This window comes from Zea mays, chromosome 9, assembly GCF_902167145.1.
Source record: "Zea mays cultivar B73 chromosome 9, Zm-B73-REFERENCE-NAM-5.0, whole genome shotgun sequence".
In the NCBI taxonomy this organism is placed as follows: Eukaryota; Viridiplantae; Streptophyta; class Magnoliopsida; order Poales; family Poaceae; genus Zea; species Zea mays.
The window spans coordinates 11864862-11936950 of NC_050104.1; the positions used below are offsets into that span (position 1 = coordinate 11864862).

Genomic DNA, 72089 nt, shown 5'->3' on the forward strand with positions numbered 1-72089 from the left:
CCAAAAGGATCTCCAGTACCGGGAAAAGCCAGTGAAGATTCTCGACTCAGCAGTCAGAAGGACCCGCAATTCGGAAGTGAAACTCTGTAAGGTTCAGTGGAGCAGAGATGGAGAAGAGGAAGCCACCTGGGAAAGTGAGGACTCTCTGAGGAAGGAATACCCTTACCTGTTCTCGAGCCCCGTCTGAATCTCGAGGGCGAGATTCCTTTAAGTGGGGTAGGTTTGTAGCATCCCAAAAATCCTAACCCAGATTTGAAACCCTAATCTACCCTTTCCCCTCCTTTCATCTTCTAATTCCAAGACCTCCACTAAATTTTCTTTCATCATATGCATACATTTTGTTTGATCACAAAGCACCTCACTTAGATTCTATTTTCTAAACACTTAGAGTATCTACAAAATAATTTGTTCAAAAGAAAAAGAGGCAAAATGGGAAATAGGAATTAGAAAGTAAAAAGAAAAAGAGAAAAGCCTTCTCCTCCCCCTGCTGGACCGAATCCCGGCCCAAACCCGCGGCCTCCCCTTCCCACGCGCCCGCGCTCCTCCTCTCTCGGCCCATCTTCGGCCTGCCTTCGCGCGCACGCGCCAGCCCGCTCCACACCTCGCCTCCCTCTCACTGGCAAGGTGTCCCCACCCGTCAGCCGCCCTCTCTCTCGCGCGCTCGCTCCCTCTGGCAGAATGGCCCCGCTGGTCAGTTGCTTCGTCGTCCTTCCGCCGTCCCCTCACCGAAGTCACCTCCGGCCGTCGCCTCCGTCCTCCCCTTCGTCATCTCGCCGCATAGGGAAGTTTGGCACCGCTCTGTCCTCCCCCCCTTGACCAGCGTCCTCGCCGGTACCGCCCCGCCGTGGTGTCCCCTCGGCGGCGTTGTGCGGCATTAATGGCGGCACTGTGTAGCTCGCCGGAGCCAAGAAGCTCCACCGCCCCCCCTTCCCTCGCGCGCCTATAAAAGGCTCACCCCGAGCTCCTTCTTCCTCGCACCAGCCTCGGTCATCCCTCTCCTCCCCTCCCCCGAGCACAATTCGCGAAGCGCCGGCGTCGTCCTCCTCTCCGGTGAGTCCTTTCCTCCTCCTCCCTCTCCTTCTCCGTTGGTCCGGCAAGAAATTAAGTGAGCCGAGCAGCTCCCTCACGTGGCCACGAACCCGAAGCACCACCTTCCAGCCCCCGTCCCCCACCCAGAGCCCACCGGCGGCGATCCCCGTCGCGGAACTCCGCCCCCTCCCCGTGGGCAGCCCCCTCCCAACCCTCTCCGGCCAAATTGAGCCTACCGTTAGAATCGCCAGCCTCCACCCGTGCTAGACCACCCTCCCTTGGACCGAGAACCGTGCCACCGGCGGCAAGCCGCCGTCAAGCTTCCCCAGCGGCCGGCTCTTCTCCCTCGCTTGGCCGGTTCGCCACGCCGTCTGGCCGCGACGCCGTTCCCCCCCACTCTCGCTGGCAAGTGGGCCCACAGCAACGCCGTCACCCTCGCAGCCGCGCCGTCTCCCCCTCGCTCTTGGGCCGCCGCTGGGCCGAAAGCGCTTCAGCGCGCGCGCTCGTGCCCGGGATGGGCCAAAAGCCGTGTCCCCAGCCCAGGAAAGAGGAATTCTCTTTTCTTTTTCTTTTTCCACCCCTTCTTCCCATTTAAATAGTTTTCTCAATATTTTATGCACCAAAAATTATCAAAAAGGATTTCCAAGGTTACATACAGTAATGTTGTTAGAAAATGACACACTATGATTGATAAACCACTATTGATGTATTGTTTTACTGCCTGTTTCCTAGAAGAAGCGGGGACCGCAGATCCGGATCCCGTAGCTCCGGAAGAAGGGCCGGAGCCCGAACTTCCGGAAGTAGATCTTCTGTGCCAGGAGAGCTTCAACAAAGGCAAGTACATCCTTCCCTTGACGCATAAATTACCTATTCTCTCTACCACTGCCTAGGCCGGGAACTATGGGGGAATGTTGCATTGTGAGTGAGAGATGGCCCGCATTAACATATACTTTCTGGATACGAAATGTGGTTTGGAAAGAAGGGCAATGTGTTTCTCCAAATAAAATCTCTTTTTGAAAAGTTTTGCGATGAAGGGTACTCACCCTCATCACCCTGGGAGTGGGATGATCAGGGACTCCCTGGTTTAGGGGAGGGCCTAAGGTGTTGGCTCAGCTGGTCTAGGCGTGAGCAGAAGGATTGTCCCCTCATATAAGGACCGGCTTGTCATTTTCACTGCCTGTACTCCTTTATCGTACAACCACTCGAGACTGTGTGGGCAGTCACTCAATCCGAACTCGTGCGGTCCAACCCCAGGGTTAAGAAGGCTGGGGAGCACCGGGAGGATAAGGAGGGGGAAAGTTTTGTCCGGTTTGGACATGGTGGTGGCCTGACTCCTTCCGGATAACCGTTAAGGTTAGGACGTACGAGTAAGGAAAGAGATCCGGCATTCGGGTCTCGCGACGGTGAGATCGCAGAAACCGGGCTAGTGGGTAAAGTGTACCCCTCTGCGCAGAGTTGAAACCTATTCGAATAGTCCGTGTCCACTGGTATGGACGAGTCTGATATGGTATGGCAATTAGAACTTTCTCTATGAGTTTCATGAAAAGGGGAATGTGTGAATAAGTAGGTGTTAAGAAAGAAACTGAGGCCACGGGAGCAGGAAGCTCAGTGGCGGTTGAGTTTTTGGTTATTATAAGACTATGGGAAAAACCGTCAAGTATCTGCCTTTCTCTAAGACAATGATGAGTGACCACAACTCCACCAAATTGAGCATGTATATCATAGGTCTCTTTCTCTCTACGGGAGCGGGGTGGGCTTGCGGAATACCTAGTGTATTCACCCAGATTTATTTATGTTTTTCAGCAGCCGAGGACTTCTTTTCTGCTATGCTTGATTAAGAGGGCTGTGTCTGCACCCAGTTCTGCCTGTGGCTTGGGCTAGTATATCTTCCTACTGCGTTTCTTAAATTGGCTCTCTCGAGCTTGTACCCCGGTATTGTAATAACTTTTATCTAAACTCTGTACTATTTGAAGTAAGGAATGTGTTTGCTAGCCTCCTGGGACTAGTAATTGTATCACATTTGAGTCCCAAAGGATCGGGACGCTTCAGTAGTCTTTCTCGACTTGGCCGATGACTACCTTGGAGTCTGTTCTGATGATGCAGGTGGTGACGCCAAGGGCCCTTAGCTTGCGAAGGCCGAGGATGACAGCTTCGTATTCTGCTATGTTGTTAGTGCATCTGTCAGACTCCAAAGCAAAGCTGAGGCGTGCTGCGTATCTGTGCTTGACCCCTGTGGGTGAAGTAATGACTGCAGCAGCGCCTGCCCCCGCATGGCACCATGCGCCGTCGCAATGGATTGTCCACACCTTCTCTACGGACGGGTCCGACTGTGTTATTGGCCCAGTCCAGTCGACGATGAAGTCTGCTAGGACTTGTGACTTGATGGCTGTACTGGGTTCAAATGTGATGTGGTAGCCGGAGAGTTCGGCTGCCCATTTGGCAATCTGGACTGATGCCTCCGGGTTTCTGAATAATTCGCCGAATCCCCTATCTTAGGTGACCCGGACCTTGAATGCTTCAAAATAATGGCGCAATTTCCGCGAGGCCATAACAACTGCATAGGCTTTTTTTCCAGTTCCGTCATATTACATTTGGATGTCGTAAGTACTTCGGAGACATAGTAAACTGGACATTGCCTGATTGTGCCCTCTCTGCTCTGCTCTTGAACCAGCGCTGCGCTGACCGCATGCGGCGAAGCCGCGACGTAGAGCAACAGGGGTAGCAAGGGGTTGGGGCTTGTAAGTATCGCCAATTCTAATAGGTACTGCTTCAATGAAGCGAAGGCCGCTGCCTGCTCTGGCCCCCATGCGAAGTCTTTTGCGCCGCGGAGTGTTTTGAGGAAAGGGAGGCTTTGCTCTGCGGATTTGGAGATGAATCTATTGAGGGCAGCCAACCTGCCTGTCAGTCGTTGCACGTCTCTGGCTGACTGCGGGGGTGTCATATTGATGATAGCCTGGATTTTGGTTGGATTGGCTTCAATCCCGCGGTGTGACACCAGGTAGCCCAAGATTTTCCCCTGGCGAACACCGAAAAAGCACTTTTCGGGGTTCAGGCGAAGTCGTGCGTCCCGCATGTTCGCAAACGTTTCGGCGAGGTCGGACAGATGGTCTTCCTTGCTTCTGCTGGCCACGACGATGTCGTCCACATACGTGAATATATTTCTGCCGACTTGGCCCTCGAGCACCGTTTTGGTGAGCCGAGAGAAAGTGGACCCGACGTTCTTAAGTCCCTCCGGCATTCTGATGAAGCAATACGTGTCGAAGGGTGTTATGAAGCTGGTGCTCGCCTTGTCCTCCTCCTTCATGTATATTTGATGGTAGCCGGAGAAGCAATCGAGGAGTGACATGACTTCGCACCCGGCCGCACTATCGACGATTTTGTCGATCCGAGGCAGCGGGAAGTTGTCCTTGGGGCAGGCCTTGTTAAGACTGGTGAAATCGATACACATTCGCCATTTGCCGCTCTTCTTCTGCACCATCACTACGTTGGCGAGCCATATAGGGTAGGCAATTGGCTCAATAAATTTGGCCTCAAGCAGGCGATGTACCTCAGCCTTGGCGGCCTCTGTCTTCTCGTCGGACATCTTGCGCAGCCGCTGTTTCTTCGGCCTTACTGAAGGGTCAATTCCCAAGCTATGCTCGATGATGGAGCGACTGACTCCGACCAGGTCGAGGGCGGACCAGGCGAAGACGTCTTTATTCTTGGACAAACAGCAGAGGAGTCTCTCCTCATCATGCGAAGTGAGGTCTTCGCTGATGGTGACAGTTTGCTTGGGTGTCGCTTTGTCGAGGGGGATAGTCTTGGTCCCGTCATTGCTTTGCAGCTGTGCTTTGTCATGTTCTTTGGCGGTTGGGCTGGCAGATTCGAGGACCTCGCGCTGGGCCGTGAGGCAGTGTACGTTTCTTTGCCCGAGAATGAAGTCTCCCTCTATGTTATGCGCAGCCTGCTGGTTGCCGTAGACTGTGATGGCGCCTTGCGGACCTGGGATCTTCATGCACAGATAAAGTCCGTGAATGGCTGCCTCGAACTTATTGATGGAGCCCCAGCCCATTATGGCGTTGTACGGGTACACCATGTCGACGATGTCGAATGTGACTTGCTCACTTCAGGCATTGGGTGCTACACCGAAGGAGAGAGGTAACTCTATTTTGCCGACAGGAAAGGTGCCCTTGCCGCCGAAGCCGTACAGCGGGTTGTCTGAAGGCTTGAGCAGACTGTGGCTTATGCCCATGCGATCAAAGGCATGGAGGAAAATGATATCTGCCTGGCTGCCATTGTCGACTAAGACTTTGTGCAGATCCCATCCTGCCACGCTGCAGTTGATAACCATGGCGTCGATGTGTGGTGCGCTGCGCAGGTCGACGTCGCGGGCGTCGAAGGTCAATGGTACATGGGACCACTTTGTCTGCACGACTGGACCAGTGACGGCGACGTGGTTGACGCTGCGGTAATGGTCCCTCTTCTGCCGCTTTGTGTCGAAGTCTGCGCTGGACCCCCCAGTGATCATGTGAATGACTCCGCGATACGGTTGATCGGCGGAGTCTTCTTGCTTTGGGGCTTGGGGGTGGTTGTGGTGGTGGACGTTTTGCTGTTGCTGGTGTGGGGGTGGGGGTGGTGGAGGTACGATTTGTACCTCCTGGTGATGTTGGTATGCGTGGTGCGGTGGGTGCGGAGCGGGGCCGTGGTTTTATGGCTGAAGGGGTTGTTGGTATGTGTGCGCGACAACTCTAGGGTTGTCGGCTGGTTGCGCTCGTGCCATCCTGTCCCTGGTTGCCTTCGTTTCTAGGCAGTCTCTTGTAGGGTGGGCGCAGTCTTCGCCATGGAACAGGCAGTAAAATCTGCGCGGCTGCTGCGCGCGTCCCTGGCCCCGACCGCGAGTTCCGTTTCCGTGGCCCTGGGGGGATACTCCTGGCGGCGAGGGGCCTCGCCAGCGGGGCTCTGGTTGGCGATGTTGTGCACCTGTTGCTGATTGCGGCCGTCCCGACCGGAGTCTGCCTGCGAGGTCCTCATCCACGTGCGGCTGGGCTGTGGAGTGTCTTTGGGTTTCCTCTGAGACTCGACTTTGCGCTGGTGGAGCTCCTCGGATCTGGCGTATTTTTCAAATAGCTGATACAGCTCCTGGAGGTTCTTGGGCGGATCCCTGATGCAGTGGCTGTAAAGGACGCCCGGCCCGAAGGCCGCTGATGGCGTAGTGGATGGCAATCTGGTCATCGACCGAAGGCAGTTGTGACTTGAGGGTCAGAAACTTGCGGTAGTACTCCCGCAGAGTCTCTTTTTCCATCTGCTTGCAGAGTGAAAGCTCAGCCAAGGCGTCGGTGTCTGGGCGGTACCCTTGAAAGTTGAGCAAGAATTTGTCCCGGAGACTTCTCCAGGAGTCGATGGACAGTGGGGGCAACATGGTGTACCAGGTGAGGGCTGGGCCTTCGAGGGCGATGATGAATGACTTGGCCATGGTGGCGTCGTCCCCTCCGGATGATGCAACGACGACCTGATAACTCATGATGTACTGTGCCGGGTCAGTGCTGCCGTTGTACTTGGAATAAGTCTGTGCCCTGAAGTTGGCGGGCCATGGTGACACTTGCAGGTGTGGCGCCAGGGGACTTCGCTCGTCAAGGTAGTTGACACCTTGGAATGCCGCGGCATGTGGGATGGCATGACCGTGCTGAGGGAAGTATAGGTCTTCGACTTGTGCGCGCTGCTGTAGGGGAGGGCCGTGTTGCAGGCCGAGGTGGCCTTCGCGCTGCATGAGCGCAATCTCTTGTTCGAGCTCCTGGGCCTTCTGCTCTTCGTCGCGTATCATCTGTCGCACCTTAGCTTGTGCAGACACACGTTGGCGCTTGGCCTCAAGGATTTCTTTTTGCTTCTGGAGGTTGCGGTTCTTGATGCGCAAGGCACGCAGCTGTAGCTGCTCTTCCGCTGAAACGTCGATGACTTCGCCGTCCTCGATGACGTCTGCGCCCTCCAGTGGAGCGAAGCCTGGGGGAAGTTGCGGTTGTCCTCCAGAGCTGCAGGTGCGGAGACTGCCTTCAGGAGTGGGTTGTTCGTTGCGCTGCCTCTTGCTGAGAGCGTCGTCTTCGGTGGCCTCTTGGTGGGTGGTGTCGACGAGGGCCTTGCCCTTTTTCTCGGCTAGCAGTGCTGCCTTCGCAGCCTCGTCGGCCTTCGAGCTAGCTCTCTTGGGTGCCATCGCGGGTGGTTTTTCCGTAGCACGAACGGTGGGCGCCAAATGTTGGAACTTGCTCTCCCAAGCAAGTTGATCCAACGGGGGAGTGAGAGCAACGTAAACAAGGTTTCAATTCGAGATGGCAAAAGCTTTGTTAATCTAGCTTCTCAAGGGCACTGTGCGGGGGTATTTATAGGTATCTGAGTGCCCAGCATCCTGAGTTAAGGACGCATCTGCCCTCAGGCGCCTAGGTTATCCCCGGAATATTCCCATAAAGCAGGGTTACAGACTGTAATTACAGGGAGACCTTTACAAATTAGGCCCGTAATGTGCAGCGGCCACGTAGGGCCTGTTACAATGGGCCGGATCACACGTGGGCCTCCATGTTGGACGAGGCCGCGAGATGGGATGACCTCATCATAGGCCTTCGTCCGGCGACGCGTGTGATGAAGGGTAAGTCTGCCAGTCGTCTTGTCTCCGTTGGTGCAGCGAGGCTGGCGAAGGCATCGAGCGAAGGGTGGCGTCTTCGCCTTCGCCCCAACACGCCGGTAAGTCATGCATGGAGTACTGGTACCAAACATGCATTCTGAAGTTTGTCTTCATAGCTCGGTCATACGTCCATACCCCTTCTTCCCAGGTACGTTCCAATTCATCGATCAAAGGCTCCATGTACACGCCCATTTTATTCCCCGGGTGTCCGAGAATTATCAACGACACGAATATATTCTGCCTTTGAAAGCACACACCAGGGGGAAGATTGATTGGGATAACAAACACGGGCCAACATGTGTACGGGGCAGCGCTCATTCCATAGGGATTGAACCCATGTGTGGCCAACGCAACACGTACATTACGAGCCTCTTCGGCTTTCTCACGGTGAATGGCATCAAAGTGTTTCCATGCTTCACCATCGGATGCGTGCACCATCTTGTCAGGATTGTATCATTTTCCATTTTTGTGCCATGTCATCTGTTTCACGAATTCCTCTGTCATGTACAGACGCTGGATCCTCGGTATGAACAGAAGGTGTCGTAGGATTGTCAAGGGGATGTCGAGCTGCCTCTTCTGTCCATCACCAGAGTCTACCTCCATGAACCTAGACGATGTACATTTGGGACAGTACTTTGCCTCTGCGTATTCTTTCCTAAATAGCACGCAGCCCTTCGGACAAGCATGAATCTGCTCATACGTCATCTTGAGTGCACGAAGGAGTTTCTGTGCCTCGTACATGCTCTTTGGCAGAACGTGATCATCCAGAAGCAGGCTCCCAATAACTGTCAACAAACCATCGAATGCGTCTCTACTCATGTTGTACTACGACTTGAACGCCATTACACGCCCAATGACATCCAATTGAGAAACCTTTGTCTGGTCGTGAAGGGGCTTCTGTGCCGCGTCGAACATGTCGTAGAACTCCTTTGCAGTCAGCTCTGGCTCGTCATCCATACATCCTCCCGTGTACTGTGCCTCCTGATAGTCGTTCAACATATCCACTACCCCCGCATCCGCGTCATAATCCTCGACACGTTGTCTCAGCACCTCCTTTCTCGTACGATGCGCTTCACCATGATTTATCCACCGAGTATAGCCTAGGGTAAATTCATTCTTCCAAATATGTTCTACCATGACCTTCTTTGGTTTTCTTTTCCGGTTGGCACATTTGGTGCACGGGCATGGGACTAGACTCGCTCCTTTAGAATTTTCGCCATATGCCCGTTCCACGAAATCATCGGTCTTTCTAATCCATTCAGTGGTGACATCGTTTCTTTCTCTACGGTCCGTGTACATCCACTCACGGTCCTCCATCCTCTAACAGAAAATTTCGGCAGCACCTCCCCTGCACGGGGAGGTTTCGAAATCCTGCAAATAAAACTATCAGCACGATGGCTGACATCCACACATAATTCAACGACACGATGACTGGCAATCAACAATACTACATATTAACCTAATCATACACGTACATAAATTTAACACAAGAAAACTACATATTAACCTAATCATACACGTATATAATTAACTCAATATTAAACCTAATCATACCCGGCGGGCGGGATGACGGGTCACAGACAAGATGACGGGTCACGGGCGAGACGATGGGGCGCGGGCGAGACGACTGGCCGCGGACGAGACGGCGGGTCGCGGGTGAGGCGGCGGGGGCACGACGGGGGCGCGGTGAGGGCACGCACGGTGGGGACACGGCGGGGGCACGGTGAGGGCACGGCGGGGGCACGGCGTACGGCGCGGGCACGGCGGGTGTACGACGGGGGCACGACTTGGGCGAGGCGGGGGCGTGGCACGAGGCGCGGGAGCGGCTGCGGCGGCGCGGCGAGGGCGTGGGTGCGGGCGGGGGCGGGGGTGGGGGCGAGGGCGAGGGCGCGGCGCGAGTGTGGGTGCAGGTGCAGGCGGGGCGAGGGCGTGGGCGCGGGCTGCGGCAACGAGGGCGCGGCGAGGGCGTGCGCGACGTGGGCGTGGGCGCGGCGGTGGCGGCCGGCGGTGGTTGCCGGCCGAGCGCGTGGGGGAAGACGGTGGCGGTGGCGGGCCGGTGGCGGAGCGCGTGGTGGGCCGGTGGCGGTGGCAGTGGCGGCCGGGCACGTGGGGAAGACGGCACGGCGGTGGCAGCGCTCGAGGAAAACGGCATGGCAGGCGTCGGTGTGAGAGTGAAAGGAGGAGAGAAGGAGAAGAAGAGGGGCGACCCGGCTGTATTTTTAACGTCTTTGCCGAGTGCCCGCGATTTGGCACTCGTCAAAGATTTTTTTAAAATTAAAAAATATACTTTGCCGAGTGCCAACAGACAGGCACTCGACAAAGACTAGACTTAGGGTTTTTTAAAAAAACTTTGCCGAGTGCCGCACGGCAGGCACTCGGCAAAGCATTCTTGGCCGAGTGTCCAAGCTGGGGCACTCGGCAAAATATATTTTTATTTTTATTATTTTCTTTACCAAACTTTTTGTGGTATGTTCCTACATTATATAGACCTACATGTACCATTTTGGGACAATTATAACTGTGTTTTCAATAGCTAGTAGATTTAGTTCGTTTATTTGAATTTCTTTAGAAAATTTAGATTTGAACTGCAAGTCACTCGAAACTTGGAAAACCGTACATGCAAAAATGATATCCATGCTACTTAGCACAAGTTACGACCGATTTCAGGAGTGGACCGGAAACTTCGAGCACCATGCTCACTCAACATGGTCGTGAACTTGTCATCCAGCTGTTTAAAAATTTTATAAAACACAAACAAACTCAGAAAATCATGAAACTTGTCCACGTGTCATGATATCATATGTAGAGGCTGTGATAAAAAATTTAAAATGTTTGGAGAAAGTTATGAGACACTATGTGTAGAAACCTAAGAAAACTACACATGAAATCATAAAGTTTCAATGTGGATCTCTTAGGTTTCTACACATAGTGCGTCACATTTTTCTCGAAACTTTTTCAAATTTTTATCATAGCCTCTACATATGATATCATGACACGTGGACAAGTTTCATAATTTTCTGACTTTGTTTGTGTTTTATACAATTTTTAAACATGTGGATGGCAAGTTCACGGTCATGTTTAGTGAGCATGTTGCTCGAAGTTTCCAGTCCGCTCCTGGAATCGGTCGTAACTTATGCTAAGTAACATGGATATCATTTTTGCATGCACGGTTTTTCAAGTTTCGAGTGATCTGCAGTTCAAATCTGAATTTTCTGAAGAAATTCAAATAAACGAACTAAATCTACTAATGATTGAAAATTCTGTTATAACTGTCCACAAATGATACATATAGGTCTACATAGTTTAGGAACATACCACAAAAAGTTTGGTGGACAAAATGTAAAAAATAAAAATATGGTTTGCCGAGTGTCTCGAGAAGACACTCGGTAAAGAGTTCTTTGCCGAGTGCCAATCCGCGGCTCTCGGCATAGGCTGACGGCCGTCAGCTTTAGGACGGCTGCTGACGGCCCTTTGCCGAGCGCCACCTTTGCCGAGTGTTTGACACTCGGCAAACATGTCTTTACCGAGTGTGTTCCTGTGTCGAGTGTCTTGCACTCGGTAAATCAGCTCGTTGCCGAGAGCCGGCCTTTGCCGAGTGCGGCTCTCGGCAAAGACTTCTTTGCCGAGTGCCCGACAAAAGGCACTCGGCAAAGGCTCGAATTCCGGTAGTGATGGGATCGGTTGATTTTCACGGTATATCTATTAGGTAACGGCCCATTAGTAAATGAAGGGAATGCATCCCGTGCTTAACGCGTGACATAGAACGACAATTGAAACTGGTGACTTATAGTAGTAACAAGAGAAAAGATATGATTAGAAATTCTAAAATTAATCGTCGTTTTTTGGTAAAAAACACAAATTCGTCAAAAACCACTTTTTTGGGGGGTGGGGGGATATGAAATTCGATTTTCAAATTTATCTCAATCAGAAAATTCGAATTCCATGAATTTCGCTCGAAATTTAGTTCTCACCGGTCACCGAGATTTGTTATTAAAAATATTTCGTGTGTTTCAAAATAGTATTCATTTTAGTTCTTAGTCTTTATGCTTATATTCAAATAGATGAAGATAAATCCAGACACATATATAAACACACATACATCAAGTGTTGTATGAATCTATTAATCAACTAAAACGAATTTTAATTTAGAACGGTAGTATGAGATAGTTAATCCTGCATGTGCGTGAGAAATAAAAAGAAGGTTCGACGCAGAAAGCGAACGAGAACAACACAACTTGATCATGGTTGATGGGCCACGGCTTGCCTTGCTGCAGAAACGGAAGCAACCTCAAGGAAGCTGGCCCCTCAGCTCGAAAAGGCACAGTACTAGCTTGTTTCTTTTTTCCTTCACTCATTTATGTTTGATTGTTCGCTTTCCACTGTTTTTTACAATGTGTGGTGGACAGACTCAAAGTGTCAACGCAGAGGATGAAACCTTTTAATCTGTAATTTTAAAGAATACTATTATTATAGATGTAATCTGTAAATTTAAAGAAGCATAACCTGCATCAACTCCTCCCTCGCCCTCATGACACTAAGGGGGTGTTTGGTTTCTAGTGACTAATGTTAAGTCCTTTTATTTTATTTCTTTTTAATGTATAAATTGCTAAATATAGAAACTAAAATAAGGTTTTAGTTTCTATATTTGATAATTTTGGAACTAAAATGAAATAAAATCTAGGGACTAAACATTAGTCCCTAGAAACCAAACAGCCCCTAAAGTCTCAACCTGTGCATGGAAAGAAACATGCCCATATTCCAGGGGCGAAAGAAGAAGCCAACACCCACATCCATTTATATCGCACACGTTTGCATGTGCCAGAGTACGTGCAGCAACCACACACAAGAATCGCAAATCAAATTGATAAAACACCAGTAATTAATCATCAGAGGCACGTTCACCAACACAGATGATTATTATTATATGTATGTGTACCATATATAGTAGTCAACCACATTTCCATGTCGTACGTCTGATAGCACGAAATGGTGACACACACACACACACAAAAGCAGCTCACTCCAATCGCTAGCAACAAGTCACAAGAATAAACGAATGAAGCAGCCGCCACAACAACCCTAATACACACAGGAAAATCCATTATTTATATCCCACGCTGAACCTCGATTTGTAATAACCGGCCAGCAACTCTACTTGCATGCTTTCAATATCTGCAAGACACAAGATTGAACATCATTGCATGCAAAAACGTATATCATGCATGTAAAAAACACGCGATCTGTTGTATACTAGAACTATATATAGTTTTGAAATACTTTTGTCTCGATCGAAACACCCTCTCCTAGCTGAGAACGTATCTAGTGCAAACCAACCCCTTCGTGAAATCGTGTAAGCTTCTAATTTGAACCATATGATGTTGATCTAATGGACGCAGAGGCGTGGATAATTTTACATTAACCGCCTGCTGCTAATCATACCTTTTCAAATCCCCCTCCCACTCCTCTGCATGTCTCCTTGGATCAACATCATGTGGTTCAGATTAAAAGTTTACACGATACATTCCCCTCCTAGTTTGTTGCATTGGTAGTTATCACGGTGTTTTGAAGTATTATTTAAATTCTACTTTTACCTAAAGTTTTTGTTTATGACTAGATTCTTGCATATGTATATTAAATATCACGTTTTGAGGTACTTTGTCCCTAAACGAAACACCCCAAAATTGTTCGCTCAGTCAGTCAATCAGTCAGTCTACCGGGACTGTTCACCATGGACGAGGAGACAGGAGAGCAGCTGTACGTCCCGTAGGAGACAGCAGCTGCACAGCCACACACGCATCTCGCCCATATATATAGCCGTCGCCGCCAGCTAGCAACTGCTCCGATCGATCGCGAGTCGCCGGGATTATGACGCCGGCCGCGGCGTCGCCTATTTGTTGGGGAAGGATAGATATCTGATATCCCCTACGCGCCGCATTATTTGGACGAGCGAACTAGCTAGTAGCTTCAGCTCCGCGCAGCATGGTTATTGTCACTTGGCGCGCGCGCGCGGCTGGCAGCAAAGGTATAGAATTAGAAGGTAGATCCAGTAGCATGGTTGGCTAGGTGATTGCTGGTGGGCGCGCGGCCGGACAAAACTGGAGATCGGAGCTAAGAGGGGTTTGGGGCCGGGGACGGGGACGGGGAGGAGGCAGCAAGGCCCGGGGGTGCAGTGCTTACTTAGCTCCGTAGAGGATGACGATGAGGGGCATGGCCATCAGGCCAACAAGCGCCGCCGCCGCCGCTCCGGCCGTGAGGCGCAGGAGCCCCTGGGTCGGCCGCCCGTCTCCGGCGACGGCACCACCGCCACCGCCCTCGTCCTCGCCGCCGGCGCGGCGGTGCGCGGCGACGATGACCAGCGTCATCCCCGAAAAGAACGTGGCCGTCGCCGCGGCAGGCAACGCTGGGAGATCAGGCAGGCCGAGCGCGCGAGCCTCCGCAGTACCACCAACGGCGGCCTTCCCGAACACGATGAGCTCGAGCGTGCCGGCGGAGACGCATAGAACGAAGATGAGAAGCCCCGAGATCGAGCGCCGCCGCCCGTTGCCCGCGCCGGCCACGGGGACGGCGGCGAGGAAGAGGACCGCCGCCGAAGCTAATGGCGGCAGAACCTCGGCCGCGACGTACGCAGTGGGGCTTCAGCGGATGCCATGGTGCTGTCCGCAGCGAGCTGCGGGTCCGGGAAGGTGGAGATCTGGAGGAAGGTGAAGGCCAGACACAGGTTGACGAAGCCGAAGGCGGTGAAAACGTCCACCATTGTGCCGCGTTCGGTTGGGGAAGGGGAGGGGGAGGGAGGGTCTCGTCGAGGCGTGCGTGGAGGGATAAGGGGCCGCTTGCTCGTTGGCGAAGAGAGGAGATAGTAGGGCGTGTTAGGGCTTAGCTGCTTGCGGTGGGTCTCGTCGAGGCGGTAAGGGAGGCCGGAGGCTGAGAGAATAAGGGAGAGAGCCTGCCTGTGTGATCATGAGACAGAGACAGAGACAGAAGGGGAGTGTGTGCTCGGGAGAGAGAATGAGACTGACTGGTAGTTTTTGGCAGTATTCAGCACATGGAGACCTCTTTCCCCTTAGCTTAGCTTTATGGCTTCCTTAAATCGGAGAAACCTCGAGGAAGCTTCCCTATTTCCTTTGGGACTCGTGTGATTTAAGGGACTAAAGATTAAAATTTATTTGAATCTTTACCTTAAACAGTTTGTCGATTAATTTTAGTATCTTAAACTTTAAATAGACCTACTAATAAATTGGCTATTTGTTAACCGAAAGACTAGTAAACTATTTATCTATTAGCTATTTGACCTTGCTAATAAGTGCTAATAGATCGTATAAAAAGAAAAAAATTTATTAGCCAAGTCTCTAAACATATCTTAACTAATTTATGCTAGCTAATTATTAGCCAATGACAGACAATAAGCCAACAGGATCCAAACAGGGCCTTAGTCCGTCCATTTTAGTCTCATTTAGTCCCTAAATTGTCAACGGTAGAACTAAAACATGGAACAAACTGTTTTAGTCTGTAGTCCCTCAAGGGGTGACTAAAGGGACTAAACCATATAAATTCCATATTTTGCCTCTCCTTTATTTCAGTTGCACTAATGGAGAAAGAATGCTAGCTAAGGGGTACTTTGGTCCTCGATCTTATAATTCATTTAATGTGTTTTAAATACTTTTAGTCTCTAGAACCAAATAGAATAAGGACTAAACTTTAGTCTCATAACTAAACTTTAGTTCTTGGCTAACATTAAACTTTAGTCCTTGGACTAAAGGAACCAAGCGGGTCCTTACAACAGTGAGTGACCTTTAAGAGGCAGCACCTAAGCCAAATCTAGGCCTGGACAAAATAAACCAAAACCAAACCGAATCTGAATTAACCGTTAATAATTTTGGTTTCATGTTTTGGAAAACCAAAATAACTAAGGTAATTTCAGTTTAGACCTTGTTGTCGGGGACCATAATTAGGGGTACCCTCAAGGCTCCTAAATCTCAGCTGGTAACCCCCATCAGCACAAAGCTGCAAAGGCCTGATGGGTGCGACTAAGTCAAGGATCGGTCCATTCGAGGGACGCGATCACGCCTCGCTCGAGCCCAGCCTTGGGCAAGGGCAGCCGACCCCGGAGGATCTACGTCTCGCCCGAGGCCCCCCTCCAGCAACGGACACACCTTCGGCTCGCCCAAGGCCCAGTCTTCACCAAGAAGCAACCTTGGCCAAATCGCCACGCCAACCGACCAAATCGCAGGGGCATTTAATGCAAAGGTGGCCTGACACCTTTATCCTGACGCACGCCCTCCAGTCGACAGAGCCGAAGTGACCGCAGTCACTTCGTCGCTCCACTGACCGGTCTGACAAGAGGACAGCGCCGCCTGTGCCGCACCGACTGCTGAGCCACTCGACAGAGTGAGGCTGACAGCAGCCAAGTCCGGCCCTAGGCGCCATGGGAAACTCCGCTTCGCCCGACCCCAGGGCTCGGACTCGGGCTCAGCCCCGGAAGACGACGAACTCCACTTCGCCCGACCCCAGGGCTCGGACTCGGGCTCAGCCCCGGAAGACGACGAACTCCGCTCCGCCCGACCCCAGGGCTTGGACTCGGGCTCAGCCCCGGAAGACGACGAACTCCGCTTCGCCCGACCCCAGGGCTCGGACTCGGGCTCAGCCCCGGAAGACAACGAACTCCGCTCCGCCCGACCCCAGGGCTCGGACTCAGCCCTGACCTCAGCCAACGATCTCCGCCTCGCCCGACCCGGGGCTCGGAATCAACCTCAGCCTCGGAAGACAGACTCGACCTCGACCTTGGAGGAGCCTCCACATCGCCCAACCCAGGGCACGGACCGACCACGTCAACAGGAGGCGCCATCATTACCCTACCCCAAGTTGACTCAGGCTATGAGGAACAAGACCGGCGTCCCATCTGGCTCGCTCCGCCAGACAAGTAATGATGGCGCCCCGCACGCTCTATGACGACGGTGGCTCTCAGCCCCCTTAAGGAAGCAAGAGGACGTCAGCAAGGACTCGACAGCCCCGACAGTTGTCCTCCCGCCAGGCTCCAGTGCTCCTCCGACGGCCACGACACCACACGAACCGGGTGCCAAAACCTCTCCGGCTGCCATGATGGCATGTACTTAGGGCGCTAGCTCTCCTCCGCTAGACACGTTAGCACACTGCTACACCCCCCATTGTACACCTGGATCCTCTCCTTGCGCCTATAAAAGGAAGGACCAGGGCCCTCTTACAGAGGGTTGGCCGCGAGGGGAAGGACGGGACGGCGCTCGCGCGAGGCCGCTCGCTCCCTCCCGCGTGGACGCTTGTAACCCCCTACTGCAAGCGCACCCGACCTGGGCGCGGGACAAACACGAAGGCCGCGGGATTCCACCTCTCACGCCCGTCTCCCTCCGGCTGCCTCCCCCCGTCGCGCTCCATCTCGCGCCGACCCATCTGGGCTGGGGCACGCGGCGACAATTTACTCGTCGGTCCAGGGACCCCCCAGGTTTCGAAACGCCGACAGTTGGCGCGCCAGGTAGGGGCCTGCTGCGTGTTGACGAACAGCTTCCCGTCAAGCTCCAGATGGGCAGTCTCTAGCAACCTTTCCAGCCCGGGACGGTGCTCCGTTTCGGGAGTCTTGAGTTCATGTCCCGCGACGGCAGCTACGACATGATACTCCTTTCCCTGCCGTGCGACAGCGACAATGGCGGCCGAAAGCCCGCCCGCGAGCGGCGGAATCGACGACGTCTTCCCCGCGTGGTGGAAGAACAACATTCGAGCTCACCCCGTCCCCTCCCCCGCCGACGGAGGAGGAGGCGGGGCAACCAAGGCCAAGCAGGAGGCGGCACCTCGTCGGCTGTCGAGCGAGTCGACGGCGCCGGTGCCCCAACGGGGGGCACGTCGGACATCGACCTCTCGTCTGAGACGAAGACGAGCGCCGTCTCCCCGCGACACGCCAATCCCAAGCAAACGGACGACGCCAGCACGCTCGCGAAGGACTTGCTGGGCGTCACCCTCGTGCCTGAGACGATGGTGCAGTCAGTCCCTGACGTGACTTCGTCACCGCCCGTCGACTAAGAGGTACCGATCGATTCCCATCTCACGCCTTTTGGATTCAGCCTCGACCCGCCAAGCGACTTCGCTTTGGTGGGCGCTCTCGTAGAGGCGAGTCCAAACCCTCTGGGGTATCGTATGCGGTCACCCTGGGACCGGCTGACAGACGTCTCGACCTACGAGCCCTCGGGGTCCGAGGAAGATGACGAGCCCGACTTCTGTTGGGATTTCTCCGGACTTGGTAACCCCAGTGTCATGCGGGACTTTATGACCGCGTGTGACTACTGCCTTTCCGACTGTTCCGACGGTAGCCGCAGCCTCGGCGACGAGGACTGCGGCCCAAGTCGTGAATGTTTCCACGTCGATCTAGGGGGTCCCTCTGAAGGCAACCATCTTGGTATGCCGGAGAACGGTGATCTCCCTAGGCCTGTGCCTCGCGTTGACATCCTACGGGAGCTAGCTGTGGTCCCCGTTTCGGCGGGGGGTCATGACCCACAACTCGAGCAAATCCGCGGGGTGCAGGCCAGGCTCGACGAGGGAGCAGGAACACTTGAGCCGATCCGCCGGGACATCGGGCAGGAATGGGCGGGCCAGCCTCCGGCCAGAGAAGTGCGTCACCTACCCTAGGGTATCTAGCACCGCATCGCCGACGATGTCAGGGTAAGGCCGCCACCCACTTCCAGTGGAGTCAGCCAGAACCTGGCTGCAGCGGCAATGCTTCTCCGTGCGATGCCGGAGCCATCAACCACCGAGGGGCGGCGAATTCAGGGAGAGCTCAAGAATCTCCTGGAGGACGCCGCGGTCCGACGGGCCAAAAGCTCCGCCTCCCGAAGGCAGGGGTACCCCTCGGAACATCGCGCCGCGACTTCCCGATTCATGCGGGAAGCCTCGGTCCACACCGGGCGCACGAGCAACACGGCGCCTGCGGCCCCGGGTCGCCTCGGCAACGAGCATCATCACCGCAACCGTCGGGCCGACCTCGACAAGAGGGTGCGCCGAGGCTACCACCCTAGGCGTGGGGGACGCTACGACAGCGAGGAGGATCGGAGTCCCTCGCCCGAACCACCCGGTCCGCAGGCTTTCAGCCGCGCCATACGACGGGCGCCGTTCCCGACCCGGTTCCGAACCCCGACTACTATCACAAAGTACTTGGGGGAGACGAGACCGGAACTGTGCCTCGCGGACTACCGGCTGGCCTGCCAGCTGGGTGGAACGGACGATGACAACCTCATCATCCGCAACCTCCCCCTGTTCCTCTCCGACACCGCTCGCGCCTGGTTGGAGCACCTGCCTCCGGGGCAGATCTCCAACTGGGATGACCTGGTCCAAGCCTTCGCCGGCAATTTCCAGGGCACGTACGTGCACCCTGGAAACTCCTGGGACCTTCGAAGCTGCCGACAGCAGCCGGAAGAGTCTCTCCGGGACTACATTCGGTGATTCTCGAAGCAGCGCACCGAGCTGCCCAACATCACCGATTCAGATGTCATCGGCGCGTTCTCGCCGGCACCACCTGCCGCGACCTGGTGAGCAAGCTGGGTCGCAAGACCCCCACCAGGGTGAGCGAGCTGATGGACATCGCCACCAAGTTCGCCTCTGGCCAGGAGGCGGTTGAGGCTATCTTCAGGAAGGACAAGCAGCCCCAGGGCCGCCCACCGGAAGATGCCCCCGAGGCGTCAACTCAGCGCGGCACTAAGAAGAAAGGTAAGAAGAAGTCGCAAGCGAAACGCGACGCCACCGACGCGGACCTTGTCGCCGCCGCCGAGTACAAGAACCCTCGGAAACCCCCCGAAGGTGCCAACCTCTTCGACAAGATGCTCAAGGAGCCGTGCCCCTATCATCAGGGGCCCGTCAAGCACACCCTTGAGGAGTGCGCCATGCTTCGGCGCCATTTTCACAAGGCCGGGCCACCCGCGGAGGGTGGCAGGGCTCGCGACGACGATAAGAAGGAAGATCACCAGGCGGGAGAGTTCCCCGAGGTCCGCAACTGCTTCATGATCTACGGTGGGCAAGCGGCGAACGCCTCGGCTCGGCACCGCAAGCAAGAGCGTCGGGAGGTCTGTTCGGTAAAGGTGGCGGCGCCAGTCTACCTAGACTGGTCCGACAAGCCCATCACCTTCGACCAAGCCGACCACCCCGACCGCGTGCCGAGCCCGGGGAAATACCCGCTCGTTGTTGACCCCGTCATCGGCGACGTCAGGCTCACCAAGGTCCTCATGGACGGAGGCAGCAGCCTCAACATCATCTACGCCGAGACCCTCAGGCTCCTGCGTGTTGATCTGTCCTCGGTCCGGGCAGGCGCTGCGCCTTTCCACGGGATCATCCCCGGGAAGCGCGTCCAGCCCCTCGGACAACTCGATCTTCCCGTCTGCTTTGGGACACCCTCCAACTTCCGAAGGGAGACCCTCAGGTTCGAGGTGGTCGGGTTCCGAGGAACCTACCACGCAGTACTGGGGAGGCCATGCTACGCGAAGTTCATGGCCGTCCCCAACTACACCTACCTCAAGCTCAAGATGCTGGGCCCCAACGGGGTCATCACCGTCGGCCCTACGTACCGATACGCGTTCGAATGCGACGTGGAGTGCGTGGAGTACGCCGAGGCCCTCGCCGAATCCGAGGCCCTCATCGTCGACCTGGAGAGCCTCTCTAAGGAGGTGCCAGACGTGAAGCGCCACGCCGGCAACTTCGAGCCAGCGGAGACGGTTAAATTCGTCCCCCTCGACCTTAACAGCGACGCCTCCAAGCAGATCAGGATCGGCTCCGAGCTTGATCCCAAATAGGAAGCGGTGCTCGTCGACTTTCTCCGCGCAAACGCCGACGTTTTCGCGTGGAGTCCCTCGGACATGCCCGGCATACCGAGGGATGTCGCCGAGCACTCGCTAGATATCCGAGCTAGAGCCCGACCCATGAAGCAGCCTCGGCGTCGATTCGACGAAGAAAAGCGCAGAGCCATAGGCGAGGAGATCCACAAGCTAATGACGGCAGGGTTCATCAAAGAGGTATTCCATCCCGAATGGCTTGCTAACCCTGTGCTTGTGAGAAAGAAAGGAGGGAAATGGCGGATGTGTGTAGACTACACTGGTCTAAACAAAGCATGTCCGAAGGTTCCCTACCCTCTGCCTCGCATCGACCAAATCGTGGACTCCACTGCTGGGTGCGAAACCCTGTCTTTCCTCGATGCCTACTCAGGGTATCACCAAATCAGGATGAAAGAGTCTGACCAGCTCGCGACTTCTTTCATCACACCCTTCGGCATGTACTGCTATGTCACCATGCCGTTCGGCTTGAGGAATGCGGGTGCAACGTACCAACGGTGCATGAACCATGTGTTCGGCGAACACATTGGCCGAACGGTCGAGGCCTACGTCGATGACATCGTAGTCAAGACGAGGAAAGCCTCCGACCTCCTTTCCGACCTTGAAGTGACATTCCGATGTCTCAAGGCGAAAGGCGTGAAGCTCAATCCCGAGAAGTGTGACTTCGGGGTTCCCCGAGGCATGCTCTTGGGGTTCATCGTCTCCGAGCGGGGCATCGAGGCCAACCCGGAGAAGATCGCGGCCATCACCAGCATGAGGCCCATCAAGGACTTGAAAGGCGTACAGAGAGTCACGGGATGCCTTGCGGCTCTGAGCCGCTTCATCTCGCGCCTCGGCGAAAGAGGCCTGCCTCTGTACCACCTCTTAAGGAAGGTCGAGTGCTTCACTTGGACCCCTAAGGCCGAGGAAGCCCTCGGGAACCTGAAGGCGCTCCTCACGAACGCGCCCATCTTGGTGCCTCCCGCTGCCGGAGAAGCCCTCTTGATCTACGTCGCCGCGACCACTCAGGTGGTTAGCGCCACGATTGTGGTTGAGAGACGAGAAGAGGGGCATGCATTGCCCGTCCAGAGGCCAGTCTACTTCATCAGCGAGGTACTGCCCGAGACCAAGATCCGCTACCCACAAGTTCAGAAGCTGCTATACGCGGTGATCCTGACGCGGCGGAAGTTGCGACACTACTTTGAGTCTCATTCGGTAACTGTGGTGTCATCCTTCCCCCTGGGGGAGATCATCCAGTGCCGAGAGGCCTTGGGTAGAATTGCAAAGTGGGCGGTGGAAATCATGGGCGAAACGATCTCGTTCGCCCCTCGGAAGGCCATCAAGTCCCAGGTCTTGGCGGACTTCGTGGCTGAATGGGTCGACACCTAGCTCCCAACAGCTCCGATCCAACCAGAACTCTGGACCATGTTCTTCGATGGGTCGCTGATGAAGACAGGAGCAGGCGCAGGCCTGCTCTTCATCTCACCCCTCGGAAAGCACCTACGCTACGTGCTACGCCTCCACTTCCCAGCGTCCAACAATGTGGCTGAGTACGAGGCTCTGGTCAACGGGTTGTGCATCGCCATCGAGCTAGGGGTCCGACGCCTCGACGCTCGCGGTGACTCGCAACTCGTCATCGACCAAGTCATGAAGAACTCCCTCTGCCGCGACCCGAAGATGGAAGCCTACTGCGATGAGGTTCGGCGCCTGGAAGACAAGTTCTACGGGCTCGAGCTCAACCACATCGCCCGACTCTACAACGAGACTGCGGACGAGCTGGCTAAAATAGCCTCGGGGCGAACAACGGTTCCCCGGACGTCTTCTCCCGAGACCTGCATCAACCCTCCGTCAAGACCGACGACACGCCCGAGCCCGAGATGGCCTCGGCCGAGCCTGAGGCACCCTCGGCTCAGTCCAAGGTACCCTCGGCTCAGCCTGAGGCACGCTCGGCCCGGTCGGAGGCACCCTCGGTTCCGCCCGAGGTACCCTCGGCCCCCGAGGGTGAGGCGCTGTGCATCGAGGAGGAGCGAAGCGGGGTCATGCCTAATCAAAACTGGCAGACCCCGTACCTGCAATATCTCCACCGAGGAGAGCTACCCCTCGACCGAGCCGAAGCTCGGCGGTTGGCGCGGCGCGCCAAGTCGTTTGTCTTGCTGGGGGACGGGAAGGAACTCTACCACCGCAGCCCCTCAGGCATCCTCCAGCGATGCATTTCCATCGCCGAAGGCCAGGAGCTCCTATAAGAGATACACTCGGGGGCTTGCGGCCATCACGCAGCACCTCGAGCCCTTGTTGGGAACGCCTTCCGACAAGGTTTCTACCGGCCGACGGCGGTGGCCGACGCCACTAGAATTGTCCGCACCTGCGAAGGGTGTCAGTTCTACGCAAGGCAGACCCACCTGCCCGCTCAGGCCCTGCAGACGATACCCATCACCTGGCCTTTTGCTGTGTGGGGTCTGGACCTCGTCGGCCCCTTGCAGAAGGCACCCGGGGGCTATACGCACCTGTTGGTCGCCATCGACAAATTCTCCAAGTGGATCGAGGTCCGACCCCTAAACAGCATCAGGTCCGAACAGGCGGTGGCGTTCTTCACCAACATCATCCATCGCTTTGGGGCCCCGAACTCCATCATCACCGACAATGGCAGAAAGTTCCTAGACTTCTGCGAGGATCACCACATCCGGGTGGACTGGGCCGCCGTGGCTCACCCCATGACAAATGGGCAAGTAGAGCGTGCCAACGGCATGATTCTACAAGGACTCAAGCCTCGGATCTACAATGACCTCAACAAGTTCGGCAAGCGATGGATGAAGGAACTCCCCTCGGTGGTCTGGAGTCTGAGGACAACGCCGAGCCGAGCCACGGGCTTCACGCCGTTCTTTCTAGTCTATGGGGCCGAGGCCATCTTGCCCATAGACTTAGAATACGGTTCCCCGAGGACGAGGGCCTATGCCGACCAAAGCAATCAAGCTAATCGAGAAGACTCACTGGACCAGCTGGAAGAGGCTCGAGACATGGCCTTACTACACTCGGCGCGGTACCAGCAGTCCCTGCGACGCTACCACGCCCGAGGGGTTCAGTCCCGAGACCTCCAGGTGGGCGACCTGGTGCTTCGGCTGCGACAAGACGCCCGAGGGCGGCACAAGCTCACGCCTCCCTGGGAAGGGTCGTTCGTCATCGCCAAAGTTCTGAAGCCCGGAACATACAAGCTGGCCAACAGTCAAGGCGAGGTCTACAGCAACGCTTGGAACATCCAACAGCTACGTCGCTTCTACCCTTAAGATGCTTTCAAGTTGTTCATATGCCTCGTTCCCATGCAAAGTTTAGTCATCAAGGAAGGGTCAGCCTTGCCTCGGCAAAGCCCGACCCTCCCTCAGGGGCTAAAAGGGGGGAACCCCCTCTGCGTCGAAATTTTCCTCAAAAAAAGATCCTTTCTGCCAGAATGTCTTTCGTGCTTTTTCGACTACTTCGAAAGTGGATCCTGAAAACGACGGAGTACACGTAAGCAGCCAAGGCTGACCGAGCCGAGGGACTCCTACGCCTCCGGGATACGGATACCTCACTCATCACCTTCTGCGATAAGTAACTTGCGTTCGGATAAGTGATTCCGCGGACCGAACAAGTCTTCACGCTCGAAAGCTCCTCTGTCGAAGCGATTCTTCGGGCCTTCTCGACTGCGTCGGTGACAGAACCCTATGGACGGGCAAGAGTACGCGTAAGCGGCAAGGCCGACCGAGCCAAGGGATTCCTGCGCCTCCGGGATATGGATACCTCACTCATCGCCTTTCGTGAAAAGCAACTCTCGCTCGCACAGACAATTCTGTTACCGACGAAAAAGTCCAGATACTCGAAACAAGAGGAAAAGAAACGCAGCTTTACAACACGATGATGGTGTGTTTGGGCCTCGGCGGCCGCAGAAAACATACACACACTACAAGATAATCCGATCCTGCAGGCTCGGATCTTGACAGTTGAGGGGAGCAGCAGCACCCTCGGCGTCAACTACACCTTCAGCGAGGTCCGACCTAGCCTCGGACGGCGAAGCAGTCAGAGAATCTCCACTTTGAAGGACGACATCATCACCACGCCCAGGCCATCGCCGCCAGGGTCTTCTCCAGGAATCCGGCTCGAGCAGACAGCTCGGTCGGTCACCCCAAGGCCTCGGCCAGCTGTCCCCCGAAGACATCAGCCCGGCCTGAGGCCTCGACAACTCAATTCCGGCGTCGGTCTCGCCAGTGGACGACCCGGCCAGGCTCTAGCCGACCAAGTCTTCTTTTCGAGCCAACTCTGCCTCTGTCCGTGCTGACACCGCTACCCCCGGCTTCGGCTCATCGAAGAGCGGTCGAGGGGTTCTTTAACTAAGCAAGAGAAGCCTCGGACGGCAAGGCCGACCGAGCCGAGGGACTCCTACGCCTCCGGGATACGGATACCTCACTCGTCACCTTTGCACGGGGCGACTCACGCTTGGTGAAGCGGTTCTGTTAGCCGACAGACGAGTCTTAGTGCTCGAAATGAGGAAAAAACACGGCTCCGTGCCGAAAATACACACATGTTCAGGCCCCGACAGCCACAATGAACAAAAGACCGGCATTCAAGGTGCCATTACAAACGGAACCCCGGTTCCACCTCCGCAGGTACGAACAACCCCACACGATTGGGGGGCCTGCGGAGCAACAGAAGACCGAAGAACGGCTCGCCGTCGCCCGCTCCAGCAGCGGCGACGACGACGACTTCTGCTCCGGGGGGCCGAACAGCAGCAGCGATGACCTCAGGGCGGATGCTGCTGCCATGAGGCCCTCGCCCATGCGCTCACTCGAGAGGCAAGGACGGGCAGAAGGCCGTAGAGTTGGAGGTCAGTCCGTGGGCGGCACCGGCTATCTCGTCGGCGGAAGAACCTCTTCCAGCTGCCGTGGCAGAAGGCGGCGCCGGGAGCGGCTCCGAAGCCACTCGGGTCAGAGAGCCAGGCACGCGGCAGCTGTCAGCGCCACGAACGGCGAACGCCCTTCCCCCCGATCACTGAGGGAAGGAGCGGGCCGTTGCCCGCGCAGGGGCCGACCCCAACTCGGCACACTCCCCTCCCCAGCACCGATGATGAAAATCCTTGAAGCTGAGGGAGGGGCAGAGGCCGCAGCCCGGCTTGCTTTTCCCCGCCACCGAACTGGAGGTCACCGTCTTGGGTGACCGCCGGCGAGGGGGTACAGCCGGGCTGCATGATGAAAATCCTTGAAGCCGAACGATGGCTGAAAGGTACCAACTTCCACGAAGTTGCGTTCCTCCAACGACAAGGCGGAAGGATTGTGGGTGTCCCCCATCTGGGGGCTCGGAAGGTGGAAAGACACGATGCATAAGGGAGCGCGAAGACATGGTCGCCTTTCAAGGGGTCACCCTCCTTTTAAAGGCGACTCTCCCTACTTGCGTCCCCAGCCATCGTGGGCTGAGTCTTCTCCAACACGCTCCAAGGTCCTCCCCCTATGGCGCGGGGGCTGGGTCCCACGCGTCATGCAAGCTGGCCCAGAGCAGAAGAAGCCAAACCGCCGCGCGCGGTGCATGCAACCGCCCAGCGGTTACAAGCATTCCTCCACTTTCGCCCAGACCAGCGGGTGAAAGGGCGGACAGCCGTGCAGGCGGCATGCAACTGCGCCAAGTGGGCGCGCCCCTCCGACTTCCAACGCACCCAGCATGGAGGCCCAGGCCCACGCGTCATGCAACCGGCGCGCTGGTTGCTACGTGCGAGCAACTGCACCGCCACTCGCACCACTACCACGCCTCCTCGACTATGGAACCAGTACCGCGACTCGAGGCAACCCTGCGTACGACCCAGCAGTGCCAGCCAGGCGCGACAGTCAATACGGCCAAAAATGGGCCGGCAGTAATGGCGGTGGCAGGCGGGCAAGAGCAGCGGTCACGTCGTCAGCCAAGCTTACGTCCCATCCAGGGGCAGCGAGAGAACCCTCTCTCACGGCGTGAAGACGGCGCGCCCGTGTTCCATTCCTCGAACGGCTCGCGCACGCGCAACGGCCGCCTCGCGAACCACTCGCCCCGTCGCATTAACTCCGCGGCGGGACAGGCGGCGCCTCTGGCAGGAGAAGCGAGCGACGCTTCACCTTCGCCATAATGACCGCGTCAAAAAAGGTACGCCACGTCATTCGATTTCATATCCTTTTCCTTTTCCTCTTTCTCTCTCTTACAACGGGGACCGGGAAAGGGGGATACCCCGAAAAGGATCCTTCTCCGTGAAGGAAACAGGCCCCGAGCCTCACTACTGATCAGAGGTTCGAAGGCTGGCCCCTCGGAGGGGTTCAACAGCTGCCTCAGAGCGCTTGGGTTCTGCGCCCACTACTGGTCAGAGGTTCGAAGGCCGGCCCCTTGGAAGGGTTCAACGGCCGCCTCAGGCCACTCGGGCTCCGCGCCCACTACTGATCAGGGGTTCGTAGGCTGGCCCTCGAAGGGTTCACAGCCGCCTCAGACACAGAGCGAGGGATGACCCTGGGTACGTTCGATACATAACCAAGGCTCGGGCTACGCTCCCGAGGTACCCTAGGACATTTCTGAGACCAGCGGGAACGATCTTGTAACGGAATCCCATCAGAGGGAGGCATCGAGCCCTCGGACCCCGTCGAAAGGGGACCGGGTCCGGCAGATCACCCGCAGGTACTTTTGAGCGCGCCTCCGGGCCTCTAGCCGACCCCTAACAAATGGGGCACGAGCGTCCACTCAGATTACCCGCCAGCAGCTCACCGGAGACACCATGTTCGGCGCCCTCCGAGGGCAACATGGCGCTTTCCCCCTCCTCCTTGTGGAAAGGCGACGCAGGGGCGTATGTAAAAAAGTCGAGTCTGTCCTTGACCGTCCTCTCGCCCTATGCAGAGGCTCGGGGGCTGCTCTCGCAAACCCGGCTCCGGCCAAACCGTTGACAGCGTCAACATACCAGCCCGAGAACTTGGGACCCGACCGTGCACCCGGGCTACGGCCAGCTCGCATGAGGGAACGACCAGACCAGCCGAAGCATTGCGTGAGGCATTAAGACCTCGGAGGAGTCAGACCACTCCTCCGAGGCCTCGGGGGCTACACCCGGCGGGTGCGCTCGTGCGCACCCACCGGAACAAAACGCAACCGAGAAAGGCTGGTCCCCTTGCAAAAAAGTGCGACAAAAGCCTCCAACCGAGTATTAACACTCCCTTCGAGGCTCGGGGGCTACTGTCGGGGACCATAATTAGGGGTACCCTCAAGGCTCCTAAATCTCAGCTGGTAACCCCCATCAGCACAAAGCTGCAAAGGCCTGATGGGTGCGACTAAGTCAAGGATCGGTCCATTCGAGGGACGCGATCACGCCTCGCCCGAGCCCAGCCTCGGGCAAGGGCAGCTGACCCCAGAGGATCTACGTCTCGCCCGAGGCCCCCCTCCAGCAACGGACACACCTTCGGCTCGCCCAAGGCCCAGTTTTCACCAAGAAGCAACCTTGGCCAAATCGCCACGCCAACCGACCAAATCGCAGGGGCATTTAATGCAAAGATGGCCTGACACCTTTATCCTGACGCACGCCCTCCAGTCGATAGAGCCGAAGTGACCACAGTCACTTCGCCGCTCCACTGACCGGTCTGACAAGAGGACAGCGCCGCCTGCGCCGCACCGACTGCTGAGCCACTCGACAGAGTGAGGCTGACAGCAGCCAAGTCCGGCCCTAGGCGCCATGGGAAACTCCGCTTCGCCCGACCCCAGGGCTCGGACTCGGGCTCAGCCCCGGAAGACGACGAACTCCGCTTCGCCCGACCCCAGGGCTCGGACTCGGGCTCAGCCCCGGAAGACGACGAACTCCGCTTCGCCCGACCCCAGGGCTCGGACTCGGGCTCAGCCCCGGAAGACGACGAACTCCGCTCCACTCGACCCCAGGGCTCGGACTCAACCCTGGCCTCAGCCGACGATCTCCGCCTCGCTCGACCCGGGGGCTCGGACTCGACCTCGGCCTCGGAAGACAGACTCGACCTCGACCTCGGAGGAGCCTCCACATCGCCCAACCCAGGGCACGGACCGACCATGTCAACAGTAGGCGCCATCATTACCCTACCCCAAGCTGACTCAGGCTACGGGGAACAAGACCGACATCCCATCTGGCTCGCTCCGCCAGACAAGTAATGATGGCGCCCCGCACGCTCTATGACGACGGCGGCTCTCAGCCCCCTTACGGAAGCAAGAGGACGTCAGCAAGGACTCGACAGCCCCGACAGCTGTCCTTCCGCCAGGCTCCAGCGCTCCTCCGACGGCCACGACACCACACGAACCGGGTGCCAAAACCTCTACGGCTGCCACGATGACATGTACTTAGGGCGCTAGCTCTCCTCTGCTAGACACGTTAGCACACTGTTACACCCCCCCATTGTACACCTGGATCCTCTCCTTGCGCCTATAAAAGGAAGGATCAGGGCCCTCTTACAGAGGGTTGGTCGCGCGGGGAAGGACGAGACGGCGCTCGCGCGAGGCCGCTCGCTCCCTCTCGCGTGGACGCTTGTAACCCCCTACTGCAAGCGCACCCGACCTGGGCGCGGGACAAACACGAAGGCCGCGGGATTCCACCTCTCACGCTCGTCTCCCTCCGGCTGCCTCCCCCCTTCGCGCTCCGTCTCGCGCCGACCCATCTGGGCTGGGGCACGCGGCGACAATTTACTCGTCGGTCCAGGGACCCCCCGGGTTTCGAAACGCCGACACTTGTAAAACCGAATTAACTGGAAAAACTATAATAAATTAGAAGCCCAATAGACCAATAGCATTTTAGGCATATCTCAATCCTCTAAATCATTCTATCCCCAACCCCAATCCTTCATCCGTTCTGTGTTGTTTTTTTTGCTAAACTTCGATTTATTCAGTTAGAACCAAAACCGAACCGGAACCGATGTTCTGTCTGTCCTGGTTCCGTCTGTCCTGGATGCATATTTTAGTTCTAGTTTTTTTGGAAATCGAATTTTCTAAAAAAAACGAGGAACTGAACTGAACTAAAGAACCGAATGCGTAGACCTAGTCGTCTTAAGTGATACCATGAAGGGTAATAGACACCAAAGGGATGTTGTTCCACCTAGTTACAATATTTGCTAAACTTAGATATATTGTATTAAATATAGCAGTTGGTAGGTAAAATTAATTTTACCTAGAGTTTAGATTCTATTATTTTTATTTTTCAATCTCAGCTAATAGTATCTAATATTGGGTGTTTGATCTATATATCCATGATCTTTTATCGGTGCCGCTACATTCAAAAAATATTCATATCCTTTTATTTATATTAGCTAGTTCACTAGCTAAAGACGGCCTAAAGTTCAGCTGAGATAAAATCAAATAGAGCATCTCTGTCCAGTGACAAATACACTATCTATGTCACCAATTTGAGCAGTGGAGGGTAAAGACTCTGGAGGGTAAAGACTCCTCATCTAAGGGTTGTGTTGTTTGAATGCACTAAAAATAATAGTTAGTTGACTAAAAAATGTTGGTGAAATTAGCTCGCTAATAAATATCTATCTAACTATTGCTGGTGTGTTTGGTTGAGGAGTGGAGGAGAATGAAGAAGCTCTATTTTTATTTTCTGGATGTTTGGTTTCCAAAAAAAAGAAGCAGAGTGACTCCTAAATTCTCTTTATGCCCTGTTTGGATCATTGGAATCGAATTTCATTCTAATAATAATAATTTTGGCATATATCAGTTAAGCTAATTCGGTTTTATGCAATATATATTTGTATACTATTATTAGCAAGATGTCAGAGATATTTATGTGCTACATTTTTACTATAGAGGAGTGAGACGAAGAGTGTCATGTAAGTTACAGAGTAGAAACAAATTCTATTAATGCATAAAATTATTTCCAATCCTCCATCCCATGAATTTGAGATAAGCTTATATCTGAACTTTGGAAAGTGGTGGAATGTCAAATTCCAAACTAAATAAGGTACTTTATTGAGTGAATTCCAATTCCTCTAAAATAAAGAGATCCAAACGTCCTGTTATAGAAATTTACCATAAATAGTTGGAATACTCCCGCCATACCAAAACGACCGGATGCGAGCGCTCTTTCGGACACGAAGGCTCTCATTCCTCTCCTCCCCTCTATACTCATATAACACTCCAACCAAACAAAGAACAGAGCGCTTCCGCTCTATTATACTCTTTAACCAAACAAAAAATGGAGTTGTTCTGTTCTGCTTGCAAACACGGAATAGAACGACTCTATTCTAAAAAACTAGAACAAACCCACTCCATTATAGTTGACTCTCCAATCAAACACATCCTAATGTAAAAAGTAGATAATAGTTAAACCATTAGCTAGATTGTTTTAATGTTGAGAATTTTAGCAACTAACTATTAATTTTAGTGTATTTAAACATGGTCTAAATTTGTTGGACATCGAAATCTTCCCTCGTATTTTCCTGTTGGGTCACTAGGCGAATTCCAAAAAAAATCTATATTCCTCGTATTTTCTGTTCTTATATATTTTTTCCCCAGGATGCTGCTGCATCAGGAGTGACAACATGGATCTGCTGCACCAGGAGTGACAACATGTATACGTGTACTCTACTTTTTTTCTGAATTAAAAAAATCTATATTCCTCGTATTTTCTGTTCTTATATATTTTTTCCCCAGGATGCTGCTGCACCAGGAGTGACAACATGTATACGTGTACTCTACTTTTTTCTGAATTTAAAAAATGCCTTTTTGGTTGGCCTAAATGCTGGAGACATGTCTGGCAAACATCTGTTTGGTAGGACGCAATCCAAACGCCCACGAAATATCATGGGCTGTGCGCGTTGCAATCCTGGTGAGACCCAGAAGAGAAAAGCTTGGAAGAATCTGGGCGTAAGATGGAAATGATGAATCTTATAGCCGTCCGGTCATCTGAACAGCAATCAAGCAAAGCAATACAAACCGTGTCTAATGTAGGGGGAATCCACAAAACAACACATTTGAGACAGTATTCAAGAAATAACACTCGTTTTCAAGCAATTCAAATAACAGCGTTGGTTTCATCAAATGAATTCAGAAAACATCACTTTATCTATATTTTTTCATTCTTTTATTTCTCAGTTCACAAGAAAATGGACTAAATTGCCCCTATCATTTCCTAGCCTTGTTTTTTTATCTATTCAGTCTATAAGAACAACGTAAATGCATAAAAATATATGAGCACTATTTTTATATTATTAAGAATAATGTTAAACATACAAATAAACACAGATGTTCTGTAAAGGAGGAAGTTTAGATTTAAAAATTGAACTTCGAAACTATATTCTGGGATAGAGGGAGTAATTTTTATAGAACATATTATTTTTTCAATAAGACAAATGAATGAAGTTTTTGAAAAAAAACAACCACATCAAATAAAAAGGAACCGAGGAAGTATATTCGAAGACCATTCGGTGAACTAAGTATGTCTAAATTTTAATAGCTTGATATTGCTGATACCTAGGTTTGAAGTCCAATAGTTAAATCTAAACTTCTTTCTTCGTAAAAAATATGTGCCTATTTGTATGTTTAGCACTATAAAAATAGGGCCTGCATGTATTATCTATTTATGTTTTTTATGGACAGAAGAGATAAAAATGGGATGTGAAATGAATATGAGTAATTTGATTTATCTATATGTGGTGTAAGCAATAAAAGAATGCAAAATATAGATGGGGTGTTATTTTCCAAATTAATTTGGTGAAAATGGCGCTATTCTATGAATTGCTTGAAAACCAATGCTATTTCCTGAATGTCTTCCCAAAGAAGTGTTGTTTTGTGGATTCTCTCCTAACATATAGGGTAGGGTCCTGCCGCATCTGCAGCGAGCGGCAGGTCCAGAGACTAGGGCTGGAAATGAACTGAGCTAGGTTCGAATCGGTGTGGCTCGCTCAGTGGTCGAGCTTGACTCGTCTATGCTCGCTTACTCAACGAGATGTAAAAGGAGCTTCGGCTCGGCTCGATACCGGCTCGCGAGCTGGCTCTGCTCGGCTCGCGAGTGAAAGGGAAATGTGCCCTTGGGCCATTTAAATAATCGTTTTGGTGATTAGATGCCCAACACATTGTTTTAAAGTCATATGTGCTAAGTAAGTGGGAAGTGCACATCAAAGAACAAGGTATGTTTCTATACTTAGTAAATTGTTTTTGTGTACTAACATGTTCATCTAAGTGCTAGAGACATGACCAAGAAAAGAGAAAAAGGACTGAGGAATAAGTGACTCGGTTCAACCAAATCTGCACCAGCCTATGGCGCACCGGACTGTCCGGTGGTGCACCAGACAGTGTCCGGTGCCCAGGCTGGCCCGACAGCGAGCTCTCTGCTCTCGGGAATCGGCGCGGCGAAGTGGCTATAAATCACCGGACTGTCCGGTGAGTCATCAGCGCCTGAGCCCAAAGTCTTCGATGACGAACTCGTCGCTCTCGGGAAATGGAAAAGGCGCCACGGCTAACAATCACCGGACTGTCCGGTGAGCCAACGGCGCCCGCAGCCAACGGTAGTCTGCGCGATCAACGGGCGACACGTGGCCGAGCCAACGATCGAATATTCGCACCGGACTGTCCGGTGTGCACCGGACAGTGTCTGGTGTGCACCGGACTGTGTCTAGTGCGCCAACGGATCCAAAGATCCAACGGTCGGCTTTGATAGAAAAGGAAAGAGATCGCGCACCGGGCTGGTACTGTTCATGTCCGATGGTGCACCGGACTGTCCGGTGCGCCACTCGACAGAAGGCAAGATTTGTCTTCCAAGTTGATCTCCAACGGCTCCTAGCTGCCTTGGGGCTGTAAAATGGACCCCTAGGCACATGGAGCAGTACACTAAGCATTCTCTAAGCATCTAAAGACATCTAGACTCCGCCTCCACGCATTTGGATTGTTGTGTTAGTGATTTGAGCTCAGTTTGAGTTGTGAACTCCCTGCGTCGTGTTTTTAAGCTCAAGTCTTGGCTTGTGTGCGTGTGTGTGCTGCGGATTGAATCTTGCGTGTGTTGTTTTCCCTCCCTTACTCTTGTGCTTCTTTTGTGATCAAACTTTGTAAGGGCGAGAGGCTCCAACTTGTAGAGATTCCTCGCAAACGGGAAAAGACTACTAAAGAAGATAATCGTGGTACTCAAAGTTGATCATTGGATCACTTGAGAGGGATTGAGTGCAATCCTTGACCGAAGGAGGTCACCACAACGTGGAGTAGGCATTGGCCGAACCACGGGATAAATCACTGTGTCTTGTGTCCATCTTCTTTGTGATTGATTTTCTTCTAAAGTTCACACTTTAGCAACTTGGTTTTAATTGCACTAACATTTCATAACCAAGTATTGGCTATTTAGTGTTGAATTTCGCAGGATCACCTATTCACCCCCTCTAGGTGCTCTTAATTGGTATCGGAGTCGTACTCTTCATCTAAGGGACTAACCGCCCGAAGAGATTGATCCTAAGGGTAAGGGGATGGTGGTCAACGATAAGGAGAAGGAGTCCCTCTTCAACGAGCCAAGAGACGACAAGCCCACTAACTTAGGCTCGAGTCACAAGAAGAGGGACGTGAAGAAGAAGAGGCGCATCAAGAAGATCATTTACTATGACAGCGACGCCTCCTCTTCTTCACCAAGGGATGACGACTCCTCGTCGAAAAAGAAAACGGTCAATCAGAATTACTCTTTTGACTACTCTCGCATTGCTTACAATTCAAATACGCATTTACTATCAATTCCACTTGGAAAACCCACACACTTTGATGGAGAGGACTATTCATTTTGGAGTCATAAAATACGTAGTCATTTATTCTCCCTTCATCCTAGCATATGGGAAATTGTAGAAAATGGGATGCATTTTGATAGTACCGATAATCCTGTGTTTATTAATGAGCAAATTCATAAAAATGCCCAAGCCACTACTGTTTTGCTAGCATCTCTGTGCAGGGATGAATATAACAAGGTTAGCGGCTTGGACAACGCCAAACAAATCTGGGACACCCTCAAGATCTCTCATGAAGGAAATGATGCCACCATGATCACCAAGATGGAACTGGTGGAAGGCGAGCTGGAAAGGTTCGCGATGATCAGGGGAGAGGAGCCAACACAGACCTACAACAGGCTCAAGACCCTGGTCAACAAAATCTGAAGCTACGGGAGTACAAGATGGACAGATCATGATGTCGTCCGACTCTTGCTCAGGTCATTTATAGTTATTGACCCCCATCTTGTAAATCTTATTCGTGAGAACCTTAGGTATACCAGAATGACGCCCGAGGAAATCCTTGGCAAATTCGTGAGCGGGCGCATGATGGTGAAGGAGGCACGATACGTGGACGATGCACTAAACAGTCCACTACCCATCTACGAGCCACAACCGTTGCTCTCAAAGTAACCAGCAACAGGGAGACACTACCTAGCAAGGTAGCACAAGTGGAGGCTACCGGGCTCAACGAGGACGAAATGACGCTCATCATCAAGCGCTTCAAAACCGCCTTGAAAGGACGCAAGGAGTACCCCAACAAGAATAAAATAAGGGGAAAGCGCTCCTGCTTCAAATGTGGTAAGACTGGTCATTTTATTGCTCAATGTCCTGATAATGAAAATGACCAGGCACAAGAAAAGCATGGGAAGAAGGAGAAGAAGAACTACAGGAAGGTGAAGGGCGAGGCGCACCTTGGAAAGGAATGGGATTCAGACTGCTCTTCATCCGACTCCGATGATGAAGGACTAGCTGCCTCGGCCTTCGACAAATCTTCGCTCTTCCCCAACAAACGTCATACATGCCTTATGGCTAAGGAGAAGAAGGTCTGTATTCAGGACACTCCCAAGTATACTTCTTCTAGTGATGAAGAGTCATCTGATGATGAAATAGACTATACTGATTTGTTTAAGGGATTAGATAGAAATAAAGTAGACAAGATAAATGAACTAATTGATGCTCTTAATGAAAAGGATAGATTGCTAGAAAAGCAAGAAGACATTTTGTATGAGGAGCATGATAAATTTTTTAGTGTTAAAAATCTCTTGCTTTAGAAATTAAAAAGAAATGAAATGCTATCCTCTGAGTTGTCTACTTGTCATGAATCTATCTCTAGTTTAAAGAATTTAAATGATGAATTAAAGGCTAAGCTAGAGGAAGTAAATGCAACTAGTTCATGTGTGGAACATGTAGTTATTTGCAATAGGTGTAAAGATGTTAATTTTGATGAACATGCTGCCACTATTGCCAAATTAAATAATGATGTTGCAAGTTTTAATGATCAACTTAAGACTTGCAAAAAATGATAATGATAAACTAAAATTTGCTAGGGATTCCTATACTGTTGGTAGACACCCCTCAATTAAGGATGGACTTGGTTTTTGAAAGGAAACCAAGAACTTAACAAGCCAAAGGACTTCCGTTCTCAACAAGGAGAAAGGGAAGGCCCCGATGGCTAGTAGTTCTCAAAAGAACCATGCCTATATTTATGATAGGAAATTCACTAGTCATGCTTATAATGATAGATGCTATGATCATATTGTTTCTATGATGCTACATTTAATTCTCATGCTATGTTTGCATCTAGTTCCGCTTTTGTTCATGATAGAAGTAGGCCTAGGAGAAATTATGCTCCTTCTCATGCACCTAGGAAAGTTTGCAATGGACCTACTACTGTTTATCATGCGTGCAATGCTTCGTTTGTGCTTTCATGTATAAATGCAAAAGTGGTCGCTAGGAAGTTGGGATCAAAATGCAAGGGAGACAAGACTTGCATATGGGTTCCAAAAACTGTTGTGACTAACCTCGTAGGACCCAACAAGAGTTGGGTACCTAAAACCCAAGCTTAAATTCCTTGCAGGTTTATGCATCCGGGGGCTCAAGCTAGATTATCGACAGCAGATGCACAAACCACATGACGAGGGAGAAGAAGATGTTCACCTCCTACATCAAGAACAGGGTTTCCCAGGATACTATTATCTTTGGAGATGGGAACCAAGGCAAGGTTAAAGGATTGGGCAAGATACCCATCACAAACGAGCACTCAATATCAAATGTATTCTTAGTAGAGTCGCTCGGCTACAATCTATTGTCCATAAGTCAATTGTGTCACATGGGCTACAATTGTTTATTTACAAATGTTGATGCATCTGTCTTTAGAAGGAGTGGTGGTTCATTAGCCTTTAAGGGTGTATTAGACGACAAACTCGATTTAGTTGATTTTTCGAAAGAGAATGCCGATCTAGATGCATACTTAATAGCTAAGACTAATATGGGCTGGCTTTGGCATCACCGTCTAGCACATGTTTGAATGAAGAACCTTCATAAACTTCTAAAGGGAGAACATGTGTTAGGACTAACAGATGTATGTTTTTAGAAAGACAGATCTTGTGCAGCATGCCAAGCAGGGAAACAAGTGGGAAGCACTCATCACAACAAGAATGTGATGACAACATCAAGACCACTGGAACTTCTTCACATGGATCTCTTTGGACCCGTTGCCTACCTCAGCATCAGGGGAAGTAAGTATGGTCTTGTAATAGTCGATGATTTTTCCCGCTTCACTTGGGTATTCTTTTTGCAGGACAAATACGAAACCCAAGGAACCCTAAAGCACTTCTTAAGGAGAGCTCAAAATGAGTTTGAGCTGAAGGTGAAGAAGATAAGAAGCGACAATGGGTCCGGGTTCAAGAATCTACAAGGTGGAGAGTTTCTTGAGGAGGAAGGCATCAAGCACGACTTCTCCGCTCCCTACACACCAAAATGGTGTGGTAGAGAGGAAGAATAAGACACTAATCGATATGGCGAGAACGATGCTTGGAGAGTACAAGACGCCTGAGCATTTTTGGTCGGAAGTTGTGAACACAGCTTGCCATGCCATAAACTGGCTCTATCTACATTTTCTCCTCAAGAAGACCTCCTACAAACTCCTAACTGGTAACAAACCCAATGTTTCTTATTTTCGTGTATTTGGGAGCAAATGCTACATTCTAGTGAAGAAAGGTAGACATTATAAATTTGCTCCCAAGGCAGTAGAAGGGTTTTTACTAGGATATGACTCAAATACAAAGGCGTATAGGGTCTTCAACAAATCATCGAGATTAGTTGAAGCATCTAGCGACGTTGTATTTGATGAGACTAATGGCTCTCCAAGAGAGCAAGTTGATATTGATGATATAGAAGGAGATGAAGTTCCGACGGCCGCAATGCGCACGATGGCGATAGGTGATGTGCGACCACAAGAACTACAGGAACAAGATCAACCATCCTCCTCAACAATGGTGCATCCCCCAACTCAAGACGATGTACAGGTACCTCAAGAAGAGGGGCAGGATCAAGGGGGAGCACAGGAAGAACAGGTTATGGAGGAAGAAGCACCACGGGCCCCTCCAACTCAAGTCCGAGCGTCGATCCAAACACATCACCCTGTCGATCAGATTCTGGGTGACATCAACAAGGGAGTAACTACTCGCTCATGATTAGCTAATTTTTGTGAGCATTACTCGTTTGTCTCTTCTATTGAGCCTTTCAGGGTAGAAGAGGCCTTGCAGGATCCGGACTGGGTGTCGGCCATGCAGGAAGAGCTCAACAACTTCAAAAGGAATGAAGTTTGGAGCCTGGTGCCACGTCTAAAGCAAAATGTTGTGGGAACCAAGTGGGTGTTCCGCAAAAAGCAAGACGAGCACAGAGTGGTGACAAGAAACAAGGCTTGACTTGTGGCAAAAGGTTATGCCCAAGTCACAGGTTTGGATTTTGAGGAGACTTTTGCTCTTGTGGCTAGGCTAGAGTCAATTCGGATCTTATTAGCCTATGCTGCTCACCATTCCTTTAGGCTGTTCTAAATGGACGTGAAGAGCGCCTTCTTCAATGGGCCAATCAAGGAGGAGGTATACGTGGAACAACCCCCTGGCTTTGAGGATGACAGAAATCATGACCATGTATATAAGCTCTCTAACGCGCTCTATGGACTTAAGCAAGCCCCAAGAGCATGATATGAATGCCTTAGAGATTTTCTTATTTCTAATGCTTTCAAGGTTGGGAAAGTCGATCCCACTCTTTTCACAAAGACCGGTAATGGTGATCTTTTTGTTTGCCAAATTTATGTTGATGACATAATATTTGGTTCTACTAACCAAAAGTATTGTGAGGAGTTTAGCACGGTGATGATGCAAAAGTTCGAGATGTCGATGATGGGTGAGTTGACCTACTTCCTTGGATTCCAAGTGAAGCAACTCAAGGACGACACCTTCATCTCCCAAACGAAGTATACTCAAGATCTTCTCAAGAGGTTTGGAATGAAGGATGCTAAGCCCGCGAAAACACCGATGGGAACTGACAGACATCTTGACCTCAACAAAGGAGATAAGTCTATTGATCAAAAGGCATACCAGTCAATGATAGGTTCGTTACTTTATCTTTGTGCTAGTAGATCAGACATTATGCTTAGTGTATGCATGTGTGCTAGATTTCAATCCGACCCCACGGAGTGTCACCTTGTGGCCGTTAAGCGAATTCTTAGGTAATTAGTTTCTATGCCTTGCTTCGGAATCTGGTATCCAAAGGGGTCTACCTTTGACTTAATTGGATACTCAGACTCCGACTATGCCAGGTGCAAGGTTGATAGGAAGAGCACATCAGGGACGTGCCAATTTCTAGGAAGGTCCCTGGTGTCCTGGAGTTCCAAGAAGCAAACATTCGTTGCCCTATTCACCGCTGAGACCGAGTATGTTGCCGCAGGACAGTGTTGCGCACAACTGCTTTGGATGAGGCAAACCCTCCGGGACTTCGGCTACAATCCGAGCAAAGTCCCACTCCTATGTGACAATGAGAGTGCAATCCGCTTCGTGGATAATCCTGTTGAACACAGCCGCACTAAGCACATAGACATCCGTCATCACTTCTTGAGAGACCACCAGCAAAAGGGAGATATTGATGTTTACCACATTAGCACCGAGAACCAGCTAGCCGATATCTTCACCAAGCCTTTAGATGAGAAAAGGTTTTGCAGGTTACGTAGTGAGCTGAATGTCTTATATTCGTGTAACTTGGATTGATCTATAACATACATGTATTCTATGCCTTTGATCATGTTACTTTGAGCATTTACATCATTTATTGTTTATTTGTGGTGCTCAAGTTGTACAAGTCATCCCCGGACCTCACAAGTCCATATGCAAATGATGCACATGTTTAGGGGGAGATGAACTACAACTTGACCTTTTTGAGACTAACTTGGTTGTTTGAGTACACTTGAAGTAGTCTCGAAGGAACATTGAAAGGGAAAAAGAACTTGGACGACGAAAAGACTTCCACTGCACTCCGGTATTAGTGTATTTAATTCCAAGTTCATACTTATGCTCTCATTGCTTTTTTGCTCTTATTTGACATTTTGGTGAGGCAATGGGGTTAAAGGGCCAAAAGTTATCCCGTTTTGGTGCTTAATGCCAAAGAGGGAGAAATTAAGGCCAAAGCAAATGGATCAGCCAACCATTTGTGACCACTTGTGAATTTTGAAATAGTAGAGTTTGAATTTGTATTATTGAAAATTTTGGTCTCTTATGGGGGAGAATTTTGATTGTAGGAAAAGGGGGGAGTTTTTGGCACTTGGTCACTTTTTACTCTTGGAATATCTCTCTATTTGCCCAAACAAGTGTGTTTGACTTAGAGATAGGAAAAAGAATTTGATTTGCAAAAACAAACCAAGTGGTGGCAAAAGTGATCCAAATATGCCAAATACTAAATGAAGAAAAAGTTGGTCTTAAATTTGCACTCCTTAGTTGCTTTTTAATGTGTTGGCATAAATCACCAAAAATGGAGAGATTGAAAGGGAAATGTGCCCTTGGACCATTTCAATAATTGTTTTGGTGATTAGATGCCCAACACATTGTTTTAAACTCATATGTGCTAAGTAAGTGAGAAGTGCACATCAAAGAACAAGGTATGTTTCTAGACTTAGTAAATTGTTTTTGTGTACTAACATGTTCATCTAAGTGCTAGAGACATGACCAAGAAAAGAGAAAAAGGACTGAGGAGTAAGTGGCTCGGTTCAGCCAAATCTGCACCAGCCTGTGGCGCACCTAACTGTCCGGTGGTGCACTAGACAGTGTCCGGTGCCCAGGCTGGCTCGACGGCGAGCTCTCTGCTCTCGGGAATCGGCGCGACGAAGTGGCTATAAATCACCGGACTGTCCGGTGAGTCATCAGCGCCCGAGCCCAAAGTCTTCGGCAACGAACTCGTCGCTCTCGGGAAATGGAAAAGGCACCGCGACTAAAAGTCACCGGACTGTCCGGTGGTGCACCGGCTATTCGGTGAGCCAACGGCGCCCGCGGCCAATGGTAGTCTGCGCGATCAACGGGCGACACGTGGCCGAGCCAACGGTCGGATAGTCGCACCGGACATTGTCCGGTGCGCCAGCGGATCCAAAGATCCAACGGTTGGCTTCGACAGAAAAGGAAAGAGATCGCACACCGGACTGGTACTGTTCATGTCAGGTGGTGCATAGAACTGTCTGGTGCGCCACTCGACAGAAGGCAAGATTTGCCTTCCAAGTTGATCTCCAACGGCTCCTAGCTGCCTTAGGGCTATAAAATGGACCCCTAGGTGCATGGAGCAGTACACCAAGCATTCTCTAAGCATCTAAAGACATCTAGACTCCGCCTCCACACATTTGGATTGTTGTGTTAGTGATTTGAGCTCAGTTTGAGTTGTGAACTCTCCGCGCCGTGTTTTTAAGCTCAAGTCTTGGCTTGTGTGTGTGTGTGTTGTGGATTGAATCTTGCGTGTGTTGTTTTCCCTCCCTTACTCTTGTGCTTCTTTTGTGATCAAACTTTGTAAGGGCGAGAGACTCCAACTTGTGGAGATTCCTCGCAAACGGGAAAAGACTACTGAAGAAGATAACCGTGGTACTCAAAGTTGATCATTGGATCACTTGAGAGGGATTGAGTGCAATCCTTGACCGAAGGAGGTCACCACAACGTGGAGTAGGCATTGGCGGAACCATGGGATAAATCATTGTGTCTTGTGTCCATCTTCTTTGTGATTGGTTTTCTTCTAAAGTTCATACTTTGACAACTTGGTTTTAATTGCACTAACATTTTATAATCAAGTATTGGCTATTTAGTGTTGAATTTCGCAGGATCACCTATTCACCCCCTCTAGGTGCTCTCAGCGAGCTGCACCTTGGAAACTAATATTGCATTATATAATGAATTAATAGTCTATAAATGTGACATAAATAATCATAGCACGACATTACAAGTAATCTAAATTATAATTGTCATACATCCCTCGTTAAAGATCAAGAAAGGAGTTATATATATATATAATTATCCAATATCCATCATTATTGTGTATGTTGATTAATTTTGTGCAGCGGCTCGGCTTGTTACCTCAACGAGCTCGAAAACCTGGCTCGGCTTGGCTCGCTCGAGACTCACGAGTCAAGACGCTTCTAGCTCGAGTCTGCTCGTGAGCTTCGAGTTTTTTTCCAACCCTATCAGAGACCACCCCGATGTGAAGAAAGTTCTTTATTTTCTTGCAATTATATCTGTGTCGTTCTTTAGTGAGACGATAGATGCACAATTTTGTTTTTTAGTCTGAAAGTATAGTTTTAAAATTTCAAATATTTTTAGATGTAAAAACGAGAAAGCTACTCTGGTACTCCCTTCTCTATACCGGCATCAGGACTAGCCCGATTTTTGTTGGACGGGTGGTCTGGTGTCACATTTAGGGCACGTACAACCTAAAACTCTTAAATCAGTTTTTAGGTACAATAGATAACTAAAAGACTGAATGATACAATTCTAAGGCTCTAGATTATTAATATAATTAAGAGACAATATATTGAAAAAGTTGTGAATAGACGAGTTCTTTGTAGAGAGCTCATCTCTTGTTTTCTTCGCTTAACCCCTAGAGACTCCCTTAATTAATAGGATTGTAAATGTCCTTAGAGCATCTCTAAAAGAGGTTCTAAACTAGGTCTTAACTTTAAATATAAGACTTAAGGCAAAAAAAACCAGCTTTCAAGGGTAGTCCTATTTTATAAAATTTGGTCAAACTGATATAGGACCTCATTCTAGAGGTCTTAAATATAATACCTCGAATGAGAGGACCATTGTTGCTTTTGTATTATATATCACGAGCACGTCTTCTTCCCTATCGGCGGCTCGCCGTCAAACCGGTGGCACGACTCCCTCAGCAGATGTGTTGCTTTTGTTACAACAGTGTGCATTTCTTGTTGCAAAGTGCAGACCCTACAGACAGGATAGACGCCTCTGCGGTTGCAGAGGCCTTGGCACGTATATACATCCGTCCTGCTGCATTGTTGCTCATGTCTAGATGCTTTGCTTGCCTACGTGCATGGACAAGGGTCGAGCGTGCGCCGTCGACCCACCTGCCATCACGGCCTACGAATCAGGTGACGACGTGGCTCGCGGGTCACTCTTCGGTGGCGTCATTGCGGCGCGCGGGACAGGAAAGCATCAAATGACATAGGTAAACCATATTTAACTAAAGTAACATTATTATAGGACTCGCTGTTAGAGTAAAGAAATTCTGTTGGGTCCTAAATCTCTTAAGTCGGGTCCTATTTCGGTTTTAGGACCCAATTTTAAGACTCTCTTCGAGATGCTCTTAGGGTATGTACAACCCTATTTAATATAAGTCTTTTGACTCTAGGAGTTAATTGAAAAAATACAAGAAAGAAGGTCTTCACGAGCAAGAGATTGTCTCTATACACTTATTCATACACATGGTCTTTTAACTGTATTTATTATTTAGGAGCTTGGAGTTATATGATACAAAATCTTGTATACTTGAAAAATGAAAACTGATCCACAGTTTTAGGGACAAAAAGCTTGATTACGTAGGCCTAGCCGCCTAGGCCGACAAACGGGTAGGCCAACATAAATTGTACGGAACTTCGGGCTGTCTCAAACGGTCAAACCTACATTCCAGATCCTAGTGGCTTCAGGTGTAGGCGCAACCAAATTAATAAAGCGAGTCGAGCCTCGAGGCCAATTCATTCCCAAATAAACCGAAGAAGAATGTATTTATGCTTCGTTTGGATGTAGGCATTCACGTGGTGGAATTGAATTGATCTAGGAATACCAAATCTGAGGGAAATGGAATTGATCTGCAATACCAATGTTGTTGTTTGGATGCGGGTGTAATTGAATTCTGAGCAATACCGAGGTGGGGGGCTTGGTATTGAAGGGGAGGGGGTGCAGGTGTAGTTGAATACCAGGGGAATTGGGATGGATTTCCAGTTCCGAATTCCGTGAGCATCCAAACGCTGAAATTCGGCTTTACCAATTCCAATTCCAAAATCTGGGCCTCAATACCAGCATCCAAACGCAGTGTTAGGGGTATTTGGTCTCATTTTATTCGATTTTAATTTTTAAATTGATAAATACAAAAACTAAAATACAAGTATTTAACAATTTAGAAAATCAAATAAAACAAAATAGAGGAACTAAAAAATTAGTCTAAAAAACCAAATACTCTCATATGCTAGTAGCATGCGAAAAACCCCAATCCTCAAATGAGTGTATGTTTCTATGTCACATGGTTTTTCTAGCGAGTTTCAGATCTGAGGCAGAAGTGGCTCAGCATCTGTGATACAATGGCCGAGCTGGGGATGCCAGCTACCAGGACTCGACCTAGAGCAGCTTAATTTGCGAATTTCATCAGAACAGCAGAGACAGGGAGCACAGACGACGGACCTGTCGTTGCCATGGCACGAGTGGCGGGCAGCGGAGGAAGCTCAGCTGTGGCCTGTGGCCATGGACATGGTTTACCGACGCCGCCTTGATGACCTCCGGCTCCCGTGGGTACTGCAGCTAGCAGACCGGCGAGCAAGGCACGGAGAGTAGCGAGATGCGGAAGCAAGCTCTGCTCATATGAGCCAACGCACGCTGACTTACATTTTTGCAAGTCCTCCACTCCTAAGTCCGCCAGTGCAATATATCGCTCCGCCTACCAGATCCAAAGGAAAGAACGGCCCACCGCGTACAGTAATCTGCCCGCTTTTGCGAGGGAATCTTGTCGTTGAGGCAGTACCAGGTGCTAAACAACGTTGTGCTGGGAAACAGCAGGTAACTTTTGTTTGTCTCCCGTACTCTGCTTAGATGGCTGCGCGTCCTTGTTCGTTCACGCGCGCGTTACTAGTGTAATGAACCAAGTCAGGTGAGCCTTAAACTTGTGTGCGGATCTAATGCGTTCTGATCAGAGGACGCAACCTACTTTTGGTTGTGGCTCACGGTATACGCTATATATATACGCGGTCCTAGGCTGACACGGAAGCCAACACTTTCGCGCCTCTGAAACCCTAGCCGCCATATTTCTTAAGGTTCTGATCACCTTCGCTCTGAAGTGATTGAAAACTGCCATGACATGCCTGTCGTCCATGGATCCTCAATGGGACCGGAGGCGCCAACGTGGTGCAGGACGCTGCCGCAATCCCACCAATTCCCCCCATTTGTTCAGCTTAAACTGCGGGAACGTGATATAGCAGTGCGAGAACAAAATAGACCGAGGTAACCCGGGAACCCCTCGCTGTCCTCCAGCGTCAAGTAAAACCAAAGATCCCACCAGTTCTTCCATTTGTTCTTGGCACATGGCATGAGGTCCACAACCTCGTCTGAACTCTTCCTAGTCCTCGACGTAAAAGTACATGTACCAAACTGTGCAATCTTGCCACCAACAACCTTTTTCTGCCAATGGAGACAATAATTCTTGACGAAGACTTCGAACGAGGGCTCCTCGCCATACGAAGTCACTGCCCACACAAACTTTGCCAGCGCCACCATGGCGTTCGGCGTAAGCTGATGAATATGAACTTCGAAGCGTCCCAACACTTCCCCGACAAACCGATGTGCGGGCAAGCGAAGTCCGGAAGTGAAAAATGACTAAAAAACAACCAACTCCCCCTCCCGCTCCGGGACCTCTTCGGCTCCCGGAGCACGCCCCACACCATTCCCAAAATACCCCAAACGCTGCATCTCCTGCACGCGGCCTGAGTAAATCCTCGATGTCCCAAATCCACAGTATGCCCCGGTAACAATTCCACTACCGCCGACGAATCACTAATTGTCTTCTCCGATGACGGCGCGTTCGACAACGCAGTCGCGACAGATGATGACGAAGAAGACGACATAACGTACCGTCTGCGGCGGCGGGCGGTTTGCTTCACATGGGCCAGTTCACCGACGGCGAGAAAATCGAAAGCTGAAAGTCACCTAGAGGGGGGTGAATAGGCGAAACCGGAAATTTATTACTTTAAACACACACTGAGGTCGGGGTTAGTGTTAGAATTAAATTCAAGTCTGAAAGAGAGGGGAAAACAAATCAAACAAGAATCAAGCGAGTAGACACGGTGATTTGTTTTACCGAGGTTCGGTTTCAAAGAACCTAGTCCCCGTTGAGGAGGTCACAAATACCGGGTCTATTTCAACCATTTCCCTCTCTCAAACGGTCACTTAGACAGAATGAGCCTTCTCGTTAATCAATCGGGTCACTAAGACCCCGCAAGGACCACTACACACTTAGGTGTCTCTTGCTTTAATTACAAGTCACTTGGGAACAAGAATGAGAAAGAAAAAAGACAATCCAAGAAACAAGAGCGCAAAAGAACACGAACACACTCTCTCACAAGTCACTAAATGTTTGAGTTGAATTCTAGGCTTGGAGAGGGTTTGATCTTTGGAAATGTGTCTTGGAGTGAATGCACTAGCTCTTGTATTGAATGTGATCTCTGAAAAACTTGGATGCAAAGGTTGTGGTGGTTGGGGGGTATTTATAACCCCCAACCACTTTGGTAGCTGTTGGGGAGACTGCTGGCGATGGGCGCACCAGACAGTCCGGTGCGCCACCGGACATGCACAAATTCCTTGTCCGGTGCGTCGCCACGTCACCCAACCGTTAGGGTTCGGAGCTGGGTCGACCGTTGGAGCTTTGTCCTCTTGTGGCACCGGACAGTCCGGTGCCCCTCTGACTTCGCTGTTCAGACTTCTGCGCGGTACTGTGTTGCACTATTCCTTCTGTCAGAGTCGACCGTTGGTGTAGACAGCCGTTGCTTCGCTGGCTCACCGGATAGTCCGGTAAATTATAGCGAAGTGCGGCGTTGAATTCCCGAGAGTGGCTGGTTCGGAGTGTACGGCCCTGGTACACCGGACAGTCTAGTGCGTCATCCTTCAGCACACTCAAGTCCTTTTGCTCCTTTGAAATTGAGTCCCTAACTTTATAATTTTATTGGTTCGTGTTGAACCTTATGCACCTGTAAAACATGATTTCTAGACAAACTAGTTAGTCAATGTGTTTGTGTTGATCATCAACCACCAAAATTAATTCTAGGAAATGGTTAGCCTAATTTTCTTTTCAATCTCCCCCTTTTTGGTGATTGATGCGAACAAAAACCAAAGCAAATATAAAGTGCAGAAATGTAACTAGTTTGCATTTAGAATGTGCATAGGTTACTTGGAGTTTAAACCAATTTAATTCTCACTAAATATGAATGGATTGCTTTTTCTTTTATTTAACATTTTGGACCACATTTGCACCACTTGTTTTGTTTTTGCAAAACCTTTTGGAAAATCTTTTCAAAGTCTTTTTGCAAATAGTCAAAGGTATAGAAATGATATTGCAAGAAGCATTTTTAAGATTTGAAATTTTCCCCCTGTTTCAAATGCTTTTCCTTTGACTAAATAAAACTCCCCCTAAATGAAATTCTCCTCTTAGCTTTCAAGAGGGTTTTGAGATAGATATCAAATACTAATTTGAGAATACATCAATTGAAATAGATACCAGTTGAAAAACACCAATTAAAACTTCATTTCAAAAATTTTGAAATGGTGGTGCGGTCCTATTGCTTTGGGATAAATACTTTCTCCCCCTTTGGCATTAATCGCCAAAAGCGGAGACTTTGAGAGCCCGTTTAATACTTTCTCCCCCATTGGTAAAAGAAATATGAGTGAAAGATTATACCAATTGAGAGTTTGTGGAGAAACGACAAAGGGTAAATGATACCGTTAGAGTTGAGTGGAAGCCTTGTCTTTGCCGAATACTCCATTTCCCTTTCAAACTAAGACTAATCATAGAGATATACTTGAAAACACATTAGTCGTAGTCTTGGCACAAAAAGAATAAGAAATATGCATCTGTACCAAACGAAAGAGATATGATCAAGGTATATAAATGAGCAATGTGTGCAATGTTTCAATCAAAATTCTGAGAATCAAGTATATTTAGCTCATATCTAAGTTTGCTAAAGGTTTTCTCATCTAGTGGCTTGGTAAAGATATCAGCTAATTGGTTTTGAGTATTAACATAAGCAATTTTGATATCCCCCTTTTGTTGGTGATCTCTCAGAAAGTGATACTGAATGTCTATGTGCTTAGTGCAGCTGTGTTCAATGGGATTATCCGCCATGCGGATTTCACTCTCATTGTCACATAGGAGAGGGACTTTGCTCAATTTGTAGCCATAGTCCCTAAGGGTTTGCCTCATCCAGCGCACAACAATAACCTGCGGCAATGTACTCGGCTTCGGCGGTGGAAAGAGCTACGGAGTTTTGTTTCTTTGAAGCCCATGACACCAGGGATCTCCCTAGAAACTGACAAGTCTCTGATGTGCTTTTCCTACCAATTTTACATCCGGCCCAATCAGCATCGGAATACCCAATTAGATCAAGGATAGATCCCTTAGGGTACCAAAGCCCAAACTTAGGAGTGTAAACTAAGTATCTCATGATTCTCTTCACGACCCTAAGGTGAACTTCCTTAGGATTTGCCTGGAACCTTGCACACATGCATACAAAAAGCATAATATCCGGTCGAGATGTACATAAATAGAGTAAAGATCCTATCATCGACCAGTATACATTTTGATCTACGGATTTACCTCCCGTGTCGAGGTCGAGATGCCCATTGGTTCCCATGGGTGTCTTGATGGGTTTGTCATCCTTCATCCCAAACTTCTTAATTATGTCTTGAATGTACTTTGTTTGGCTGATGAAGGTGCCATCTTGGAGTTGCTTGATTTGAAATCCTAGAAAATACTTTAACTCACCCATCATAGACATCTCGAATTTTTGAATCATGATCCTACTAAACTCTTCAGAAGTTGACTTGTTAGTAGACCCAAATATAATATCATCAACATAAATTTGGCATACAAACAAATCTTTTAAAACAGTCTTAGTAAAGAGAGTATGATCGGCTTTTCCGACTTTAAAGCCATTAGTGATAAGAAAATCTCACAGGCATTCATACCATGCTCTTGGGGCTTGCTTGAGCCCATAAAGCGCCTTTGAGAGTTTGTAAACATGGTTAGGGTACTCACTATCTTCAAAGCTAGGAGGTTGCTCAACATAGACCTCTTCTTTGATAGGTCAATTGAGGAAGGCACTTTTCACGTCCATTTTATAAAGCTTAAAGCCATGGTAAGTAGCATAGGCAAGTAATATTCGAATTGACTCAAGCCTAGCTACAGGTGCAGAAGTTTCATCAAAGTCCAAACCTTCGACTTGTGAATAACCTTTGGCCACAAGTCGGGCTTTGTTTCTTGTCACCACACCATGCTCATCTTGCTTGTTGCGGAATACCCATTTGGTACCTATAACATTTTGATTAGGACATGGAACCAAATGCCATACCTCATTCCTCGTGAAGCTGTTGATCTCCTTTTGCATAGCCAGCACCCAATCTGGATCTCTTAGTGTGTCCTCTACCCTGTATGGCTCAATAGAGGAAACAAAAGAGTAATGTTCACAGAAATGAGCAACTCGAGATCTAGTAGTTACCCTCTTATGAATGTCACCAAGGATGGAGTTGACGGGGTGATCTCGTTGAGTTGCTTGGTGGACTCTTGGGTGTGGCGGTCTTTGACCCTGAATTTCTTGATCATCTTCCTTGTCTTCATCATCTTCATCACCCCCTTGATCATTGTCCTCTTCTTGAGGTGCCTCATCCTCTTGATTTTCATCTTCATCATTTTGAGCCTAAACCTCATCTTGAGTTGGTGGAGATGCCTGTATGGAAGATGATGGTTGATCTTGTGCTTGTGGAGGCTCTTCGGATTCCTTAGGACACACATCCCCAATGGACATGTTCCTTAGCGCGACGCATGTAGCCTCTTCATCATCTAATTCATCAAGATCAACTTGCTCCATTTGGGAGCCATTAGTCTCATCAAACACAATGTCACAAGAAACTTCAACCAATCCAGTAGATTTGTTGAAGACTCTATATGCCCTTGTGTTTGAGTCATAACCAAGTAAAAAGCCTTCTACAGCCTTAGGAGCAAATTTAGATTTTCTACCTCTTTTAATAAGAATAAAGCATTTACTCCCAAAGACTCTAAAATATGAAACATTGGGCTTTTTGCCAGTGAGGAGTTCGTATGATGTTTTCTTGAGGATTCGGTGAAGATATAACCGGTTTATGGAGTAGCCGACGGTGTTAATCACCTCAGCCCAAAATCGGTCTGGAGTCTTGTACTCATCAAGCATGGTTCTTGCCATGTTCAATATAATTCTATTCTTCTTCTCCACTACACCATTTTATTGAGGTGTGTTGGGAGAAGAGAACTCATGCTTGATGCCCTCCTCCTCAAGAAATTCTTCAATATGAGAGTTCTTGAACTCCATCCCATTATCGCTTCTTAACTTTTTGATCCTTAATCCGAACTCATTTTGAGCCCGTCTTAAGAATCCTTTTAATATATCTTGGGTTTGTGATTTTTCTGCAAAAAGAACACCCAAGTGAAGCGAGAATAATCATCCACAATAACAAGACAGTACTTACTCCCGCCGATGCTTATGTAAGCGATTGGGCCGAATAGGTCCATCTGGAGTAACTCGAGCGACCTGTCTGTCGTCATTATGTTTTTGTGTGGATGGTGGACTCCAACTTGCTTCCCTGCTTGGCATGTGCTACAAACCCTGTCTTTCTCAAAATGAACATTGGTTAGTCCTAAAATATGCTCTCCTTTTAGAAGCTTGTGAAGATTCTTCATCCTAACATGGGCAAGTCAGCGATGCTAGAGCCAGCCCATATTAGTCTTAGCAATTAAGCAAGTGTCAAGTTCAGCTTTGTTATCATTAAAATCAACTAAATATAGCTGACCCTCTAACACTCCCTTAAATGCTATTGAATCATCACTTCTTCTAAAGACAGTAACACCTATACCAGTAAAAAGACAGTTGTAGCCCATTTTGCATAATTGAGAAACAGAAAGCAAATTATAGTCTAAAGAATCTACAAGAAAAACATTGGAAATAGAATGGTCAGGAGATATAGCAATTTTACCCAATCCTTTGACCAAACCTTGATTTCCATCCCCGAATGTGATAGCTCTTTGGGGATCTTCATTTTTCTCATAGGAGGAGAACATTCTTTTCTCCCCTGTCATGTGGTTTGTGCACCCGCTATCAATTATCCAACTTGAACCACTGGATGCATAAACCTACAAAACAAGTTTAGGCCTTGTTCTTAGGTACCCAAATGGTCTTGGGTCCTTTCATGTTAGAAACAAGCACCTTGGGCACCCAAACACAAGTCTTGGAACTCTTGTGTTTGCCCCAACATATTTGGCAACTGTTTTGCCTGATTTGTTAGTTAAAACATAAGAAGCATCAAAAGTCATAAATAAAACATTATGCTCATTTGATGCAGCAGAAATTTTCTTTCTAGGCATTTTAACATGAGTGGTATGCCTAGAGCTAGAAGCCTCATTTTTATACATGAATGCATGATGAGAAACATTGTGAGGTTTCCTAGCATGAATCTTCCTAATTTTGTGTTCGGGATAGTTTGCAGGATATAAAATGTAACCCTCACTATCCTTCACCAAGGGAGCCTTACCCTTAACAAAATTAGACAATTCCTTAGGGGCATTAAGCTTGACATTGCTCCCCTGTTGGAAACCAATGTCATCCTTAATGCCAGGGCGTCTCCCATTATAAAGCATGCTACGAGCAAATTTAAACTTTTCATTTTCGAGCTCATGCTCGATAATTTTAGCATTTAATGTAGCTATGTGATCATTTTGTTTCTTAATCATAGCAAGGTGATCATCAATATCTTCAACATTAACATCTCTACATCTAGTGCAAATGAAAATATGTTCAATAGTGGATGTAGAGGGTTTGCAAGCACTCAATTTCTTAATCTTAGCATTTAAATTATCATTCTCAATTCTAAGACTAGAAATTGTATCATTGCAAACATTCAATTCATCAATCTTAGCATTTAGACTAGCATTTTCATTTCTAAGACAGATGATTGAATCATTATAAATGCTAAGCTCTTCAGACAGATTATCACATTTTTCTACTTCTAGAGTATAAACATTTTTCAACTTAACAAATTTCTTGTTCTCTTTAATGAGGAAGTCCTCTTGGCTTTGAGTTCATCTTTCTCATTAATAGCTTCTATTAATTCATTTAATTTTTTCTTTTGATCCATGCTAAGGTTGGCAAAGACAGATGTCGGCGTTTCGAAACCGGGGGGTCCCTGAGCCGACGAGTGAGTGTGCTGCGTGCCCCAGCCCAGATGGGTCGAGCGCGTGGGCGAGCGCGAAGGGGGGAGAGGCGAGGTGGCCGGAGACGGACGTGAGAGAGGTGGAAGTCCCGCGGCCTTCGTGTTCGTCCCGCGCCCAGGTCGGGTGCGCTTGCAGTAGGGGGGTTACAAGCGTCCATGCGGGTGAGGGAAGCGAGCGGCCCCAAGAGAGCGCCTGTCCCGTCCTCGGTCCCGCGCGGCCAACCTTCTCTGAGAAGGCCCTGGTCCTTCCTTTTATAGGCGTAAGGAAAGGATCCAGGTGTACAATGGGGGGGTGTAGCAGAGTGCTACGTGTCTAGCGGAAAGAGAGCTAGCGCCCTAAGTACATGCCAATGTGGCAGCCGAAGAGATCTTGGCACCCTGCTGGCGTGATGTCGTGGCTGTCGGAGGAGCAACGGAGCCTGGCGGAGAGACAGCTGTCGGGGCGGTCGAGTCCTTGCTGACGTCCCCCCGCTTCCGTAAGAGAGCTGAGAGCCGCCGTCGTCACAGAGCTTGTGGGGCACCATCATTGCCTATCTGGTGGAGCGAGCCAGATGGGACACCGGTCTTGTTCTTTGTGACCCGAGTCGGCTCGGGGTAGGACGATGATGGCGCTCCCTGTTGACGTGGTGGGCCTGCGTCCGAGGCCGGGCGACGTGGGCGTTCCTCCGAAGCTGGGGTCGAATCTGTCTTCCGTTGTCGAGGCCGAGCTCGAGCCCCTGGGTCGGGCGAGGCGGAAGTCGTTCGGTAGAGGCCAGGGCGGAGTCCGAGCCCTGGGGTCGGGCGAGGCGGAGTTCGTCGTCTTCCGGGGCCGAGCCCGAGTCCGAGCCCTGGGGTCGGGCGGAGCTGAGTTCGTCGTCTTCCGGGTCTTAGCCCGAGTCCGAGCCCTGGGGTCAGGCGGAGCGGAGTTCGCCGTCTTCCGGGTCTTAGCCCGAGTCCAAGCCCTAGGGTCGGGCAGAGCGGAGTTCGCCGTCTTCCGGGTCTTAGCCCGAGTCCGGGCCCTGGGGTCGGGCGGAGCGGAGTTCGCCGTCTTCCGGGTCTTAGCCCGAGTCCGAGCCCTGGGGTCGGGCGGAGCGGAGTTCGCCGTCTTCCGGGTCTTAGCCCGAGTCTGGGCCCTAGGGTCGGGCGGAGCGGAGTTCGCTATGGCGCCTCTGGCGAGGTCTGACTGCCTGTCAGACTCGCTCTGTTGAGTGGCACTGCAGTCGGAGTGGCGCAGACGGCGCTGTCCTTCCGTCAGACCGGTCAGTGGAGCGGCTGAGTGACGGCGGTCACTTCGGCTGTGCCGGGGGCGCGTGTCAGGATAAAGGTGTCAGGCCACCTTTACGTTAAATGCTCCTGCAACTTGGTCAGTCGGTGCGGCGATTTAGTCAAGGTTGCTTCTTAGCGAAGCCAAGGCCTCGGGCGAGCCGGAGATGTGTCCGCCGTTAAAAGGGGGGCCTCGGGCGGGACGGAAGTCCCTCGAGGTCGGCAGCCCGAGTCCGAGGCTAGGCTCGGGTGAAGCGTGATCGAGTCACTCGTATGGACTGATCCCTGACTTAATCGCACCCATCAGGCCTCTGCAGCTTTATGCTGATGGGGGTTACCAGCTGAGAATTAGGCGTCTTGAGGGTACCCCTAATTATGGTCCCCGACAACAGATATTAAATTATCTTCATCATTGCTAGAGCTACCCTCATCACTAGAAGTTGTATATTTGGGGGTGGCTCTAGAGTGTACCTTCTTCTTCTTGCCATCCTTAGCCATGAGACACTTGTGGCCGACGTTGGGGAAGAGGAGGCCCTTGTTGACGGCTATGTTAGCGGCATCCTCGTCGGAGGAGGAGTCGGTGGAGCTCTCATCGGAGTCCCATTCCCGGCATATGTGGGCATCGCTGCCCTTCTTCTTGTAGTACCTCTTCTTCTCCTTGTTCTTCCCCTTCTTGTCTTCGTCCCTGTCACTTTCAGTAGAGATTGGACATTTAGCGATAAAGTGACCGGACTTACCACATCGGTAGCACATCTTCTTGGAGCGGGACTAGTAATCTTTCTCCCTCCTTTGCTTGAGGATTTGGAAAGAGCTCTTGATGATGAGCGACATTTCCTCGTTGTCGAGCTTGGAGGCATCGATTGGAAGCCTACTTGATGTAGACTCCTCCTTCCTTTCTTCCGTCGCTTTGAATGCGACGGGTTGCACCTCGGGTGTGGAGGTGGCGCCTTGCTCCAAGTTGACAATGTGTTAGGAGTCTTTGATCATAAGTTCAAAGCTCACAAACTTGCCAATTACTTCCTCAGGAGACATCTGTTTATATCTAGGGTCTCCACGGATTAGTTGCACTTGAGTCGGATTACAAAAAACAAGTGATCTAAGAATAACCTTGACCATTTCATGGTCATCCCACTTTGCGCTCCCAAGGTTGCGCACTTGGTTCACCATGGTTTTGAGCCGGTTGTACATGGCTTGTGGCTCTTCTCCTTTGTTGAGGATGAATCAACCGAGCTCCCCCTCGATCGTTTCCCGCTTGGTGATCTTGGTCACCTCGTCCCCTTCGTGCACAGTTTTGAGGACGTCCCAAACTTCTTTGGCACTCTTTAACCCTTGCACCTTGTTATACTCCTCTCGACCCAAGGAAGCGAGGAGTATAGACGTGGCTTGGGAGTTAAAGTGCCTAATTTGGGTGGCCTCATTCGAGTCATAGTCTTTGTCCCCTCCCTTAGGTACCTGCGCTCCATACTCAACAATATCCCAAATACTTTCGTGGAGTGAGGTTAGATGGTGCCTCATTTTATCACTCCACATACAATAATCTTCACCATCAAAATATGGTGGCTTGCCTAGGGGTACGAAAAGTAATGGAGCACGCTTTGAAATACGAGGATAGCATAGGGGCATCTTACTATACTTCTTGCGCTCATGGCGCTTAGATGCGGTGGATGACTCTGAGCTTGATGTGGAGGGTGACGAAGAGTCGGTCTCGTAGTAGACGACCTTCTTCATATTCCTCTTCTTGTCACCTCTCCGAGGGGACTTGATGGAGGAAGAGGATTCCTCCTTGTGTTTGTAGCCGGACTCCCTTGAGAGAGTCCTCCCCGAGCTTGCGCCCTTTTCGCCGGTTATGATCTCCCTCTTGGCGTGATCTCCAGACATCACTTCGAGTTGGTTATACTCTTAATGAAGCACTGGCTCTAATACCAATTGAAAGTCGCCTAGAGGGGGGTGAATAGGCAAAACCTGAAATTTATTACTTTAAACACACACTGAGGTCGGGGGTTAGCGTTAGAATTAAATTCAAGTCCGAAAGAGAGGGGGAAACAAATCAAACAAGAATCAAGCGAGTAGACACGGTGATTTGTTTTACTGAGGTTCGGTTCCAAAGAACCTAGTCCCTGTTGAGGAGATCACAAAGACCGGGTCTATTTCAACCTTTCCCTCTCTCAAACGGTCACTTAGACTGAATGAGCCTTCTCCTTAATCAATCGGGTCACTAAGACCCCACAAGGACCACCACACACTTAGGTGTCTCTTGCTTTGATTACAAGTCACTTGGGAACAAGAATGAGAAAGAAGAAAGGCAATCCAAGAAACAAGAGCGCAAAAGAACACGAAAACACTCTCTCACAAGTCACTAAATGTTTGAGTTGAATTCTAGGCTTGGAGAGAATTTGATATTTGGAAATGTGTCTTGGAGTGAATGCACTAGCTCTTGTATTGAATGTGATCTCTAAAAAACATGGATGCCAAAGGTTGTGGTGGTTGGGGGGTATTTATAGCCTCCAAACACTTTGGTAGCTGTTGGGGAGGCTGCTGGCGATGAGCACACCGGACAGTCCGGTGCGCCATCGGGCAGGCACTATTCCTTGTCCGGTGCGCCGCCACATCACCCAATCGTTAGGATTCGGAGCTGGGTCGACCGTTGGAGCTTTGTTCTCTTGTGGCACCGGACAGTCTGGTGCCCCTCTGACTTCGCTGCTCTGACTTCTGCGCGGTACTATGCTGCACTATTCCTTCTGTCAAAGTCGACCGTTGGCGCAGATAGCTGTTGCTTCGCTGGCTCACCGGACAGTCCAGTGGCACACCGGACAGTCCGGTGAATTATAGCGGAGTGCGCCGTTGAATTCCCGAGAGTGGTTGGTTCGGAGTGTACGACCCTGGTGCACCGGACAGTCCGGTGCGCCATCCTTCAGCACACTCAAGTCCTTTTGCTCCTTTGAAATTGAGTCCCTAACTTTATAATTTTATTGGTTTGTGTTGAACCTTATGCACGTATAAAACATGATTTCTAGACAAACTAGTTTGTCTATGTGTTTGTGTTGATCATCAACCACCAAAATTAATTATAGGAAATGGTTAGCCCAGTTTCCCTTTCAAAAGCGCACAACAATTTGCTCAGGTGGAGAAGCCAAGGTTTCTGTAAGCTAGCGTGTAAAAGTTTTTTCGCCGCGGCAGGGAACGACTTTTATAGACTCGAAAAGGCGGCTCGAGAAACCAATAGTCCCATAGTAAAACGTCACTTTTCAACGGCCACATTTCAAAATCCCCCTGGGGACCACTTCAACCTGACGAGGGCAGCGTTTCAACCATCTCTCGGAAAAGACTTCGGGACCAACTCACCAAGTTGAACCGCCCCATTGGGGGGCTAGTGTTGGAGCGAAGGCCGTCTGTTCCCCTCGATCAGCTTCCTTTAACATCAATTGGACAGGTTCTACTGCATGTAGAGGAGACGAAGGGTGCTTCTACCGTTATCGATGTCGAGGTTTTTGTCCAAGAGCCGTCGAAGGCATTGAAGCGAAGGGATCTACCATTTATGGCGGGGGCTCCTCATGAATTCATGAAAGCGACCCCGCCAGCTCGGACGGTTCCAAGCTATATAGCCTTGGCAAGTATCGAAGACTCGGCGCCCCAGGGCGAAGGGTGCCACGCACAGGCGAGGACCGCGCCGCCCGATGGCGGGCTCATGCCGCATCCTACTGCCGTTTGGGCCCATCTATAAGCCCCTCCCTCGCTGAATTGACACATTAATATGTTCTTCAGTCCTACGTCCTTCGATCCCACGTACGACTTGCATCTATCCGTGTACCATGCTAGCTATCACGAAAGCACGTAAACCCTTTCAACATAAAGCCACATCTTAAGCTCATTTCACGTGTCACCACGCTAGCTGCATAGAACGTAAAAGCCCTATGAGCAGATGTCACGCTCTTACGTGTCGTCATCAAACCAGCTATTTAGACTGTTGCAGTTATAATTCACATAGACAAAATACTACAAACAGTAAAAGTTAATATGGATTAAACTCGGACTAACAGTCTGTACGTTATTATATGACTAGCATGTCCCAGCTGACGTTTCCGCCGCCATGACTGCGCCGCAGGCATGTCTCATCCCAGATCCCACTGCATGCCCCCCTGCCGCCTGCACATGGAGTCAAGCCGCTCGAAACCACTACGGTACGGTGACACCCCAAGACCATATACAACCCGTATCCAACCTTGCACTCAGCACACCTTTGGGCCCACATGGTGACCAAATTGTCACACGCCCCCATCATCAAATTCAGAGGTAATTTTTTTAAAGAAATGTTTTTGCTTATGTCACTTCTATTTATTAATTATTAGTACAAAATGCCCGTACGACACACAATAATAAATATTACACCTTTATCTATACCAATGTATAATCCACTAGTTTAAACTTTGCAAAACACACTCAATTAAATCACCCCACAATTATAGCATCCACTAAATATCTAAATCTACCAAATAAATTGTCCTAAGACTTAACACACCATCAAAACCAACGGTTCAGATCGCTAGATAACTCTCTATCCCTTAGTCAAATTCAACGTACAATTTTATTTGAATCATTCTTCATCCCTCCCTCACTCCCTCCCTCTATCCTCGCCACCGTCGTCAATCCCACACTTCGCGCAGTCATCACCGCCGTTGACCCATCCCCTCTCCGGGATCGTAGCGTTAGCGCATACTATATGCTAGTCTTATTCAAAAGTTCTAGAAACGTATGAGTTGAAAAGGAGCTCGACTCTCTTTTTTATAGCTCGCTCGTCCTCCTTTAACTAGCGGGGTGGTACTATGTGTTATGTTGCGCCGCGTGCGGATTTTTGTCCTATTGGGCTTAGGTGATTTCACATGACCCATCTGTGGGGGTATCAGTGGGGGTAACGGTCCACTGATAGAGAAAATGGAGTAGACCCTACACGTTTCGCGCTTGACGCAGGACGTCCGTTGAAACAGGTTCTTTATAGTAGTAGAGAAGGTACTGTTCATTAATTAAGATGCTAACTAAATAAAAATATGTAGCATTGTAACTAAAGAAGAAAGATAACAAGATATTTTTTTAATCAAGAAACTATGCCTACATTATATGCAGCCATGCAGATCAAGACATAAACAAATGTGATTGATTGATGAGGAGAAGAAAATACACAAGATTAAATAAAGTATTATTTTGTAGAAACTATAGGTTAGAGATTTACAGTTTTTCTATATAAAATATATGTATAAATTAATGGAAACTATGTGGGGGTTTCTAGTGGCTCTTAGCCATTCTCAATTCGGAAAAGCTAGGTCCGGCTGGCTGTCCGTTCGCTGGTAAAGCAGCGAACGATGAATGGCCATGCTCAGGATCTTTGTCTGTCTGTGGTTCTCTGCACATGGCCACAAATGCCCTAGTACTACCATTGTTGAGAGCAGGAGGGTAGCAACTCGCATTGATAGGGCGTTAGACCGACATGGTCCCTATCACCACCAATGATCTTTTATATATATATATATATATATATATATATATATATATATATATATATATATATATATATATATATATATATATATATATATATATATATATATATATATATATATATATATATATATATATATATATATATATATATATATATATATATATATATATATACTACTATAATGCACCAGTTTCAACGGTTGTCGTGCGTCAATATTTTACAAAAATATCCCTTACATTCCTCCAAAATAAACCCGTCGTCCCTTCAGATCAAGCCCTGCCCGGCCATCTCTCCCCATGCATGTCGCGCTCCCATCATATCTCGCGCATGCCGCGCCGAAGAAGCAGCGTGTGCTCCCGTCTAACAAGGCAACAACCGCAGCAGTTCTGTATCCTACAGTCATCACAAGCTCTACGCAACCTGCAGTCATCACAAGTAGTAGTTATCCGTGGCAAGTAGTTATCTACTTAGCGGGGGATGAGGAGCATCTGCGGCTTTCAGGGGCCGTGAATACGGATTTAATGGCGCCGTTATTATTATATATACTCCCCTTTCGTCTAGGATGAAATACGGAAGCGAATCCTCCTCACCCTTCCACGCGTTCTCGCAGCTCTCAGAGGCGTCGATCATGGCGGTCAGCTGCTCCATGGCATTATCATAGATCTTCGTCGGAGCTGCTCCATGGTCTTGTCGTAGATCTTTGTCTTGAGGTTGTCGGCGACGCCTGCTTGCTCTTCCACGCGTTCTCGCAGCTCTCGGAGGTGTCCATCATGGTGGTCAGCTGCTCCATGGCCTTGCTATAGATCTTCGCCTTGAGGTTGTCCAGCGTGTCGCGGAGGAGGTTGGTGGCACCATCGTACTACTCCAGGTAGTGGTTGAAGTGGGCGGGCGCCTGCGGATGGTCCAGCCTGTCTCCAGCTCCGCGAGGTCGGCAGAGGAGGATGAGTTGAATATGACGGCATGAGAGGCGGCACAACATCAACGGCGGATGCACGTGCAAGAGTGGGAGCGGGAGGACGAAACGGTGTGAAGGTCGATCGCGCGCGTCATGGGGGTGCGATGACGGCAAGCAATAAGGAGTGCATGTAGTTTGGATCTGCCATGACTGCTGGCCACTTCTACGACTCCTTCCGATCGAACCATACACCGAGAGATTAGCGGAGGCTACACCGTCATGCATGGGGAAAAGGAGCCAAACATTCAAGCTGGATTCGAGCGTTTTGGTTTCTGATCTTTTGCACACACTAGCAATTATTTCTTTAATTATCTTGTTCAGGTGTAACAAGTAAAAATGTATTTATTTAAGTTACTGAAAAAAAACCAAAGTACATTTTTATTCATATATTTGTTATGAAAAGAGTTTCTTATTATAAAGAACAATTTAACCTACCAGCCAAACAGACTTATAAAATGATTCTGATTCAATATAAGAAACGTTCATCAAGAGAATCCGGATCTAAAAATGTCTCTGTAAAATTCTAGATATCTACCAAATGTACTCTAAATCCACTGAGTGAGGTCTTATTAATTTTATTTCCAAAGCCCACGGTTGTTTTACGTCACTTTCCCCACTTTATGCAAAAAAAAGTAATATTATGCATAAGTCAAGGTTTGAATCTTAGTTGCATAATGTACTCATATGGTATATAAAAACGGTAGCAAATACATTTTTATTGCTTTTACAGGTTCGAAATAATTTATGTACTCATAAAAGAATGGCAAGATACCGATTGCTTCCACGTAATACTTCTTGACCACCTCATCTTTCTTAGACGTTGTTTTTTAATTAGATTGTGATGGAAATTTACATTTGTTTCCTATTTTTTTGTTAGCAAGCACAATTGTTGTCATTATTTTGTATGCATGTAGCCTCTCACCAAGGCCATGGATATACCAAAATATTATAGAAATCAATATATCCAAAATGTTATAGAAATCAATATAATTAGATATGCTAGGATGCCACCGCATGTTTCCTTGAACTACTATAGATTTTTTCATTGATGAAATCCATGCTTGATGGACACATGTCTAAAATTTGTGAAATTGATACGAAATTCATATATTTTTAATACTCTTTATTTGCAAGCCAAAGTTGTTGTGAAATTCTTTTAGATGCACAAATTCATGTTCTAAATTGTTTTTTTTCTCGAAGGGGTTACCTGTCCATGTCCCCTGTTCTATGCTCAAGTTTCATTTCTTATATTCTTAACTGATGTTTGTGTGCCATATGTTTTGTTATTAGTTCCTAAAACTTTATTTTTGGATTAACAAACCAGATCGGCTTTGGACTAATGCCTGAAGATTTAATGTTTTGGACGCATACTCTACTCATGTAGGGTCAAGATCTTTGATCTGGCATAAACAAATTGTGTGAGTCTCTTCTTGCTTAAATTGTGCTATGCAGTCAGTTAACTAGCTTCTAATTCATATTTCATTTAGAGCTTCTGCTAAATACTGGGTCTCGTGTGCCACTTCTTGGAGAATCTAACAGGGACACCACCACAACGCAATACAGGAGATGGGCGATGCCAGAACATTTGCCTTCAAGAGGTACTTGGTTGGATGTTAGCAAAAAAAATTGTATGTCTTATCTGTGTTTATATAATCGTTGTATATTAATATTTTATCCAATAATTTATGCCGTCGCAACGCACGGGTATATTACTAGTATATATATATACACGACTGTCCGCAACAAGCGTTGATCGAACTACTTTATTTACGACCAGACAGAAAATTCAATGCACATGGTACCTGCTGATATACCGTACTTGCTTCGTCCTCATTCATGCTCATGATCCCCTTCAAACGTTCCCTCTAGATTTTTTCTTTCTTAATAAAGTCGGTCTTAAGTCTTAACTTGTTGGATCTTTTATGGGCTTGGCCCATTTATTGAATAAACTCTATGGTGTGTAATGGTGGAGAATACCAATAGTACCACATTGGAAGTCCAAGGGTCTTTTGCCTTGACTTATATGGTGGGATTTATTCCACTTAACTTGAGAAGTCAAGAAATGGACAAGGGCGTGCCACACGCGCGCGCGCCGCCGCCGGCCGGGCCGGGCGTGGCAGGCGGGCGGGCGGGCGTGGTTGTGTTAATTTTTAGCACTCACTAACCGCGTACGTCAGCCGAGTGACCCTGTCTCTTCGTCTGCCGAGTGACCTTGTCTCTTCATCAGCCAGCCGAGTGACCCTTCTCTTTCAGCTGCCGACTTATGGCGTGACTCGGCAAGAGCTGGCCGACTCATGGCATAACTCGGCTAGAGCTGGCCGACTCTTGGCGTGACTCGGCGACCTTTCTACTTCAGCTTCCATCTGCGAGAGGTTAAATAGAGGAGCACCCCTGTCACTCGGTATTTCCATCTCGTGTCTCTGCGCGCACAGAGAAGCGAGAGGGCAGGTGCCTCCGAAGCCGGTGCCGTTCGAGACCTTGCACGGGGGATCGGCAATTAGGTTTTTGGAGAGCGTCTACGCGACTGCCCAAATCATCTCCAACATGACAAAAGAAGTTGGTCAAGGATCTGGATCATCAGAGCGCATCGGAGGGTATGATCGTTTTATTTACTTACTGTTTTGTGTTCTGGATATTATATATGTTTCATATATTCATCTATGTTGTTTCATATTTACGAATGATTTTATCTTATCTGTTCTGTCTTATTATAATATGATAGATCTGTCTGTTTTAATTTTACTGTCATGCTATTTATGTTTCTATCTGTTTACTTTCATTTGTTCAGTCAGTATACATGTTTATCGTATTTATATGATTTATATAATTTACATGCTCTATGTTCTCTTGATTCATATTGGTATGGATCAATTTAAGATCACGATTTCTATGGTTAATTATCTATTATATGTTATCATCATAATGTTAATTTATGGAATTAAAATAATACGGAAAATGCCTATAATTCTAACAATCCAAAAACCTAATGTTAGGCATTTTTCTGTCAGAGGTTTTGCTGCTGTGCTAAAGCCTGATCCTTTTGATGGTAAAAACTTCTTGATATGGAAAGCTAAAATGGAATTGTGGCTAACTGCAATGTCTTGTTTTCATGCCGCTGAGGGCAAGCCTGCAAACTTACCTCCTGAGGATGAGGCTAAGTTTAAGGCTGAAGACAACCTCTTTCGAGGAGCAGTAATTAGCGCACTGGATACAAAATTCCAGAAAAGCTATATCATCCTTCCCACGGGGAAAGAGCTGTGGGATGCTCTTGTCGGAAAGTTTGGAGTAACTGACGCTGGTAGCGAGCTGTACCTCATGGAGCAGCTGTATGACTACAAGATGGTTGAGAACCGATCTGTAGTGGAACAGGCTCATGAGTTTCAGGCACTAGCTAAAGAACTTGAACTTTTTCCTTGTCCTTTGCCTGACAAGTTTGTGGCTGGCGGTATAATCGCCAAGTTACCACCTTCTTGGAAGGACTTTGCTACCTCTCTCAAACATAAGAGACAAGAGTTCAATGTGGAAGAGCTCATTGGTACTCTTGATGTTGAGGAAAGGGCTAGAACAAAGGACAGTGGAAAAGGTGTTGAGACCTCTACTGCTAATGTGGTGCAGAAGAGAAACTTCCGCAAGTTTAACAAGAAGAAAAACCAGAACAAACCAGAGAACGCGAATAAACCTGTTCAAACAGCACAGTTTAAAAAGAAGAACAACAACAACAAGGGAAAGGGAGGTTGCTTTGTCTGTGGCAGTGATCAACATTGGGCAAGAGAGTGCCCTGATCGCAAGTTCACTCAAGACAAGAAATCAGCTAATGTTGTAACCACTGAAACTGAAGGAGGAACATCTGGGTATGGTAATTCTTTACCATTTGTTCTTTCAGTCTGTAATTCACCTGAGTGGTGGATGGACTGTGGTGCAAACATTCATGTGTGTGCTGATGCCTCTATGTTCACTTCCTATCAGGTCGGGAGGTCTGGCGCCTTGTTGATGGGAAATGGGTCGCGTGCTCATGTTCTTGGTGTTGGTACGGTCATTCTGAAGTTTACTTCGGGAAAGACGGTGCCATTGAAGAGCGTGCAGCATGTGCCCTCTATCAAGAAGAATCTCGTTAGCGCTTCGATGCTATGTCGAGATGGATATAAAGTTGTTCTTGAGTCTAATAAATGTGTTGTGTCGAAACATGGTACTTTTGTTGGTAAAGGATATGACTGCGGAGGCTTGTTCCGCTTATCACTGCATGATGTGTGTAATAAACTGGTGAATTCTGTTCATTTTTCTGATGAGTCAGATTTATGGCATTCACGTTTTTGTCATGCAAGCTTCGGCTGTCTTATGCGGTTAGCAAATATAAATTTAATTCCTAAATTTAACTTGGTCAAAAGGTCTAAGTGCCATGTGTGTGTTGAATCAAAACAACCCCGCAAGCCTCACAAGGCTGCTGAGGCGAGGAGTTTGGCACCTCTAGAACTTGTTCATTCTGATCTGTGCGAGATGAATGGAATTTTGACCAAAGGTGGTAAAAGATACTTTCTCACTTTTATAGATGACTCCACTAGATTTTGTTATGTGTATCTCTTAAAAACAAAAGATGAAGCATTCAATTATTTTAAGGCCTATAAAGCTGAAGTTGAGAACCAACTTGAGAGGAAAATAAAACGGTTAAGGTCTGATCGAGGTGGAGAATATTTCTCTAATGTGTTCGATGAGTTCTGCGTGGAACATGGTATTATTCATGAGAGGACACCGCCATTCTCACCACAATCCAATGGGATTGCTGAAAGGAAAAACCGCACTCTAACAGATTTGGTGAATGCCATGTTGAGTACAGCGGGATTATCCAAGGCATGGTGGGGTGAGGCGATTTTGACAGCATGTCATGTCCTGAATAGAGTTCCAACAAAGAACAAAGAGATCACTCCATTTGAGGAATGGGAAAAGAGAAGAGTAAATCTCTCATATTTGCGCACTTGGGGTTGCTTGGCTAAAGTGAATGTGTCAATCAACAAAAAGCGTAAACTTGGGCCTAAAACTGTTGACTGTATATTCCTTGGGTACTCTTTTCACAGCACTGGGTATAGGTTCTTAATTATAAAATCTGATGTACCTGATATGTATGTTGATACTATCATGGAATCAAGAGACACAACATTTTTTGAGAATGAGTTTCCCATGAGGAATACACCTAGTGATATAAGTCATGAGACTATAATTCCCCATGAGCACGAACTGTCGATTCCTATAGATCATGCTGAGGATTCTCACGTGCACATCCCTGAGGAGGATGACACTATAGTCACTCGAAAGAGCAAGAGACAGAGGGTTGCAAAATCCTTTGGTAATGACTTTATAGTGTACCTTGTGGAAGACACACCAACTACCATTAGTGAGGCATATTCCTCTCCTGATGCTGACTTATGGAAGGAAGCAGTAAGGAGTGAGATGGAATCTATTATGTCTAATGGAACTTGGGAGGTCGTTGACCGTCCTTATGGTTGTCAACCTATAGGTTGCAAATGGATCTTCAAGAAAAAGCTTAGGCCTGATGGTACAATCGAGAGGTACAAGGCAAGGCTTGTGGCCAAAGGATATACCCAAAAGGAGGGTGAAGATTTCTTTGATACCTACTCACCAGTGGCTCGATTGACTACAATTCGCACATTAATAGCCGTGGCAGCCTCTTATGGTCTTATCATTCATCAGATGGATGTTAAGACACCTTTCCTAAATGGAGAGTTGGATAAGGAGATCTATATGGATCAGCCAGAAGGGTTTATTGCGGATGGTCAAGAGAACAAGGTGTGCAGGTTGATAAAATCATTGTATGGCCTAAAACAAGCACCTAAGCAATGGCATGAAAAGTTTGATAATACTCTTACAGCAGCTGGCTTTGTTGTAAATGAATCTGACACGTGTGTATACTATCGGTATGGTGGGGGTGAGTCTGTTATGCTGTGCCTTTATGTTGATGACATTTTGATCTTTGGATCAAATCTCAATGTGATTGAGTGTAACGCCCTGAATTTGGGGGTAGAATTTTTTCTTCTTTTCTCTCACCAAATTCGGGCGTTACTCTCTTTTCTCTTTCCCCGTTTGCTCCTTCTTCCCAATTTCAAACCAGTATAGCGACAGGTGTCCGTGTTACGTATAAACCAAAACCTAAGTGTCATGGGTGTTGCATCATGCCGAAGCACATTTCTTTGTCTGATGTTGAATGTTCGTCTCGTTCCGTTCCGGATTTCGGTTCGCGATTTAATTCCGTTTAGTGGTCGCGCTCGTCGTGGGTTTTCGATCCGCGAGGTGGCCCGGCCCAACCTAGCCCAGCCCAGCCGGCCCGGCCCGCCTCGGCCTGCGCGCCCCCGGCGCCCAAAACCCCCCCATGCGCCCCCCTCCCCTCTCTCTCTCTCTCATTTGGATCTCCCGCGCAACAACTTCCCTCTCCCCCTTCCACCTCTCTCTCCCCGTGGTGCCCTAGGATTTGGAGACGGCGATCACCGGATCTTGGACCCCGAGGTGAGCTCCCCTCCCCTTCTCTTCTCTCTCTCCCTCCCCCTCCTCTTCTTCCCCACGCGCGCCCTCCCTCTCCCCTGCTCGCGCGCGCCCCTGCCCGCCCCTGCTCGCCGGCGGCGCGGCGCCCCCCGCCCCTGCCCGGCCCCGCGCGGCGGCGCCCGCCCTCCCCCGGCCGCGGCGGCGCTCGCCCGCCCCTCCCCCTCGCGCGCGGTGGCGGCGCCCGCCCTCCCCCGCCCGCGGCGGCGCCCGTCCCCGCCCCTCCCGGCGCGGCGGCGCCCGACCCCGTCCCCGCCCCTCGTCGGCGGCGCTTCCCCCCACCCCGGCCCGCGCGGCGGCTCCCGCCCCCCTGCCCGCCCGCGCGGCGTCCCCGCCCCTCCCGGTGCGGCGGCGCCCGACCCCGTCCCCGCCCCTCGTCGGCGGCGCTTCCCCCCACCCCGGCCCGCGCGGCGGCTCCCGCCCCCCTGCCCGCCCGCGCGGCGTCCCCGCCCCTCCCGGCGCGGCGGCGATCCCGCCCGCCCCCCGCCCGGCCCCGCGCGGCCCCCTGCCCGCCCCTCGGCGCGGTGGTGCCCCGGCCCCCGCTCGGCCCCCCGACCCTGCCCCTCCCCGGCGGCGATCCCGCCCGCCCCCTGCCCGACCCCGGCCCCGGCGGCGCTCGGCCTCGCCCCCTGCCCCTCCCCGGCCCCGCCCCGGCTCGCCCCCTCGGCTCGCCCGCTCGGCCCCTCCCCGCGGCGGCGCCCCGGCTCGCCCTCGGCTCGCCCGCTCGGCCCCGGCCGGTTCAACCGCCCCCCTGGCCGGTTCAACCGCCCTGGCCCCAGCTCGCCCGCTCGTTTCCCCGTCCCGGCCTCGCCCGACCGTATTTTCGCTCGCCCGCGTTCGCGATGATTATTCGTTAATTAGCGTGTTGCGTCGCGCGCTTCGCCGCGCGACGGATTTGTCTAAATTCAGATTCTATCTTGTGTTGCGTCGTGCGCTTCGTCGCGCGACGATCCATTTTTGTTTCAGGTTGTTTAAGGTGTAGTGCCGCGTGTGTATTCACGCGACGTTCCACTTTGGACTCAGTTTAGTCGACGTATGCCGTCGTGCGCTTCGTCGCGCGACGCTTAACGTCTCCTCGTAACTAAGGCGAAGTGTCTCGTTGCGTGCTCGGTCGCGCGACGATTCGTTAACTTCTTAATTTGTTTTAGAGAGCTTTGTCGCGCGTCTCGCCGCGCGACCATCCTTTTATTTATCTCCACCTGCTTATAATAATTAGACATGAAACATGACTTTACTTTATGCTAAACATAGTGTCTACCTTAAATTCCTTCCATTAAGCGAGTGGCTAAATTTATAATCATGTAACGTTATCGTTTCTCGACTGTCTTTTCCTCTTTCTCTCTTAACCGTACTCGCGAGCCTGCGTAGAACGTCTGTTTACTTATTGCATTCTATTGTATGGTGTACTGTTCTTTTGTATTAAATATGTGGATGTATGTATGTTTGCGCTCGCATAGAGAACGATCCAGTTGAAGAGCCCGAGGAACCCGCAGGAGAAGCCCCTGAGCAGCAGTCGTTTGGTGGAGGCAAGTGTCCTTTGACCTATCTCTGTCCTATTCATTATTTAATTCACCTCCCGCTTTACATATTTATGCCTAAGGTTTGACTAGCTTTTGTTATCCCCATCCTTGCTTACCTATTTGGGTTGGATTATTACTGTTTAGCTTTATGCTATTGCTCAACTCTAATCAATGAACATGATGAGATTATCTATGATACGCTGTTTTCCCTTCTCTTATGATGATGTTGTACTTGTGACCTTCAAGGGGGCTCGAGCGGTTTCTCGAGTGCCTCTCCGTAAGGACCTGTTCTATGGATGACCGCCCGGGAAAACAGTGCAACCATGAGGGTGGAATGGGGTGCCCTTAGCTGAATAATTAGAGGATCCGGGGTGTAGTTCACTTAGCCGTCGTGCCGTCAATGGGGCTCGGTGTATGCGGCTCGCTCTGCCAAGTTTGGGTTCGCCCCTTGGGGAGGAGTGCGGTGCATTTAGGAAACCTAACGGGTGGCTACAGCCCCGGGGAATCTTTGTAAAGGCTACGTAGTGATGCCCTGCTAGGCCACCTAGGTAGTGGTCAATGGGGAGTAGCTCTCTCCGGGCAGAATGGGAATCACGGCTTGTGGGTAAAGTGCACAACCTCTGCAGAGTGTTTGAAAAAAACTGATATATCAGCCGTGCTCGCGGTTATGAGCGGCCAAGGGAGCTCCAGTGATTAGTGGTACTTGATCAGAGATACTTTGGTGCAGGTGGTTATGAGATCGATGATTCTGGTTATGACTATGGTGCTGGTAAGTGGTACTCTTTCCGTTTGGAAAGGAGTACGTTTGGGTTAATAACTTGGGTTAATGCTAAAACTTGGCTTTCTACTAGTAAGTAATAATCTGACCAACTAAAAGCAACTGCTTGACTTATCCCCACATACAGCTAGTCCACTACAGCCAAACAGGATACTTGCTGAGTATGTTGATGTGTACTCACCCTTGCTCTACACACCAAACCCCCCCCCAGGTTGTCAGCATTGCAACCCCTGCTCAGGCGAAGATGAAGCTGTGGAAGGAGACTTCCAGGAGTTCCAAGATTACGACGAGTTCTAGGTGTGGGTTAGCGGCAACCCCCAGTCGGCTGCCTGTGAAGGCCGCGGTTATCTACGTTTCTTTTCCGCACTTTGATTTATTGTAAGGACTATATGGACGTCTCAGACGTATGATGTAATCGACTATTTCCCTTATTAATACTATTTTGAGCACTGTGTGATGATGTCCATATTATGTAACTGCTGTGTACGTGAATAACTGATCCTGGCACGTACATGGTTCGCATTCGGTTTGCCTTCTAAAACCGGGTGTGACATAAGTGGTATCAAAGCCGTGCTAACTGTAGGACCGCTAACCTAGAGTAGAATGGTCGTTTTAAGGACTATAGACCTCTGTCTCTGCCTTGACTTTGATATCCCTTCAAAAGTTGGTCCTACCGACCAAACCTATGTTCTACTATATACTATACCTTGCTGAAAATCATGTTTTATTCTAATCCTTCATTTACTTATGATTCATTATTTGCTGGTCATATTAATTCTGTTCGCACCCTTTTGCTTGCGATGTCTTTTGTAGATGGCTCGACTTAGACACACTGCACGAAAGTCAGTCATCCCCTTCTTACCCTCCCGCCTTGCTGAGCGTCCGCTTCGCCGTCCCGTGGCCGGACAGTCCAGCCACTTGGAGAGACTACACCACCGCCTGCGTGAGGAGCAGGAACGTCGACAACAGGAGCAGCAGAGCTCTTCCTTCTCGCTCCACCAGGAGATAGAGTCTGTGAGGAGCTGCTCCCCTGTGCTTCCTCTGGAGCCGCCCCCTGCATCACCACTGGGCGCCCCAGCTTCTGGAGTAGCTGCTGGAGGAGACCCAGACGACGGAGATGGCGACGACAGCTCGAGCCACGACACCGACTTCTCTGCTAATCCTGAGCCGGAAGGATGGGTTGCTCGACCCATCACTCGCGACGCTGCTCGCGGGTGTCACTTCCATGATGCGCTCGACACCCTGCTACGTCAGGCATTCGACCGGCATACTTGGTCTGTCGAGTATCGCTGTGTGGTCTACCAGCATAGTCGCGGGGTCTACCCGGACCACTGGGAGGCGACTTGCTTGGTGCACTGCCCGGAGAACAGTCTCCAGGGTGCGGAGGCCTGTTCAGAGCACTATTCTATCTCTGAACGGGACTCAGCTGAGGCAGCCATGCAAGATGCTGCACGGCGTGCGCTTTCGCACTACTGCTCGGTTTTCGGTGGGGCAGCTGACGGTCTTGACCTGAAGTATTACCCCCGCCGTCCATCTGGCAGCACATGAGGCGTGATTGTCTCACCTGTCGGTGAGGGCAATCCTAGGTTGAGCAGCACAGTCAACCTAGCCGCCGTGCTAAACACGGAGCTGGACCATGCATTAGACGAGCTGAGTAGGGCTCGTGCTGAGATCGTCCGGCTGCGGGCTGAGCGCGCGGAACGTCGTCACTTGGATGGTGGTTCCCCCGCCCCCGTTGGGACTCAGCACCCGTACCGCTCACCTCAGCGTGGACACCAGTCTTATGGCAATCCCGCCTGCAAGACCAAGATAACTCTAGAGCCATAGATCGTTAGAGTTGGATCTTGTAATTAATACGAAATATATATACATAGAAGCTTCAGTCTTAGCGTTAGTCTCGGTCTTAGTTAGTCTTAGTTAGACAGGGTAGTTTGCTATATCCTGTGCATCTATGTTTGTCATGATGAACTATGTTTGATTTGGATCTTTGTAATGACTGTCACCAGAGTGTGGGTATCCCCTGCATTTTGGTTTATCTATTATGTTAATAGAGTTAGCTATATAGTTGGGAAACATTTTATTCCACTCTCCTCTTTATCTGAGAAGTTGTGTGGTCTGTGTTGGAGATCAGTGAAGATGCTCATCTGTTCAGTGCTGTTGAAGAATTCTATACTCTTTTCTTATGCTGCAAGATCTGCAAGATCAGTTCTGATGTGTGGTTGCATTCTGCAGATGTCAGAGAATAGGCGCAGAGGAGGAAGGCGTGCTCAGCAGGAGCGAGCCGCTCAACAGGAGGAGGTGCCCCAGCAGCAGCACCTGCCGCCCCCGCCCCCGATGTCGATCGAGCAGATGTTTCTGATGCAGACTCAGGCAGTTCAAGCAATCGGTCAGACTTTGGCCGCCATTCAGCAGCAGCAGCAGCAGCAGCAGCAGCAGGCCCCACCTCAGCCTCAGATGCCTCAGATGCCCAGAGACAAGCGTGCTGAATTCATGAGAGGTCATCCACCAACGTTCGCTCACTCTTCTGACCCCATGGATGCTGAAGATTGGCTGCGCACTGTGGAGCGGGAGTTGCATACCGCTCAGTGCGATGACAGGGAGAAAGTTTTGTATGGTCCCCGTCTGTTGAGAGGAGCAGCCCAATCATGGTGGGAGTCTTACCTCGCCACCCATGCCCACCCTGACACCATCACCTGGGAAGAATTCAGAGGTAGCTTTCGTCAGTACCACGTGCCTGCAGGTCTGATGACAGTGAAGAAGGAGGAGTTCCTGGCCCTCAAGCAAGGGCCATTGTCTGTCAGTGAGTACCGAGACAGGTTTCTGCAATTGTCTCGCTATGCTCCTGAAGATGTCAACACCGACGCCAAGCGACAGTACCGTTTCTTGAGAGGCTTGGTTGACCCTCTGCAGTATCAACTGATGAATCACACCTTCCCGACATTCCAGCACCTGATTGACAGAGCAATCATGACAGAGAGAAAGCGTAAGGAGATGGAGGATCGTAAGCGCAAGATCAGTGGACCGCAGTCTGGAAGCAGCAGCCGCCCTCGCTTTTCAGGCAATCAACCTCAGCAGTTCAGGCAGAACCAGCGTCCGCCTCAACAGCATCAGCAGTTTCAAAGGCAATACCCTCAGAATCAGTACCAGAACCGTCAGAGCAATCAGTCAGGAGGTCAGTTTCAAAGGCAGAATCGGCAAGCACCTCGTCTTCCTGCCCCAACAGCCCAGCAGAACAGTCAGGCAGCACCAGCTCAGGTTGGAAACAGAGCATGTTTCCACTGTGGAGAGCAAGGCCACTGGGTGATGCAATGTCCGAAGAAGGCAGCCCAGCAGCAGTCAGGCCCCAGTGCCCCAGCAAAGCAGAATGTGCCTCAGCCCGGAGCCGGCAATCGCTCTCAGCCGCGCTATAATCATGGAAGACTGAACCACTTGGAGGCTGAAGCAGTTCAGGAGACCCCCGGCATGATAGTAGGTATGTTCCCAGTCGACTCCCATATTGCAAAAGTGTTATTTGATACTGGAGCAACGCATTCTTTCATTACTGCATCATGGGTAGAAGCACATAATCTTCCGGTTACTACCATGTCAACCCCCATTCAAAT

The 72089-nt window shown here is 49.8% G+C and overlaps 1 long non-coding RNA gene across 1 annotated transcript; it reads right to left on the reverse strand.

Moving 5' to 3' along the window:
- Positions 1–12539: 12539 nt before the first annotated feature.
- On the reverse strand, positions 12540–44481 carry LOC103637930 (uncharacterized). The gene is made up of 2 exons (XR_558473.3): positions 44138–44481; positions 12540–12850 (listed from the first exon to the last, which is right to left on the reverse strand). It is a non-coding gene; the product is annotated as an uncharacterized lncRNA (long non-coding RNA).
- Positions 44482–72089: the final 27608 nt, after the last annotated feature.